At 42.7% G+C, this 72,089-nt stretch overlaps 2 protein-coding genes across 5 annotated transcripts in view; both read right to left on the bottom strand.

Moving 5' to 3' along the window:
• Window positions 1–13,570: 13,570 nt before the first annotated feature.
• Window positions 13,571–44,232, bottom strand: LOC307263184 (uncharacterized protein). 2 transcript variants are annotated; one of them, XM_080044261.1, is made up of 16 exons: window positions 43,900–44,232; window positions 25,791–25,846; window positions 25,463–25,575; window positions 24,396–24,470; window positions 19,536–19,679; window positions 19,179–19,256; window positions 18,855–19,006; window positions 18,624–18,678; window positions 17,850–17,924; window positions 17,541–17,649; window positions 16,821–17,351; window positions 15,925–16,308; window positions 15,651–15,749; window positions 15,408–15,535; window positions 14,858–14,909; window positions 13,571–14,736 (listed from the first exon to the last, which is right to left on the bottom strand). In XM_080044261.1, exons 1-16 carry the CDS (start codon window positions 43,989–43,991, stop codon window positions 14,600–14,602), a joined length of 2,280 nt encoding a protein of 759 aa, XP_079900387.1. In that variant the 5' UTR covers window positions 43,992–44,232; the 3' UTR covers window positions 13,571–14,599. The 2 variants fall into 2 exon arrangements, with proteins under 2 accessions (XP_079900387.1, XP_079900388.1); XM_080044262.1 differs by having other exon boundaries at window positions 15,925–16,305.
• A 6,395-nt stretch (window positions 44,233–50,627) lies between these two features.
• Window positions 50,628–72,089, bottom strand: part of rhobtb4 (Rho related BTB domain containing 4) — a 46,159-nt gene continuing 24,697 nt past the window's right edge. For all 3 annotated transcript variants that reach the window (XM_080049287.1, XM_080049286.1, XM_080049285.1), the window contains 10 exons: window positions 67,747–67,948; window positions 67,324–67,427; window positions 63,186–63,371; window positions 61,948–62,770; window positions 61,239–61,458; window positions 60,035–60,153; window positions 56,854–57,004; window positions 56,623–56,711; window positions 56,338–56,443; window positions 50,628–56,240 (listed from right to left, as the gene is read on the bottom strand). In XM_080049287.1, coding sequence (XP_079905413.1) covers window positions 56,062–56,240; window positions 56,338–56,443; window positions 56,623–56,711; window positions 56,854–57,004; window positions 60,035–60,153; window positions 61,239–61,458; window positions 61,948–62,770; window positions 63,186–63,371; window positions 67,324–67,427; window positions 67,747–67,938 — 2,169 coding nt within the window. In that variant the 5' untranslated portion in view covers window positions 67,939–67,948 and the 3' untranslated portion in view covers window positions 50,628–56,061. The remainder of the gene's footprint in view (window positions 56,241–56,337; window positions 56,444–56,622; window positions 56,712–56,853; window positions 57,005–60,034; window positions 60,154–61,238; window positions 61,459–61,947; window positions 62,771–63,185; window positions 63,372–67,323; window positions 67,428–67,746; window positions 67,949–72,089) is intronic.

The raw sequence follows: 72,089 nt of genomic DNA, 5'->3' as shown, positions 1-72,089 counted from the left end.
ACACATGTTTTTGTCTGTAACTGTGTGTGTGTGTGTGTGTGTGTGTGTGTGTGTGTGTGTGTTTTTGCGTGTGTACACACGTGTTTGTCTGTAACTGTGTGTGTGTGTGTGTGTGTGTGGTTGTGCCCTTGTGTGTTGAAGAGTGTCTCAGTCTCTCACCTTCTCTCTTCTCCATGTCTTTCTCACTCGTGCGTCCTTACATCTCCAACTTCTTCTTTCCTTTTCCTCCCTACTCACACCAAGCTCAGCCAGGTGCAACCGTTTTCTTTACCAAATCCCTTGTTAAAGACCCCACAACGGTTTCCCAAAAGCACTCCCTGCTAAACCTCTTCCTGCACCATAATTACATCAAAACAGAACATGTTGTGCAGTGAGAGGACTATTTATACATCCACGTTGAGAGCCAGTTTTCACTCTTACTGCTTTCAAGGAACATCCTTCTGCGACTACTGTGTGTGTGTGTGTGTGTGTGTGTGTGTGTGTGTGTGTGTGTGTGTGTGTGTGTGTGTGTGTGTGTATGTGTGTGTGTGTGTGTGTGTGTGTATGTGTGTGTGTGTGAGAGAGAGAGACTCAGGGTGGGTGCAGGGGAAATAAATGGGTGGTGTTTGGCAGGGTTTCTGTGATTCTCCAGGTGGCACACAGGGGCCCCAGTTGCCGCTGCCCATTACCAGTTACCCACAGACTCCTACACCTGTGAAACGCATTATAACTTGACCAAAACACTGAAAGTAGGTGGTTCTCTTTTTGTCTGACAGTGGCGGACAGCTAAAGCCATTTGAAAGCAATGCTATAACCAACTGTTGGTTCAAAAGGGCTCATTCAGGCAAAGCCACAACTATTATGGGCCTACTATTCATATCTTTGCATGAAGCCATCACAATTTCCATACTAGCCCTGTATGTAATATGATTGCTTTCTGGTTTAAACTACAGAATGGTCTTTGTTGGAGAGATCTCATAATTGTGCAATGTTCCAGGCTTTGGATGGGTAATTACACTGTAGGCCCGGTCTTTATTTATTCAATAGTGTTGCAACCATGGCAATGAAGTTTGTCTCATTCATGCTCACATGCTGTCATTTTATTCCAGAATAAAGTGTCCAGATTCGCAGACAGACTTTTGTCACTGATGCATGAGTTAGGCATCATCATGTCAACAAAGGAGGAAACTTTTCCGCATTTAAGTTTACAGGCACACTATGCTACATTTCAATGAAAAAATAAATAATAGAGTCACACAAAAATAATCCCTCTCAATGATCACTTCTGCCCCACTAGAATGAGTTGAGGTGTGTTTATGTGCACAGTCCCCCCACATTTGTCAGTATGTTATATTGTAACATGTGTTGGTTTTGTTTTGTAAATTTTCAGATTCAGTCGAAGCTCCACCCCAGCTCCTCCCTGCTACTTCGGCCTAGAAACGTCCCGACGGAGCAAAGGAAACCATAACAAAGCAAAATACAGCCAAAGGGAAGAGACTGTGCAGATAAACACACCATCACACATTCTAGTGCGGCAGAAGTCATAATTCAGTCGGATTACTTTTGTGTGACTCTATACATTGTTTTTTTTTGTATTGAAAATGTTGCATATAGCCAACCTTTAACCATCCATTTAGAAAAAAACTACAACTTTGTTACTTTGTTCATGCATGTGTGCGTGCATTTGTGTTTCTGGTAGAGGAAATGTAACACGTGTGCAGCAGAAAATATGTTATAATAACAACTGTGTGCCTAAGTGATAGTTTGTTTTTTATGTATTGGGAGCTGCGCCTGAGGTTGAACAACAGCGGCAAAACAAGCTGCAATTGCAAACACATATAACTAAGTAACGTCTGATTCAATAGCCAAACTTCGCAAATGTGAATTTGGAACTACAGTAGATACAGAGAAATACATATGTATAACTGATATTTAACAGCATATGCTATATTATACACAGTTTTAGGATTTGGAGGAAACACATCTTAATGAAAATTATAAAAATAAATGTCTACGCTGTGCCTATACTGTGTAGACATTACATCTACTGTATGAATCTATTATATAGCACGCAGTGAGTGAATCAATCTTATTTTATTATTATGTGAAAAAATATTATCTAAAGAGAGCCCACTTGATATAAGGGAAAAGCCAGTGCAAATGCAGCCAAGACATTCAGTACTCCCACACTCACCCTATCAAACTCAAAGTGTCATGACCATTAGCTATGATAGGTTATCCACTGAGGGGGCTCTTACATCACAGATAAGCCTGGTGTGCTTCAGAGACAGAGATACAGTTACAGGCCCAACAACTCTAAGTAGTAAAATTTGCGTATATACAATATACGTATATGTATATTTTGACATATTGTTCCGTGTGTTTGTGTGTATGTGTGTGTCGCAGGGCCGCCGCTCCCTATGCACAGGGTACGCAGAGCGCCTAGGGCACCAAGTATTTATTTTTAACAAAAAAAAAGAGATGATCCGGGGCCCCCCAAAATTGAGGTTTCTTAAAAAATGTCATGATAAGCATTACATTCCAAAAAATATATAAATTAGTTATGAACAGACCCATCGTTATTTCCTCTTAACCCGTGTGTGGTGTTCATATTGTTGTTACACAGCAAGTGTTCGTGGGTCTGGTGGACACACTGCATTTTAGGGGGTTTTAATTCAACACAATCAAACATTGTATGTTAAAATACTCAACAGATGTTTACTTCATCCTATTTGGTAGGATCACTGCTTTATGCAGATGATGTGGTCCTGATGACATCATCGGTCTGTGACCTTCAGCTCTCACTGGATTGGTTCACAGGCGAGTGTGAAGCAGTTGGCATGAGGATCAGCATTTCTAAATCTGAGGCCATGGTTTTCAGTAGGAAACTGATTGATTGTCTACTCAAATTGAGAATATTCTTTACCCCAAGTGAAGGGGTTCAAGTACCTTGGGGTCTTGTTAGTGAGGGAGGGGACAATGGAACCTTAGTTTGGCCGAAGAATCGGAGCAGCAGGGGTGGTATTGCACTTGCTTTACCGCAACGTTGTGACGTAAAGAGAGTTGAGTTGGAAGGCTAAGCTCTGGATCTACTGGTCGATCTTGGTTCCTACTCTCACCTATGGTCATGAAGGCTGGGTCATGACCCAAAGAACTAGATCGCAGGTACAAGTCGCCAAAATGGGTTTTCTCAGGAGGGTGGCTGGCGTGTCCCTTAAGGTACGAACACACTACACGCGTTACCCGCGTAAGATTTACGTGCGTAACGCAGCTAAAATGTTGCTTGATCATTTTGTGTCAAAAATGGTTCTACGCGCGTAGTCTCCCTCCCGATATTGTATTTCCCCTAATTAACCATGGCTGCGATCAGACCCGACCCGACACAACAGCGTGCATGTCCGCACAAAAACAACAACAACACGGCCAACAACTGTGCCAAAAGACAAACTGAACAGCACAAATTAAAATAAATACACTCATAACTGTTAACCAATTTAAAGTTATTATTTTGAATCAGCCCCACTCCACTTGTAACTGTTTTAATTAGGCTATTGTTCTGTTTTATTCAATTGATCTGAATGTTTTAATTGTTGTTGTCTCTTTGTAAGCTTGTTGTGTATTCTCATTGTATATTGTGTATCTGTCTCGACGTCATTGTAAAAGAGGGTAACCCTCAATTGATCTTTCGAGAATAAATAAAGGAAAATGAAATAGCCTAGCATTAAAACAGCATTGCATATTCACGGCAGCTACATAACAAACACAGTTACAGCAGCATCGGTGCACGGCGGCACAACATAAAGCCAAGTAGCCAACATTACCCTACCTGGCTGTGACAGGGGACCGTGGCTGGCGTAGATCAACACCGGTGCTTCGCATGTACTTGTTGTGAAAGTCCCACGGACATAGCCGTCATGTTTGGGTTCATGATATGAGGCACTAGCCGCCCGCACACAACCGGGTGAGTTAACTAATGCTATACGGCGCTAACTTGTTTTATCGGCTAAAGCACAGCCGCACATATTCACTGAATTAACCAGGAAGTCCATTCTCCTGGTTTACTTTCCCCACGTCTTCTATTCCCGAGCTGCTGTCATACAGCACCGGCTCGGCTGCCTGCAATACATTTTCCTCCTCGGTGTCTCTCATCAGCCTCTGTGTACAGTACACTGTTCTCCGACCGTGCCAATGTATGTGACGTCGGGTCAAGCCCAACGCTGATTGGCCAATGCGGCTAATCGTCATGCGTAGGAGCGTAACAAGTTAATTTTTTTGAACTCCGCGCGTAGCTGCGTAGGCGCGTAGGTGCGTATATACGCGGCTCATACGCAGCTAACGCGGCTAAAATGTTGCTTTAGCGCGAGTGACGCATTTACGCGCCATGTACACGCATAAACCAATGGTTCCCTATGGAAAAATAGCCGAATTTATACGTGGCTGTACGCGTGTAACGCGTGTAGTGTGTTCGCACCTTTAGAGATAGGGTGAGAAGCTCCGTCATACTGAGAGATTTGGAGTACAGATGCTACTCCTATGTGTAGAAAGGAGCCAGTTGAGGTGGTTCAGGCATCTGGTTAGGATGCCCCCTGGGGAGGTGTTCGCGGCATGTGCAGGTCGAAGGAGGCCTCAGGTAAGACCCAGGACAAGGTGAAGAGATTATATCTCCACCCTGACCTGGGAACAACTCTGGATCCCCCAGTCAGAGCTGTTTACTGTGGCCCGAGAAGGAGAAGTTTAGGGCCCCCTGCTCGAGCTGCTGGCCCCGAGACCCAACCCCTAATAAGCAGTTTATGATGAGTAATGATCATGAGAGAGTGAGTGATCCTCATATTCAGAAACCTCTAACTACATCATCTTTAAAAACTTCTCTCTCTTCCAAAACCTACCATTTTCCCACTTGTATTAGTCCTGGGTCCAGTAGACCCGAACATCCTGAATGAAATATATATGTGTAGGGGGGGGTGTACAATGTGTGTTGACCAAATTAGTTTTCTGATATATGTTCTTCACAGTAAATGAGCCAAGGCCAATGAGTCTCAGTTTGAAATTATAATTAATAATATTGTCTTTTTTTGATAAAAAATGTAAATGGGTCCCACAGACCGTAACACCATGGCGATTCATAATGGCAAGCGGGGCCGGCAGCAGCCAAGGGGCAAGGGTGGGCCTGCCCACCCAAATCTGCGCCCTGCCCAAAGTGAAGAAAATATATAATTGATTTTCTTCAGCCAATTAAAATATGTCTATTTACTATACCAGGACCATTCCTAGCTTCTGATTAGGTGGCCACGGCGACAGCCCACCTCCAAATTCACCCCCATCACTACAGCAAATGTGCTGTAGTGATGGCTGGTGATGGCTGTAGTGCATCTTGGTGTTTCTTTTTTTTTTTGGGGGGGGGCTCACTGAAAATTTAAGCTTAGGGCACCCAAAAGCTTAGCAGTGGCCCTGTGTGTGTGTGTGTGTGTGTGTGTGTGTGTGTGTGTGTGTGTGTGTGTGTGTGTGGGTGTGTGTGTGTGTGTGTGTGTGTGTGTGTGTGTGTGTGTGTGTGTGTGTGTGTGTGTGTGTGTGTGTGCAGTGGCGTCATACAAGCCAACATTCGGGGGGACAACAACAGAAGGAACCATGGTCCTTCACCTAAAAAAGTATGTAAAAAAAAGAATAAAATTTCAATAAGAAGATTTTTTTGTGTTTGTGACATGTAATCGAAGCATTCTGGTGCATTCTGGTCAAGAGAATAAAGGGAAAAGTCAACATTTATTTCAGTTCAGATGAGTTAAATTAGCAAAACAACTGTAATTGCCACTTTTTTTTACTTGGATGATATTGTCATGATCCCGCTTGGGCCCCTTGGCCTTGTGTGTGTTTTCTCTTTCACCCTTGTCTTTGTGCTGAGCTAATTGCAGGGGTGGAGCCAGGTGTGCTGGAGTCAATTACCTACATTCACAGCTGCCTTCAATCATCATCAACTGCTCTACATATACCCGGGCCTACCTTCCAGATACTGCCAGATTGTAGCTTCTGTTTTCACACAGTTAGTTCTCTCTCTTGCTCACCTGTTTACAGCTCCGCTTTTTTGCACCTTTTCCTGGCTAACCCCTGTTTCCTCTGCCACAGTTCTCCCGGCCTGACTCCAGCCACCAGCTCCAGCCCTCGCTCACCAGCACTACTCCCCGGACCCCTCCTGCCTGCCTGCTCTAGCCTGCTCCCACTCAGCCCCCTGGACTTGCCCCGTTGCTCTCTCCCTGGACCCCCATGCCAGCCAGTTTCCCTCCCCGGATCACGGTCCTAACACCCTGCTGGTTTCTCCTGAAATAAATCTTCTTTTACTTATACTGTCTCCGCGCCTGTGTCCTCCAGACCCAACCGTTACAGATATATTTTTATCCAGAATGACAAATTTCGCCGAGAAGCGACAAGTTTGTAGGTATGAGTATAGGTTGAAATATAAAATAGGATATGTTTTAGCCAAGTAAAAAATATTTTAAAATAAATTATAATAAGTTTAAGTGAATATTTGAGTTCAAAATAAAGTTTTGATTAGTTAGGGTCTTGCCCTCCAAATACCTATTGGCTGGCCCTTTCCCACTTTCTACTCCTTGTGGGCGGCCCGGCTGTAGCCTCATATTCGCTACCGTTTTTAACTTCTTTTCAACAAGGATGGCGAAAACCTCTAAGCTCAATATTTACTTTCCTGAATGCAGAAACAACCTGATAATCTTACGATAAGAAAATTTGGTCTCACTTAGACTAAGGTATGACTGCTGCTACACCTTGCAATACCCTACTGACGCACATGGAGCAGAGAGGAAGGGAGTGGGGGGAATCATGGGAGGAAATGGTTTCATGGCTGAGCTGACTGTTTGAATTAGTGTATCTGAAATGGGCATCGTCTGCTAGCACTCTGACATGGTGTTGCTCTCGCCTTTGGCATGCATCCATCCCTTCAGACTGACACACATGCACGCACATAGTCACACATACAGTCATACATGTACACGAGTGCACACACTCGCACACGCACACGCAAACACACATCGTGCATTTGGCTTTCCTTCCTCCGACCTCCCGCTGTGTCTGACACAGCACCCATGATCCTTTGCCTCGTGGGCTGTGAGCTGTCACAGTGACAGGGCATGAGGAGGGGGACATGTGACACTGCGAGACAGGATCAAATGTGTCATCATCCCTTCAAATAAGAAAAAACAAAGACATGACAAACTCTTGTTTGTCCTCTAATTTCCTGTCAGTAATATCAAAGCCATGTTTAGGTTTCTACAACTAATACAATTGTGTCATTTGTTTTAAGGTGTTTTTTTTTCAGAGGAAAAATGAAATCTACAGAGTTGAGGCTTTCATGAGATACATTTTTTATATTTACCACAATCTCATGTTCCAGTTTTCAAATGAGCTGAATATTATGAGCAAATGGATTTGGAACCATTCACTGGGTGAAATCATAGTCAAACTATACATTAATATTTTCAATACTGGGCACCTATGTTCAATTATCATCTGATCGGAGCAGGTTGAGGTGTTAAAAATAGGTTGGGGCAAAAACACAAAAGATTACTGCAGTAATCCTCTACTCTGCTCTCCTGTGTCTGACAAGCTGTCGTCAGGTAGAAGTAGAGCACATACAGTACGCGCACACACACACACACACACACACACACACACACACACACACACACACACACACACACACACACACACACACACTCACACAAATCTGTCCAGGTCTCACCAGCTTAGTCCAATCTGTCCTGGGCTGTCCAGGCCTCTGCTGTGCTAGTAGACCACACATCCACACATCAGCCCTTTATTGTTCCTTCCACTGTGGTAATGGAAACAGAGTCAATGTGGCACGGAGGGGGAGGAAGTGGTGGCCAAGGGCTGTGGGCCCTGCATGGCCCCTCCATGGTTGGCATCTCTTTACTCACACTCACACGCACTCATCCACACATGCACACACATACTGCGCACAACCTGTCTTACTCTCCTTCTCTGGTTTTGACACGCACACACACATACATCATTATGATGGAGCTCAGCCGGCCGCAGGGAAGTCAAAACAAGCACCGCCCCTGCATCCTTTCAAATGGTAGGAAATCCTGGACTTGTCGAGCACGTTTAAAAAAAATACTTGAGGTTTTGGAGAAATTGGGATCACCTCCTCTCAGCGTAACGTGATGCTGGTTATATATTAAAAAATGAAGGGGTGCCCATATGGAATCCATCACGGGCTTCGTGCACACACGTACAAATCAAAGCAACTCCAGCTCAGCTGCTAATAAGGGTGACCGTGACGTTTTTATGTTGTTATCCTACTGTGTGGCTTAGGCAATGGCCGTATGGGATGGGAGGTTTCATCCATACACGCACAGGGGGGTCCGGGCGGTATTGTTATAGCCTAAACACATTTTTATGGGCTTTTTAGTCTTTGAATTATAGTATCAGCTCTAGACATGGCAGGCAGGGTTTAGTAGCTGGTTAGCAAGCAGGATTTATTTACTTTAAATGTCTCACAGCAGCCAAAGTGACACAGGGGGACCGGCGCTCTGTTTACAGTGAAACAGCAAACACCAGTGGTGCATCTGAACAAAGCGGAATAGAATAGAATAGAGTAGAAAATAATAGAAGATAGGCTTAAATAGCAATGTTGCGCAAGCCTATCTAAATCTAAAGAGAAACCTTTTATTCCTCTAGTGTTCCAGTGTGGCTTTCACACTGTCTAATTGGTCTTTACGTGAACAAAGAGTAGTTAGATGTGCTGGTATTAATTGTCTGAGTTCTACCCCTGGTTGCTGTTAACTGTACATGTGACCAATACAGTCCATGCTTGCCTGTGTGTCTGTATATTTGTGCATCTGTGTGTGCGCCTGCGTGCTCCTGTGCTATCAGTCTTGGTCAGCTTCCCGCCTGTGCTGTGTTAAGGTTTGTCTCCCTGTGTTGTCACAGCCTGTGTAATCATGGTATTAATTATTAGCTGTTTGCTCTCCATCATCCCCCTCCCCTGGGGCGGGCACCGCGCATGGGCTGCCAAGGGCTGGCTCTGGGGCGTTTCATCCACTATAAATCTGCACAGTTAACATCACAATCATTGTGACGGGCAGTTTGAAGCACCAAGTTGCTGTACATGTCTTATTGCAAGGGTATAATAGGTTAGTTTGTTCCCCTTGCCATTGTTGTGATGTTTGTTTTAATGCAGCTACGTGAAATGATTCTGAATTGTGATTAGTCAAAGCCACACTTACAGCCTGAATCATGTAGTTCAGCCAAGAAACAAACAATGTGTCCCCATGGGCTTAGCCTAAATGGTGTGAGAAAAGATGTCTCACTTTATGCTGCTTAATGTCCTCAGGCTGGGCTATGAATTAGTCTCAACTCTATCCGATCTCATATGTGTCCTTTTCACGCCCTGCCACCGGCACATTCCCCATCGCTCACTAACACACACACACGCTTATGTACGTTCGTCTCCCTCAAATGCCACCATCGGCATTGCTCCTTCCGAGATACTTGTGAAAAGAATTGTCTGAGAGAAAGTCACAGCATCTGGCAGTGATTGTGGTACCACAGGCAGTCTGGGCGAAACCCGCTGGGTGTGTATGTGTATGTGTGTCTGTGTGTGTGTGTATGTGTGTGTGTAGGACAGAGGCTTTCACCCGTGTCAGTCTTTAGGGCAAGGGACAGCACACCCCGTTTCTGACCACCATGACCCTATATTTAAATGTTGACTTTTGTCAAGCTTCATTTATCATTATTGAATGTTTTGAATATGCTTCGCTACTCTTTTTACATTTTTAATAAACAGCAATAATAAAAAATATATATAAAACGGTGTACAATCACAAGCAATCCAAAACATTTAAAGGCAGGATTGAAAGCAATTTAGCCAATCTTAAAATTAAACCCTATTATCCGTCATTTATCTTGGCCAATTTTGCTTGAGCTGCCTTTCAGCCGTTACCACAGCCTCTGTCATGTTTCCCATTTCTTTCAAATTCAATGATGGTCACAAAGAGCAGAAAAGATCATTTTAGCGAAACACATTTTACATCAATTTACTCAATGGAAAGATAAATGATCGGTATGAACAGAAATCCAATAAACCCAAACCAGAGAGAGAGAGAGAGAGAGAGAGAGAGAGAGAGAGAGAGAGAGAGAGAGAGAGAGAGAGAGAGAGAGAGAGAGAGAGAGAGAAAGAGATTTATTCTGGAACCACAGCAAAGTTAATAAAAATCCCTTATGGCTTTCAAAGAAACAACAGCATTTCATTGTTCAGGATAACGGCTTGAAGATGAGGTAACAGACTTGGACGTGCCTGTTGCAAGAGTGAAAGTAGTGCTTCATTTTTATTTATTTTTTTCATCTTAGGAATCAGGAAAATAAAGCTTTATACAGAGTTTGTTGCATTAATTAACATCTACCAATGTTCCCCTGTGGTTTCCACCCACTTTGAAGATTCCTTCACAATAGCGCAAGAGACTTAACCATTTACAAACTGAAGGGAGGAATAAAAGAAAATCTCTGTTATTGGATCACAACGCCACACGTTGGCTGATTGCAAGCGAAAGAATTGTATCGTTATAAAAAAAATAAAAAAATAAATCCTCTTGGGAATCATGTCAAGAAAATATCCCAGGGAGAAAATACTGCCGACTTCTCTTCACCAGTGACTGGTAAAAAGAGATTTTATTTCATTTTTTCTGCTTGAAGACAGAGAGATGTTCTAATCCTCTGTTCATTGTTAGGGGTTGTGTGGGACTGGCCGATGGGATATAGCTTTATGATGGCAATGGAGGGGGAAAGGGAGCTTTGCCAAAAAAAGGGGCTTCAGAAGTTAATGGGCCGGTTTCTATGCTGACAGTAAAATCTTGTCTGGAGCCATCAGGAGCTTCCCAAAGCGTTATCTTCTTTAGCGGGTTTTTGAAGATTATTTTTAAAGGGAAAAACAGAAGATGACTATGTCAAGAACAAGAGAAATGTCTAAAAGCAAAGGTTTTAATCAAGACTTAAACCAGATGGAATTATCACCAAGCTAAAGCTGATTTATGTTGAGGAGAGGAGGCATTATACTTCAGAAACAAATCCTCCCAGATAACAGTTGTAGCCTTGAGATCGTCTTGCAAGAAAAAACAGTATCAGTAGTGGATTCATATTGTGATACACCACCAAGGGGTTACAATGGGGTTTCTAGTGCCTAGTGGGTAATGTTTGATCTGGTGGATGAAAAGTTGCCTGTGCTAACTGTTGCCCCTGCAGTATAAAGAGCCTAAAAGAAAATGAGACCCATTTTCTCATCTAGTGCTCTTACATACAGGTGCTTACACACACACACACACATACACACATACACACACATACACACACACACACACACACACACACACACACACACACACACACACACATACACACACCAATCTTTAGTTAAGCTAGAGAGGAGAAAACACAGGAGCATCTTAAGTATTTTACGGTAAGAATAACACTGCATGCCTGAGCTCCGGCAATCCTTTTTAACAAAAGCAGAGAATTGTGGGTACTGTAGGTTTTCATAGCGCTTTGGAGTTTGGGAAGATCTTTCTGGGCAGTCAGTCCTATGGTATAATATTGGTATGTTAACCTGAAAGCCTGGAGGACAGACGAAGTGACCCTTTAGCCTCAATGTTTTCTTTCTGCAGAAGAATGAGCTCACACTTGCACACAGGTGCTTGCAGTAACAGTAGAGTAAAGAAAAGAAGGCTGAACACAGCGTTATGAGACTGCTGCGCTAAGATTTTTTTCGGGCTGCCGTAAACTGACACCTCTCTCAACACACATAATTAATCACAGAAAATGTGCAGCAAACTATTAGTTAGACAATGACAGGCAGGAGTTGAGGGATGGCAAGGAAAAGAAGGACGCGTCCCAAATTGGGGCTTGGAGTGTAGTGGGCGTCTGCAGTTGTGTGAACATGCGCATACATTTGTGTGTGTGTGTGTGTGTGTGTGTGTGTGTGTGCATGTGTGTGTGTGTGTGTGTGTGTGTGTGTGTGTGTGTGTGTGTGTGCCTGTGCGTGTGTGTGTGTGTGTGTGTGTGTGCATGTGTGTGTGTGTGCATGTGTGTGTGTCTGTACTTATCCTCGCCTATACAGTATATCTTGTGGTTTTCTCCAGAATCTGCTTCCGAGCAGAAACCCAGTCAATAACCCACGAGCCATCAGCAGCCAGGTCATATTATGTGTCTGTCGTTGGCCTTTGTGCTGATAACACTACAATGAGTGGCACTTCCCTACCACCACTCCACCTCTGCCGTCCCACACACACACACACACACACACTGTCAGCCCTCCACCGGTCAGATAGTGTCTGTCAGTTCAAAAAAAAGAGATAAAGGCCAGGAGGGGGATGGGGAGGGTGGAGGGGTTTTCTCTGTTAGTTTAGCACTCTATAGTCCAAGGGTTTTTGTTACTGATGAGGGTCACAGAAGGAAGGTCGGAACAGCCTAAAGACAAAGGGGGCACATAAACTGGTGTCTCTCTATCACTCTGCTTAATCTGAAGGGACAGGGGATCTCTTGACTTGTGGGGATGACCATGGGAACAGGGATGTGGCTGAAACAAGAGGGGTGGGGGGGGGCACTCAACTGTCTAGACCAATTTGCCTTTACGTTCTCTGAGCTCTGACGTCCTCTCTCTCTCTCTCTCTCTCTCTCTCTCAGTTTATACCTCACTCTATGGTTGTTTATCTTTCTCATGCACATTAATCCACATTTTGTTCGACCTGTTCAAGATTATTATTTTTTTCAGTCTCTCAATCTTGCACATTTCAGCAGTTCACGCTCTTCTCCTTGCAACCCAATTAGTATATTTCATAAGAGGCTCATCACCTTTTCACACATATCACTGATGATTAGCCTCCTGGGATAACCTCAACAGAATATAGTCTCCTGGATAGATTTAGTCAGACTGTCAACAGAGATCAGTTCAGGCAGGATGAGACCCATGTCAAACATTACCTCTCTATTTCAGAACAGAGGCGCATCTGCCAAACACTGTTATTGAACTGGCACTGCAAGAGCGTAACCTAGCCTCCCCATAAATATTAAAGGTGTGTGGTTAAGAAATATTAATGTCACAGTCAATCAATTATTATTAGCCTAGGCCTAGGGGGAAATCCTGTTTGAGCTGTAGCAGCATTAGCCATTTTTAGCTTTGGAAGTGTCTGGATTTTCCCGCTTATAAAATGTGTGTAACAATGAGCCTCCTCTCTGCTTGTCAACATATTTATCCTTTTTTCCTGAGGAATCTGTTAATTTAAGTTAGACCTTGTGATGTTGTCACTGACACATTGGAAAAAGCAATGTCTCCACCTATTGGTACAAACTAGGGACTACAATATAAAACTTTTTCTTCTACCCAATACAGTTTTGAAGCGATGAATAATTAAAAATATTGCATAACTGAAATGAAGTTCACTGACGAAAATTCTACAAATCAACGGCAAGAAACAACAGTGTGCCTATTAACATTACATTTTATCAGACATGCTTCTAATAACTGAAAAAAATGAAAAAAAAACTCAAGAAAGAAAGCAGAAGACACACATTTTGAAGCTGTTTGAAATTGTAGATGCTATATTTTGGAGTAAATACAAAGAACACACATTCCATCAAACAGGCATCCAACATACAAGCCAAGTATAGAAAAAAACAGAAGATCTTTGATGTTTTTATACATTCTTATATACAGTGTAGAGTATTAAGATATTACATGAGATTAAAATTGGAATGATTTTTCCCCACATCATCTATGTGTTGACATAATGCTTCAAATCTATGAAAAAATTAAGATAAGATATAATCACAAAATGTGTATGGTAGGACATCACCAGATTAACAAAATGCATTCCATCTTAAAGTGTGAGGAATACCGGTGTCAATTCAGTACCTTTCTCCTCTGCTTGTTAAGTGTGTGTTATGCTGCTGTTCTGTTTGGATAATTACAATGTGCTGTGAGACTGTCAGTAACAAATACAGTGCTAGGAAGAAAAAAAAACAGGAAATACAGGAAAATGATAATAAGATGATGTCTGTTACATGTATCTTGATTATATATAGGCTACCAGTCAAGAGCAGCACATATGTATTGTTATTTTAACAATGTAGCACACAAAGACAACAGTGAGCAGAGTGGAGTGGTTGTTATATGTATGGAGCAGAAAAAGGATGACTACACACCATAAAAATGTTGTTTGTGTGTCTTAAAGGAAAAGCAAGTTTGTGATCATTTATCACTGTGATCTGATCCCTCCCACCAACATCTCTGCTGTACCTCAAAAGGATGTAAGTTATTTTGGTCCATGAAAAAGGTCTCTGCAATTGTATCCAAGAAAATAAGGCTGGGTCATTTTTTTTGAATACTTGTGAGAATACTTAAAAAAAAAAAATCAAAATAGGGAGTCACATTTTTTTTCTTCATCCTTCCAACAGAATAGATAGTTAAATGTTTCAGTGGAAGGATTAAGGTAAAAATATAAAAAAAAAACGGTGAGGCGAGACAGTGTCCCTGAGTGTGTATGTGTGTTTTCTATGTGTTTGTGTGTGTGTGTGAGTGCTAGTGTGTTTCTGGACTGCCCTATATGGTCTCCACATAATTGGCGGGGAACAAGCCTTGACGACCGTCTTTGCTGCAGCCCCTCCACCAGGCTTTGTCCACCGTTTCCACGTCCCTGATGATGTCACCGGGTTCAAAGGAGATCTCGGATTCGTCCTCTGTAGGGAACCGCAAGATAACATGGTGAAAACCCACTAATCACTGTGTAATCACTTTAAGTGGAGGCACTTTATATGTGCACATGATGGCGCGGCGATTACCCTCTAAATGGCAGCTTACCTGCTTGGTAGTCATACAGAGCCCGGACGCACATGTGTCGCTCCGCTAACACCTGAAGCAAAAGAAGAGGAAAATGCAGTCTGAGTGAGGCTGTTATCATAAAAATACTCGTTCCAATTAAACTTTAATAATAATAAATTGATGTTACTAACAAGCATTGTCTGACATATCATACCCCTCTGTGACATAGACCTCTTTTTTTATCGAAAACTAATCAATAATAAAAACACCTTTACCCTATGGAAACAAGTTTTTTTTCATTTCTATGTTCATGAGAATTGTTGATTATTTCAAAACCCAAACACACAGTTTACTATACTGTCAAGACTATCTAGTATACTGTCAATACTATCTAGTATACTGTCAACACTATCTAGTATGCTGAATGTGTATTGAGAGACAGACTTACACTGTCGGTTTTAGTCTTTCTGTGGGAATTTTTGACGGAAAATAAAAATAAATTATGACTTGATGAACCTTGGACTCACCAAAATATTTAACAGCTTTATGCAAGACACTGTTCAAGAGCTACAACTAGTAGATACAGTACCTCTTGTCCATTTTCTGAGATCTCTTGTTCCTTATCCTCAACGTCATCCTCCTCTGACGTGCCATGATGATTGTAGCAGACGGCCAGCTCCGAGCTGAATTCTGTGTCCGATGGACTCAGAGATCGCTCTGTGGGAGAACCAATATTAAAAAGCATACATCAAAAAGAAATAATGTAAATATGAACAATCACTAAATCAATCAACATTCTATAATATCGTTTAAAAAAGATTGACTGCCAAACCTATGCCATTCTGTTCCTGTGTGTGATCTCCATTTGTGATCCCATTGGTTGACAGGACGACAGTCTCGTGCTTTATGTCTTGACAAATTGGTTCGACATCTGAAATAACGACTCGGTTGTAAAATCATGGTGTGCAATATAATCACGTGCCAGTTTAACTTTTGGAGAGCTGCTATACATCATTAAAAGATCAAGTATACAGTATGTCACAGTGTAATAATTCCCCTTATGAAATAAGTCAAAATAACAGGTTACAAAAATGAAAGAGGGCTACCCATGACTGCTGACTCTTCCTCTTCCTCAGCAGGGGCCCGGCTGTCTTCTGATTGGACATTCTCCTCTCCATCTTCATTTGCCTCCACTTCCTCCTGCACTACCGCCACTGGCTCCTCCAGTGAAGCAGCTTCCTGTTTTAAAACCTGTTCCTCTTCTTCCTTTTCCTCCTTCTTTTCCTCTTCCTCTATCTCTTTCTTTTCCTCTATCTCTTCCTCTCCCCTCTCAGTCTGGACCTGTTCTGTGGCAGCAGCACAAGGCCGTGGTTCTGCCTCAGGCTCGTGTTTCTCGCCCTCCTCCAACTCTTCCTCTTCTTCCTCTTCATCCTCCTCCACCAGCACAGCCTGTACTTTGTAGGCGATGTCTGAGGCTGCTCTGAGGTCTGCTGGTTGGAAAAAAATTATATCGTTAAAAACAAAACTACTGCATTTCGATAAGGTTTTCATTGAGTCAAAAGTTCCCCTTAAGGCTGTGTACGGCTGTGGGTTTCAAAAAACAGAACATTAAAGGAAAGCCAGGTCGCTCTGGGTGCACATTACAGTTACGCCGGCGTGACTAAGAAAGAGTGCGTGTGGTTACTTGAGGAATATTTAATCATGAATGGACTGTCATTTTTCTATATAACAGGGCCACTGATGTATAGGCCCTGGCCATGCTTTGCACAGTTGGGAGTATGTGGAGTAGATTTTGGCAAAAGCTTCTAAGTCACTTCGGCCTGTAATAAAATGTCTTAACAAGGTCAAATGATGAATGTCTTGGGCAAAACCACATGAAAAAAATCTGATTAATATCACCCTTATTGTTTTTTGAAATGTATTTTTACAACAAAAAACATATATAAAAATTACGATGGCAATATTCTCTATGTGATGAGATAGTGTCATGCTCCTCCCATACCTGTGTTTGTCTTTGGTCTCTCTGGCAGTGGAGCTGTTGGAGCCTGTGGAGCTAGAACCGGCTCAAAGCTGAAGTGCTCTGGCTCAGTGGGGGTGTTTGGTGGAGAGCCGGGCCGGGCCTCTGGATGTGACTGGGGAGGGAGGTTCTTCTCTAGACTGTGGGTCAAGGAAGCCAATAGACTGGGAGAGGCCGGAGGCGCGGAAGGTTCCGTCTCAGGCTCAACGACGGCCTGAAACTGGTCGCTTGTCGTTTGCGGCACGCTCGGCAGCGCTGACACCGGAGGGGCGGGTCGAAGAGGGGACGTGGGTGGTGACATGGGAGCTCTATGGGTTCTCTGTGGAGAGGTGACGGGGCGGAAGAGAGGGCTGGTGGGCGGGGACGTGGCACGGAAGAAGGGGGACGTAAGAGCCCGGGAGGAGAAGGGTGAACCCAGGGGGGGACTGCGAGGGGATGAGGACGTGCTCTCTTCTGCCTTCTGGAAGAGGCACGCCGTGTCTGTCAGGCTGCGCTGGTATCGTCTCAATGGCTTGCCTGAAAGAGAAAAAAAAAGAAAAAAGTTTGTGAGTAGTTCAGAAACAGAAATGTATACATTAATTTAGAGAATCTGTAAAAACTTGCAAACTGCAAACAATGCAATCCGCGGCCGATCCTTGGATTTCAATGAGCACCTCGAAAGTGAATACATTCTGTTCAAGCTTGCACACAGTTCATATAGCCTACCAGTGCGGGAGGATCCAGGGCTGGTGGCACTCTGTGAGGATGATGAGGACAGCTGCCTGAAGAACTCCCTAGGATTCATGGTGCGTTGGGACACTAATGCTGCTGCTTCCTGCAGGCCAAGCCACAAACAGAATAAGCAACACATTCAAATAGTTCAAATAAACACATACGATTTGAAGGTTTCATAAAAAATTCCAGCATTTCCATGATAAATGTGAGGCCCATTCAGTTCTCTGCCAGGCTATAATTTCAAAGCAATGTCAAGCAATGTTATCTGTTAAGGTTTACCATATTCAAGGAATCACTTACTGCTGCCATCTCAATGGACTCACTCCTTCTAAGACGAGCCCTCATAAATTCCTCATGCTCCAGCTGCTGCTTCTGCTGTCAGTGCATAAACACAGCAGCCAATGTAGTTACATATGCACACACACATAACTGTTTAATCTCTTCCATTTAAAATACACACAACACTTGATACGTGGGAAACCTGAGTGTTTTGACGTTCAGCCCTTATTAATAATTACCTTTATTATGAATAACAAAAAACAAAAAACTTGAAGTACTTTAAATAAGTTTGAATCACGAAAGCAGCCACAACCATTCAGCATACTGTATAAGAGCATGTCAAAATGTCTGGAAGTCTATCACCTCTTGCTATATCAAGCACTTTATATGTATAGCAAACATCTGATCCGATGACAGGTTCATTTAGTTGGCATTATAAAATGAATGATCCTTGATATTTAATCAGTCCTGTTGTCTGTGTTGATGTGAAAACATTAGTCTCTTGCACATCAGCTGATTGTGTGACAGACAGCAGTGGCCCTCACGTGGATCAGTCATAATGCCTTCAGAAACAATTACAGTTACAGAATCAGACGTCAAGCAGCTCAAGGCTAATCCAGTTCTCACACAGGGGGTCAGTGAGTTTCGGGCCAGTCTCACCAAACTCCAAAGCCAGAAGCAGGTGTCCATGTTTGCCACTAGACTAGCCCATAACACAGTGGGCCACATTGGCCCAAGGTATATTTAACATGCAAACAATTTGAAATTCTAGCAATATAAACATTGTTTAGTTACCCATTTTAATTTATCCTTCCTGCGCATCTCTTGTTCTTGCTCTGCCTGTTTTCTTCTGCGAGACAGAAGGAAAAAAAGTTCAAAGTAAAAAAAAAAAATCATTATCCAAAATACAATGTATTCACTGTGGAACTTGAATCCAAAATTTAAGATCTTTGTTTCCTAAATCTATTCACTTCACACCACAGCCACTGGAGGGCACTATTGGCAGAAAGCAAACATTGTTCCAACCTCTGCTCCTCGATCATCTGTAGCTTCTCGTCCATCTTTCTGTCTCTCTCTTCTGCATCCCTCCGTTCCTTTAAAACTCTTTCCTTTTCCATGCGGCGTCTGTCCTCCGCTGCCCGTCTCCTCTCCTCCTCCTTCCTCATTTCCTCTTCACGCTGGCACGCACAACAGGGAACAATGGGAGAATGTATTTTCATTTTACTTTCTAATGAAAAAAAATATATCCCTTTTCATCAGCCTTTCATATGTTATTTGGGAACATCCAGGGGAACTGCAATTTAGCCCATCAAAATGTTTCCAAATAAAGAGAAGACTACTTTGGCATACCTCTGCACGTGCCCAGAAGGAGTCTCTGTTTATACGTCTCATCTCCATTGCAGCATTTGTTTTTCTGTAATTTGTACCCTAGGGGAAAAAAACAAAGAAATGGTGAATATAGAGTTACAACAATGCATTCAAAAGCATTGTTATGTCACTGATATTGTATCATTGCAACAACTAAACTTTTTAACATTTTTAAAACTGCATCATTTCATTATTTACATGAGCATTTTTGAATAAACATACTGAAAGAAGAGGTAACACTAAAGTCACTAAGGGGGACGTGCAAAACTGTGTCTTAATGTGTATAAGAAAGTGTCTGTCGCCATCTGATGGACACGTGTGGTATTGCAGGAGCCTCACCACTAAGTCCTCCTTGTCTGCAGACCTGGAGCTCCTCCTCACCCACTGTGTAGGGGCCTGAGCCTGGGACTTGCTGAGCTCTGCTCTTATATTCTCCTCGGTCACATCCTCCACCTTCTCCGCACTAATGAACGCATGTGCTTCCTGAAACATTGCAGGGGCAGGGAATGGAAAAGAGACAGAGGCAAATAAAGTAAGACAGATGTGAATTTAATCCACCCTTAACATGCTGTACTGAAGAGACATACACATACACACGTACACACATACACACACACACACACACACACACACACACACACACACACACACACACACACACACACACACACACACACAAGGGCTAGAAATCCATATGCAAGTACACACAGTCCCCTTTGGTGGTTTTTGTCTTGGTCTGACTCGGAGTTATGCAAACTTGAAGCCAAACAGTTGTGCAACTGCTTCAGTTGTAAGGATTGTGAGAGAACAAAAATACTCCCTGGCTTGAGTGTGAGGACAGGAATGCATTGGTTTGGAAGGTTGTACTGTAGATGGTGGGGAGGGGTGAAAAATAGGGGAGATAGAGAAAGTGAGAAAATGAGGTTGCAAGAGCATTTGTTTAAGCAAAGGTAGAAAGGGAAAAAGACCTCACTTGACATGCAACAGTTGATCAATACCGGGAAATCAAGTCAACATGTAAAAACATCAGACCAAAACATAGTGCTCCCTTGCTTCTGTTTCTAGACCTTCCTATCATGCTTGTGCAAGTATGCTGCACCAGCATTTGTATGTGGCCAAAACCTCAGTATAGTATCCATGGAGAGAAAGTCCATGCGTGTTGACGGAGGGCCAGGTCTGTCGGCCTGCGACAGGAAACCACAGCTTCATCTGAGTGACAACACTGACACTGACACTGAACACAGCATTCAATGTGCCCTGCACTACTAATACATGTCAGTGCAGTGTATGATCCATATCACTCTTGCTGTCACTGCCAACTGCGCACACACACACACACACAGACCGGAAAAGCAGGCCACAGCGCTGCCAGGGATGCTGGTTAAATCATGGAAATGCACAGAACCATAATCTACAGCCAAAAGCTCTCAATAGCATAGTGCACTTTTTAGTTCTGCAAAGTTCAAATGCAAAAAGTAAATAACTATGTGTGTCCATTACTGACACCGATCCTGCAACCTAGCCTGGTGAATTCATTAAGTGCAGGAGGTAGAGAAAGACGCCAGGGTTAGCAAAGGTATCACTCAAAATGAATGTGCTCACAGAACTGCATGGTACTTTATAGACAAGCAGGGCAAAGGTATAAATTGACCTTTCAGACAGCTGTGTGCAGGTGATTTTATCAGACTGACAAGGCTCACATAAAACAGACAACGGAACAGTTTGCATTCAGATCATCATACCATAACTCTTTTCATAAGATGACATTGCCAGAACGAGACATTCCACACCATTCTTATATTATCACTTTCATATGTAAAAACAGGCCTTTATTTCTGTGCTTGAATATGAAACTATGGTCAAACAAACTAGACTTTAGGGGGGAACATACTAGGGCACGGTACAGATGGCCTAGTGTGAGTATGCCCTGATCAGTCTCTCACTACCTGTTATTGTTCCTTTCCCACTTTGATTCACCCTGTCTCAACCCAATAAAGTGGTTTGCTGGCAATAGGAACGCTTTAGCACTTTATTTTTTTTATTTCAGTTCATAAAATCGCTTAATAGTAAGTCGTTGTGTTTGGCAAATACAAGTATGTCATAATCACCCCTATCCATGCCCTGGAAATTTTCATGAAAAAAAAATCTCAATATAATGGCATCATGAAGTGGGATGTCTTTTTCGGAATATGTGGCATTGATGACCTCGACAATGAGAACTTGAAAACTCGGTTTGGGAAAACGAAAATAAGCACTCCAAGGTGATGTGACAGGTTGAGAGTTACCAGCTCAAAATAACAGTGCTCAACTCTTGCACAAACTGTCTACTCTGGAACCAAACTGGTTCATACATAGTCTCTCTCTCTCTCACTCTCTCTCTCTCTCATGCTCCGGAGTTGAGTTGTTCCGACTGTGAGGCAGAGGGTGGATGTGTGGATACTCAAGTGCCCCAAGTTGAGTGATGGGTCACTTATGATAAAAGTTATTATTTTGCACGTAGAATCCTGAATTTATTTTGTTTTTTTAAAGCTAATGTATTACTGTTATTAAAGTATTTTCTTTCCCTTAAATGTATAAAATAATACAAATTTAAAAAAGAGGAGAAGAAACAATGTTAATTGATTCATGAACAGTAAAATGAGATAAATACATTATGGCATAAGACGTTTTTTGTGCCATTTACATGTTTAACGGGAGCTTCTTCAGTTGAAAGACTGAGAGACAGAAGGAGCAATAGAGAACGGTGTTGTTGATTGACACGAAACTAAAGCCTGTAATTTCAAGCCTGTGTCAGGGCAAGATGACAGATTTGACTTGGGGGGGGGGGGGTTTGCTGCCTTGACCCAAACATGTTGCTTGTATTCCTTATTTGCAATAAAAGTCTGGTTCGTTTGGTCCAATTATCTTGCTCCGCCTTAAAAGACACTTGTCCTTGTTAAACCTATAATATGTTTGAAATGATAAATGATGCATTTTATGAAATTGAAAGTTAGAATGAATTCAACCCAAAAGTTGTTGCTCTCATATCTAACGTATCATCTCTTCCAGTGTATTGTTCACAGTATCAACATCTAATGCCCCTTCGGAACTTTATCCTGCTTTGATTTTTGTGAAAAAAACAACAATAGACACATCTGCAACTCATTTATATTTTAGTTTTCATAACACGAGGCTACACTGGAGTACAGTATATGACACATATCCAAATCTGCTGCTGCTAACTCGCCTTGACACAACCCTCTCACTGCCAGCTGGGACATGCAGCACAGCAAGCCAGTAAGACAGAGGCAAAGTGAAAAAAAGGAAGGGTAGGAAAGAGAGAAAGAAATATAGCCAACGAAGTGCCAAGGGAAATTCTAACATACTGTATCCAATGCAATGAAAAGCCAACTCTCTCTAAGTCTCAAAATCATCAATTCGTCAATGTGTTTATGGTTATCTCACTAGTTTCCTGTCTTCACAAAGTCAAGTCAGAAATGACCTGAGAATAAGGATTGTTTAAGGCTTCAGCAGCATCTGTTTATTTTCTACTAAATGGCAACAACACATCTGGGTGTTCTAGGTAATATCAACAACTCGCCTATATGTCCCCTATTTTTGATGTGTTCTCCCTGAGACACAAACTTAAAACAGGCTGCAGAGTATTCACACATGTCTTTGACTTTGTTTGGGATGTGTGGCAAAAGTATCCTTAAACACAGAATATTTCTATGTTCTCGATGAATACAAACATAATTAAAAAATGACTGCCAATCGTCACTATAGGTGGCTGTGAAATCCTACATTTGCTGGGATCTTAAAGGTTGACACAAACAATAAAATAAACTAGTGTGAGTAATCATCAGCTTTAAATAATTGATCGGGCACCAAACCAAAATGGTGACCAAGACACATGCAAGCTTCCCATGATGTTTAATCATTATTTCCCAGCATATGAAGCAAGATCTTGTTTGTTCATGTGATGGGAAAGGTGATTCAAGAGGATTATGTGGCTTTAACAGAGGGTGAGAAAACTTCACAGCTGCTGGATAAGTTAGAAGAAACTGTGGCTGGGATAGTACGATATCACATCCGCATTCTTTGATAAAGATAGTTCTGCAAATGCAGTCCATGTGCTTGGCTACGATGTCCAGCTGATAAGCTATGTTCTCTTTTAGTGTAAACTCCTGAGTAATGGAAAGTTACTATTAATAATTCCTACAGTTTAAATCAACGCTTCCTCTTTTTTTCCCCCGTCCCTGTCCCTGTCAAATTGTCACTGTCTCTCTCTCTCTCTCTCTCTCTCTCTCTCTCTCTCTCTCTCTCTCTCTCTCTCTCGCTCACACACACACACACACACACACACACACACACACACACACACACACACACACACACACACACACACACAGCAGATGGGTTAGGGGTCTTCAGAGAGTGGCTCACAAAATCTCAGAATCAACATTGACTGTGTAAAAAAAAGAGAAGAAAACAACAACAAACATTCCACAGATGCTTTTGCAGTTGCCTTAGTGATGCCTTTATATGGAAACTAGTGAAACGTGGGGTCAGCTGAACTCCTCCTCGATGGATTGAAATGCTAAATAAACACAGTTCCAGGGTCACAGATAAAGAGTAGCTGCAGCTAACATTGTGATGGCTTTGTCATATAGAGTATACTGCATTACCTGAATCATACAACATATATAGAAGTTGTCTATTCTCTATTCCATCTACAGTACCTCATGTCTCTTCTATTATCATTTGAGTTTGCGAGGTGACTTCTGGTTTCTACACAAACAATGCAGCTTTCCACACCAAACCCAGCTGTCTTCCCCTGGCAGACAAATCATTCTAACATATAGGACCAACACTGCAACAGCACAGGAAGTTGGCTGAGGACAGGAAACTCTCAAAACAATACAAAGTAAACTACTGTGTGTAAATATAGCGTTTGCGAGTACAAATTCTAGAGCTCAGGGATAAAAACAAATGCTTTTTTTTCCTTTATAGCAGACAGAGTACGCGGTATATGTTAATAATGTTTTCATTTAGTATACTACTGCTCCGAAGCTTCCTCAGTGTATGAGACAGACGTCACAGCTTGAATGATGAGATATTTAATACACAGTTTAGCGGGGAAACCAAACAAACCCTCCCAATTACAGGATGATGTGTGCATATCCGCACAAGTCAGTTCATCTTGATCTACTGCATTACCTTGAAGAAGCTCTTGATGGCTGGAATGTGGCTGGCACACTCTGTCTTCCTGTAGTCGTCAACATTTTGGCCGACCTGCGGACAAACACAGGATGTGGACACTTACATTCATATCATACCTCTCTGGGAGGGGGGCTAAGCAAAGAGGAGGAAGAGAGGCAGATGAACAATAGGATTCACATTGCTGTGTTGTTGAGACAAATCTGTGTTTCATAGGACTGACCGTTTGGATAGAAGACTCCCTGAAAACATGAAAGCTCAAAAACTCATATAAAGCACAATTAACAGCCTGTCATCATCTTGTATATTATTTTTACGAACTTAATATTCAAATAATGTCTGTTTTCTTTTCTATTGTGAAACTATAAAAACATGTGACTTGTACGCTGCTTCCATAAGTGCAGACCAATACATTGTAAACCTCCCAGCAACTTCATTGGATAGTTAATCATATATATATATATGTATACGGCTTACTATGATCGTATATGAGCTTTTTATTTCTGTTTTGAAAAAGGTGGATTTTCAAGCAGTCAGAGGCAGTGGCATTCTGCCTGTTTATAACAACTCCTTAAGAAAAAGGGTTCTGAGTCATTGTTAGTGTCCCAATAACTGACAAATGTCAGACATTATCAATGAGGATTTGACTAATTCACATGTTCTGCTTGCCCTGTGATTCATACACGTTTGTGCTAGAGTGACGTAATAACACATTCTCACAGCATTTTCCCACATGTCTGATGCCAAATAAGTCCGTGTCAAAACAGGACCATACGATGGTACTGAGCCAAGTACAAGTGGCTGGTTTAGGATTTTCTCCAGAGCATTTTACAGGTCATGAAGTGAATAGTTCTTGTTTCTGTATGTGACCTCTTAAGATGTTAAGCTCATTTTCTTGGAACTGCTAAATGACTTTTCTGTATCTTAATGAATGCCAGTCTGCGAGTGCTTGCCTCTGTGCATGCTATTGTCATTTGTAAGTGCAAAAAAGCACAAGTATGTTTCCGTAATTTGAGAGGTTTGGGCTTACATGAGCCAAAGCCCCATTAAGCCTGTCTGCCACCTACCCAGCTGATCATGGCAATCCGAGGGCCTCCCGTCTCCACACTTCCCACTTTGCACAGTCCGTATTGAGGCTTGGAGATGTGAAACTTCCCAGCTAGCTCAGCCACCCCACCCGCTGTTGGATAAGAGACAGAGATAGGGAGAAGTTGGACGGAGAAAAGGGAAAATGAGACTGATGGAGATTTTGACAATAGAACAAATGCTGTAAGAGATTTACAACGTGCTCTAAAAGCATGTGAAGAAAGCTGACAAGATGTATTCTTTGGGCTTAGGCAATTCCAAAATGTGCATTCTTACAAACATACCACATCATCATACAGTCAGTCTTACCTCCTGAGTCAGCCAGTTTGAGCTTGTTGGTGATTCCATCATATGCAAATATTGCCCTGTGGACATACAGAAACACACCATGGTCAACTTCTAAGACATATGGGTGACAGAAAGACAGACAAAAATACATTTCTGGACACAACTACTTGTTTGATTTCTGTATGCCCCAAGAGTACAGGGCTCATCCAAAACGTTGCATGTGGACAGCTGGGTACACCATGTGTTCAGTCTTTCATTATGCACAGGGGACACACACAAACACACATGCATAGCCAGATGGTTTACTGCACATACTTTGTATAAATCATAAACCTTCCCTGCAGTCCAAAGCATCTCTACAGCGCATCCGAAGAACATTGAATTATCTTGTTGGACTTATTTATTTTTATCTGCCTTTCTACCCTTGTTTCGGTGTATGAGAACAAGGCCCTCAGTAGCACAATAACCATCCTTCACAAGTTGCCTCATAGTTGGATGGCTACTGAATGTGAAATAAAGGCAGGCAGTATGGTTCACAGCTACAGGGTTTTTGACATGTTGCAGGTGAAAACCTGTCCAACCGCACCCTTCAGTCAGTCAACCTGCAGGTCTCCAAAGCAACTCAAACACTCAACATGTGTTTCCATGAGACCACTGGGAGACAACTCCACTGCTGAACAAACTAAAGTGCAGAGTGATTGTTCAGAGATGGTTAGATTTCAGTAAATATCAGTATACTGTATGTCTGTATGATCAGAAAAGCAATGGTATTTTTCTTTGCTACTTATGCTACTCATATTCCTAGCCATTATATATTCCACTAGTGTAGAGTCCAAACTGATACCCATATGCTATTTGACATGATAAGCTTCTTACATAAACCTGATTCATGTGTGTGTATTCGAAGCCCAACTGGGTGACTTTAAGAAGTGACCTGCAGAGAGAAACATTGCCTTTAGCTTTATTGAGCTATTGAACATTGAGTGTGTTATCTGTCTGTGTGTGTGTGCTTGTGTGTGTGTGTTTTTACGAGCATCTGTATGTGTTTGTGTCTGCCTGTGTGTCTGTGTAAATCTCTCTCAGTAAGACTCCTGGGGGTGTGTCAATAACATCTGGAGCTGAGTAGCGAGAGTGCAAGGCCATGAGCAGCTATTACAATAGGCCAAAGGTGAATGGTGTGTGTGTGTGTGTGTGTGTGTGTGTGTGTGTGTGTGTGTGCGTGTGCGTGTGCGTGTGCGTGTGTGTGTGTGTGTCTGTGCGTGTGTGTGTGTGGCATACAGGCTGACATCGGGCCAGCTTACTCAGTAAGAATCTTTGAATCACTCTGTTATTTTTTCCTGATAAAACAAGTGTCTGTCTGTCCAAAGAACAAAGACCAACAAAAGTCAATCAGTATGTGTGTGTGACTGTGCTGAGGACACAATAACCATATTGTGCGCCCTATTGAGCAAGCTGCATGCGGGCCCAGGATGTGTGAGAGGAGGCAGGCTGACACTGCTCTCGCATTTTCTTATTGAGTGGTAATGTGTTTACTTTATATCTACAACATGTCACCAAGCACAACTAAGAATCACTGAATTAGAGGATGATGCAATTTCTGGAAACATTCTCCAGGGCTCTCCAGCATTTCCATGCAGCTTTGTGTCACCGGGATCATTCACATATCTATACAGGGATTAGTCTAGGAACAACAACTGCAGAGAAAAAAACAGCATTCTCCACTCTCCCCTCGTTAGTCTTATACCAGCATCAAGAACTTAGACACCAATTCACATTTACTGATCCTTGGTCCGCATGACATTCCTAAAGGTCACCACTCGCGAGCGGTCCAGGTCAAAGGCCACAGTCCCTCTGGAGGAGTCTTAATTGCATGTGCATATTCTCCACCCACAGGGAACAGGCTTGCACATGAGGATACACACTGTGCTGTGGGAGGCTCTTTCCGCAGACCTTTCACTAGGATGGAATTAGCAGAGATCCTATTTTCAGGCATTTTTATCCTCAGGACTTTACTTAATCCCCGTCTTGGATGCTTACAAGGCCAGGGGGTTTACAAGTGCTATGATGTTCACAAAAAGCAACTACATGAAGAAATGGTGATTTAAGAAAAGGTATAAATAAGGTCAGGAGTCAGGACCTTATCCTCTTAATAAATGTCATAATGCTTAAGCAATTTGGAAGACCCATCTTTATCCTGGTGTGTGCCTTGAGGAAGGAGACATATCTCTGGCATGCACTGGCACAATCAAGTTCATTGAGGGCATTGAGTTATCATCCTGAATATTTGTATACACGTCTCATTTTATGGACTTGTCTACATTCAAATGCTTATCTACATGGTTGGAATTGAAATGAAATGCTGCTGACAAAACAAAAATCCTTGTTGCTGACATAATATGGGTGGGTTATCTTTGGCCTTTACAAGTTATTAGTTCTGGATAGTACATGTTTTTTTTTAAAACAGTGATACTACTACGCTGCTATTACATGTAACAGAGGATACCATGTCAACCCCTGTGGTCAAGCACTGATTGATAATCTGGATATGCCAGCGTTGTGGCATAGTGAGTGTAGAGGGACGATCCGCCATCTATATTTATCACACAGAAGGATAAGATCCAAGTTCACATTACAAACGTGTATACCCTGCTGAAGTGTCCTTGGGCAAGACAATGAATCCAAAATAGTTCAGCAATCATTCTCTAGCTGACCCAAGGTACTATGCCACAAAACACAAGTAAGCCAATTGGATGTCCTTCTCTCTCTCTCTCTCTCTCTCTCTCTCTCTCTCTATATATATATATATATATATATATATATATATATATATATATATCTCCCTCTCTTTCTTTGTCTGCACCAGTTGACTAGCCTTGTTGCTGCAAAGCAGTCGATGTAGCAGCAGCATTAGTAGTCGAAATGTCTTTCCTAACGAACAGGGCAGATAAACCCCCATTCCTTCACACTTGTAGGTTTAGGAGAACTACACCGACTGATGAGAAAAACAGACTCTCTTGTGTCTGTACTCCAGCCCACCTCCAAACTCAGCCAGCTATGACCTCAGCGCTGAGAGAGGGAGGGACAGAGGGTGGAGAAGAAAAGAAAAGAAAAGAAAAGAAAAGACAAAGAAGAGGGGTGAGGAGACATTTAAAAATGTAGGAAAAGAGGCCATTATTAAGGGGAGTGAAGTTGTATGAAAGGGGGGAGAGGGTGAGGCTAAGAAAAAAAACAAAAAAACAATGATGGCATAATCCAAAACTATATCAACTTTTAACAATGAAAAAAACTAAATCCGTGCACCATTACAACAGCCAGCCGCTCAGTGCAGCTATGAAATGCATGAACGGCTATTCATCTGAAAGTATATATAGACAAAGACATCCATACAGTACATAAACACTGGCTTGCACTCACACACCAGCACATGCACACGCAAGTATACTGTAAGCTTGAGCCAGTAACAATAGGGATGGTTTGTTTTGGACCATGAGAGCCTGTGTCATACCTTCAAACATGCAACACTGTATCCTTTCAAGAAGAACATAACAGAAGCAGATGGTGAGCTGTGCTGGAGAAGGCTTTGTTTTCATAGGCATTTCACTCCACCAGGCTAAACTATGATCCATTGCATTGTGGTTATATGATGGAAATACTTGAACACACTTCTTCTTGTATTGCAATTTCTAAAGACTTGGGTAGATTCTTTTTCCCCCCTTGTCCTCTCATCCGATGCACTTATGGGCATATATTTTTTTGGGCCCCAGAACCAATAACCATTTCTCATATTCCCTGTTCCATCCTCCCATTCCAACTCTCTCCATATATGTTCTGTTGATATTCCACCATCATTACATCTCAAAATTCATTATTCTGACCCCCGTCTCCTATACCAAACATAATTCTTTCCCTCATACTTTAAATCCCGTAGCAGAACAATATCTCATCCTGATTCCCCCCTCGGCTACACAATTCCTACGCTCTGTGTCTCTCTGACAGGGAGATCTTGTCGGCTCATGGGTCGTTTATTCATTCCGTCCCTGCCAGCGGGGGAGATATGAGAGATTTGCGGTTATGCACGCTGTCGCGATATGATAAACTGCGCACCAGGACAAAGATACGAGAAAATGGATGACAGGGCTGAGCGCTCCCACCAGAATTCCTTCACTCTCCATCAGTTCATTCTCCTGCTTCTTTTTTTTACCACTCTTCCACATATTGCACAAGCATCCCCAGTGGTCCAACCTCAAATCTCATGTAAGGCATGTTGTCAAGTCCTGTGATTTCTGACATCTTTTGTATGCTTATTTCACAATCATATTCTGCATTTTTCATCACTTTTGCTTTTTCCACGCGCTTCTTTCGGTTTCATTTCATTTTTACATCATATGTTTTTCTTTCTCCCCATCCCCCCACAGCCCCCCCAACTTCTTCTCAAAGCTGACCTGGGCTCTGTGTGCTATTTTTAGCCTGTCTCTCTGTCTACCCCTCTGTCTGTGTTGGATGTGGGGAGGGGGGAACTTAAGAGACATCCCCATAGCACACAGCGCTCATTTCCTCTCGCCAAACATGGGCAAAACAAATCCAGCCAGACCACTGCTGAAAAAGTCATTTCCACCCCCCCCTCCCCTCCCCCCCCTTGTCCGGCGTGTTACTCATATAGTGTGTTCACGCGGCGACCCCACTGGTACACGCATTCCATGGTCCGTCTGGACTGCACACACATGTGGAAGTTTATGAGCAAGAGGTTGAGAAATGTGAGTAAAGAGAGAGGAAGTGACGGAATAGGAGACCGATGAAGCACTAATGCCACAAAGAAGAAGGAGAATACAGTGAGAGAGAGATTGACAATAGATTTGTCTATAGTGTGTGGAGGCCTACAGAGTGGTAAAGTGTGCTCAAAGGGGATGCATTACTGACCACAGACACGTTTGAATTGTGGTGATAGATATGGTGAAAGATGTTTCTAGGGAGCACACACAATCTATATAAATTAGTTTTTTTATTGTTCATGGTTAAAAATGAAAACTAAAAAAAGCAACTGCACATGGCATGAAATATGTCCCAACATCCCCAGTAGCCTTACTCTCAGTGTTTTTTTCTTTCTCTTCTCTTGGGCCCCTCATGAGGTGATGAAACGTAGAGTCAAAATGATGTAGACTACTGCTGAGGGATGGTGTTTATGTGAACACGTTTATCGTGCTTACTAAATATCCCACAACAGCTGACCCAGATCCACTTGTGGAAAGAGTGCCAGAAAGCAAAACAGAGACTGAGTTAAGCGAGAGTAAAGGAGACAAGGGATGGGACAGTGTATCTGGTACAGCAGGTAAGGAAAGTTCCAAAGAAAGCAAAGAAGGACGAAAAGCACGGGAAGATGACTTTTTTTTTTAGTCCTCATACTCATGGCTTGCTGCTAAAAGATTCAGTCAGGTGCCCTGCAGAGTGGGCTGTAACCATTGTAATCCCCAAAGACCTAACAGCAGGGCCCCTTAATAGTGTCTGAGCAGGAGGGGATAGAAGCACGGCACCAAAGACTACCACAGGTCAACATAAAATGACACTATGTTTTTAGTACACTAATAGTCAAAAATGAAATGTATATTGGTAATTTATATAAATAGAAAAATGTAGTTTACATTTGAATCTATTGCTCATTGGAGAGAAATGAAATGCTGATGTGCTGATAAAGGCAAGTAACAGACAGAAGACAAAGGCGACTGCTTAAGGGATGTTTGTGGATCCCATTAATGATGTGTGGTGAAGTCATGTATAAACAAGCCAAACATCCTCAGGCGGTACTGTATGTGTTAGTGGTTTAATATCCCTTTGCTGTCATTTCAACTGAATAACATTTGTAATAGCCCCACCCCAATGAGATGGGATTCAAGTAATGGTCCCATGAGAATGCCAGTGTCAACTCAAAAGATATAATGTACTGTATTAGCGGTCTATTCCATTTGCATCATTATGTCAGCAGAAAAGCTGACTCTGGTAGAGGCCTTATGTTATCCGCTGGCAAATACTCAAATGCATTTGGGTTATAACTTATGATGTGTCGGTGGTGCCTAACACAGAAACCTCGATCCAATTAACCAAACCATGCCAGGTTCCAATCAACAGCACTGTGCCAAACAGACTTAGGTTATATTTCTGGACAAACACACACACACACACACACACACACACACTTAACTCCCACAAACAAAGAGTTTGATTCAGTCATTGCTTCACATTAAACAAGGATACCAGGAACAATACACCTGTAAAAACCTTCAATAGTTCAGTGAAACGTTTACTGACGATACACAGAGACCTTGTTGAAAAGCTTTACCTTATGGTCTGGCAATTCAGATCAACCCAAAACTGTTGGGTTAAACATGAATCCATATCAACAATATGTTGACGTACTTTTAGTAAGAACCATGGCACTGCCTGATGGCACTGCCTGAAGCTACAACAGTACAGTATTACTCATTACCTGCCCGTTTTTATTTCTAAACAAATAAACCGGCAGGGCTCCCAGTGACTCAAGTGCAAACAAAGTCATGCAAAAACACAGCTTAATTTGCATGTCACAAGATCTTTAGAAACTGCAGGATGGTTAATCATTTTGAAGTGAACAAACTTGACCACAGGTTAGGTAAAAGCCACAACTGTTTCCTGTTGTTGTTCCCCTAAAGTGTCCTTCCTCAGTGTCTTGTAATACTGAAACAAATACAAAGTCAGTTTTCCAATTATCACTTCATACATTGCATGGATATTGTAGTATAGCTTTGCTCGATCATGGTGTAGTAATGCTAATACTGATGATAAATCATTTAACCCCCCTTTGAATGACAGCCAAGTTGACTTGCTCAGATCCACCCACTGAGTAACCCACTGACTGATCTGTATAGTGTTTGACTGGGAGGAGGACACATGATCACAATCCCCTGGAGACTATTACAGGCCGCTGAAACTATTTGGCCAGGGAGAGAATGGTTAAATAGTTGGAGAAATGACAGAGGCAACTGAGAACAGAATTATAAGAGAAATGTAGGTGGATGAAATATAGGAACGCTCAAAATGTAAATCAACAGAGTTCACACAATATCAGTCAGTGAGGGGCTGAGGGGCAGAGGGAGAAGGGGGAGGGACTCACAGGATGGAATGCTGACAGAAGGAGGGGAGGGAGGAAAATGTCTGTTCTCAGCAAAACAAGGAGCCAGAGAAGTTTAGAATATGACAAACTAAACAAATAAGTAATTAAAGTGCTGCCAAGGACCAGTGAGAGAAAACAGCCTCCTCCGTGTTGAGGCAGATGGAAAAGAGCGGGGGACGGACAAAGAAGGGACAAGAGGCATGCAGCTGTGTCGCACATTGTCAGTTTGAAATGTCCTAAAAGAACAAGCTTGCCACGGCTGATCGGTAGTGAACACTGTCGTGGGGTGATGAACTGTGTGGCCGTGCGTGCAGCGGTTGGATTGCAATGACAACAGTCGGGCTCCTGTTACAGCCATGAGTTAATCTGTTGATAACGTTAGCCAGTCACTGTGAAAATGGAGCTGCACACCTGCTAATTACTTAGCTAACGCATTTATCTGTGTAATGTAATCTAAAGGAGCAAGTAATGCCTGTGCGTCAGTGTAGGTGTGTGTGTGTGTGTGTGTGTGTGTGTGCGTGCGTGTGAGTGTCTGTTTCGCCATATTTTGTCTTAAGACAGAATGTAAACCTTGGACAGCTGAATAGTTGGGCAACTCAGTGTTGTACTCATGCTGTGCAGTGAAACAAACATATTTCTTAACTCCAACATGCAGCCAAGGTAAGCAATTTCCGTGCTTGTTAAGAAAAGTGAGTGTGCACGTAAGAGTGATGGGGCACATTTAGGGGGTGTAACAGAGGGAGAGGTATATTTAGGTTGGAAAAAAAGTCACTCAAAGAACTTAGTTCACACTGGGGGAAATGATGAAAACCACCAGGGGACATAAATCGGTAGGCTAAAAGGGGCACATTTTACAATGGCATATGATGGGGAACAGCCGCGCTTTATAAGAGGTTTCGAAGGGGGACAGAGGAGTATCTGGTTAATGAGGGCAAGTGTCTTGAAGAAAGTATTACAGGAGAATTGTCATTGGTCCTCATGGGGTACATTTCTCTTACAGGGAGGTATGTTCAGACAGCTATAGGGGAATGGATGGGAACAAGATTTTTCCTATATATGTACCTGACATGGGGAGAGGAGAGGAGAGGAGAGGAGAGGAGAGGAGAGGAGAGGAGAGGAGAGGAGAGGAGAGGAGAGGAGAGGAGAGGAGAGGAGAGGAGAGGAGAGGAGAGGAGAGGAGAGGAGATAAACCCTTCAAAAGTCTGTGGTCCGCCGGGATCATTCTGGCATTTCCTGTGCATGTTGTCCCACCATGCTGCACACCCACACACACACACACACACACACATAGGAAAGCCTCCTGTATATCACTGTTATTATGGGACTATTAAAAGCATGATGGCATCTTATCTTGAACCATTTCCTTCCGTTAAACAAAGCAAACTCTCTCAAGTAACACACATCCACTTAGAACTCATTTGGCTGCCTCCCTTAAAGCTTTGATCTTTCTCTCATTCCTCTTCAAACCCTCCACCTGTCTTCTCATCTTTCCCTTTTCTCAGCTCTGTCGCCCCCCCCCCCCCCCCCCCTCCTCCTCCCCCAACCCCTCCCACTACCCAACTTCAATCCTTCACTGATTCTGCTTCTCAACAAGTTTGTGTGAAGGCCGCCCTGGTGAACTTGTCCTTACCTACTGCAATTCCTTCTCTTTTCTCTTACGCCCTCGGCCATTCATTTGCACCAACTTCACAGCCTCCTCTGTGCCTCTCCGCTCATCTCCCCCATCTCATTCAGTCTATCTCAACAAACAAACCTAACTTTCTCACCAGGGTCGTCAGGACAACGGAGCCCCTCAATTCTCCTCACCCACCCACAACCCAATCCCACCACCAGCAAGTGCAAACAAGACAGGAATAGGGAAAAGTGGAGTCCCCGGTCGAGGCCCTGCATCTAATGTGACCTTTAGACCGCCATGAATCTATCCATGGTGAAGAGGGGAGCAATGCTTAAGCAACTCAGCAAACACAGCTGATGATATCTCACAGTGTCAGGACAGCTATGGTAATAAGAAATGAGGGGGTTGTCCTGATATTTACTGTGTAATTAAGAGCAAATTAATATCGACAAAAGTTGTGTGGCTGTCAAGACACTGCTGCTGTGCCCAGCACAATCACAAAAAGACGAGCACTTAACATCACTGAACATGACGAGGCATTTCAGCAAGCCCTTCTTACTCCTCTCAAAACATGCATTCAGGCCAAAAAGAAGAGATGGACTTCAGAACAAATCCCGCCATTTTTGAGAAGACCGTTTTCCAGATACCACATATTTGGTTTATTTCTTGAAACAACGCATAGTAACACACCTGTTAAATCTACAACAAGGTTCTTTAGGAGAAGACTACCCTCATGTGTCCTGATTCTAAGTTGATCTTTCCGATGAGTTAATTCTCAAGCATTAGACCGCAGTGTTTGGATCTACTTTGGAGGCTTTGGAAGCAACACAAGAGAACATTATCCGTCACAACAATCTCCTGCTTCAGTGCTTTGCAATCCAAACATGGCAACAACGCTAAGATTGGTAGGTATATCTCATATCTTCAATACCAGTATATGAGTTTCAATGTACTTTGGTACAAAGATTTTGGCTTCTATCTTCGGAAAGGTGTGCAGCAACCATATCACCTAAACATCAGCAGAAAAATCTTCCCCTTTTTTCTATCATATTGTTACTCAGACATCCCCTGAAAGTGCCTCAGCTGGGCTTAAGACACACACACAATTTGACCTCCTGCCAATGTTTGAAGGAACACTATGTAACAGATGTTTTTAGACAACTATCTGACACACCCTTGGAAAGCCCACTCCGTCTGCTACACTCAAGGCCCATTAGTAAGATTAAACAAACAATTCACCTCTAACCAGCTTCCATATTTCATAGCATTTGCATGAAATATCCATCTGTTTTCACAAAGATACAGTCAATGTTTTCCAGCAAAGCGTCTCCGCCTCGATCTTGAACTGCAAAGGGAAACAATGACGTATTTGTTGTGTTCACGGCTGTAGGCAATAAACGGAAAGATTTCCAGTGGAAACAATGTGCAGAGGGCATCTGGTTTAAGGCCAAATGCTCTGAGGCATTTGACCGGACAGAGGGAGGATTTGATAGAAGGTCAGGTGTTAGGTAGGGCTGCACGATATATCAGTTATGTGAGATGTATAGATATAATCTCAATAGGGATACAAGATTGGACAATATTGTTTATATTGGGCCATGTTATGCTTCGCTAAAATAATCAGAACAACCCCAACAGCAACAATCATGTTGTACATTAGCTTAAAATGAAGCAAACTACAAAGGGCTACATATTAGGCTAGTGCTTCATCAAATGTAAGTGTAATTTTATTGTATCTTTTAGAACACCATCATCGTGTTAACCAAGGTACAGTAAGAATAGAATGTGTTTTAGCCTGCAGTGGAAGAGGGTGTAGACTTTCTGCTGTCATGATGTCCATAAAAATAATCCATTTATAATGTGTAAGTCTAATGTATTTATTTATAACAAATATATTAATAAATAGCTTCTACATCATGTGACACAGTGTGTCCAGAACACACAGGACACACCTTTTGAAATGGTATTTTAGTGCTTAATCTATTTCATATGAATATTTCTATTGAAAATCCTTGCGTTTTTCTTCAATAGCGTTCACGTTATGTGACCCAATATATATTGTATATTGCCATTCAGCCAAAAAATATTGGGATATGACATGTTGTCCATATATTGCAGCCTAAGTGTGAGAACAACAATCCTGGAAGGGATTATTGTTCATGTCAATCTACAATGAAAGAAGAGATTCCGGGGGCGCTAGTGGTGTAGTGGTTAGACTGTCCACTCCATGAGGCTAGGTCCTCGCAGCAGACCCAAATCCAGCTTGGGGTCAGTTCTCTGCATGTCCTTCCCCTCTCTGCCCCAGTTCATCTCTGTTTCTCTGCACTATAAATAAAGCATTGCAAATGCCAAAACAATAACCTTAAAAAAATGCCACCCTTGCTGGATATCATACAATGTCTTCTTCAGAGTAGTAGCTTTTTTGTGTTACACATAGTTAAGTTATTTTGGTCCCACTAGACAATTGACACCAATAGGAATAACAGTATTGCAATGGCACCTAGTCATGAAACATTAATGACCAACCTTTTGCGTCTTTCATGGGGCAATTACAACCACACACCAACAATTTGTGGTCTTGCACCCAACTGTTGCACGCTAAGAAACCCAAACAGACAGAGACACACATACAGTATAACCTTCTGCAATCATGTCTAATCTTGCCTGGGACCTGCTATTACCCTGGAGCTACATGTTAGACCCTAGATGAATCTAAACAATGTTTAACTGAGTAGTAAGCAGTTGTTTAGTGATTACTGTCAGAATCATTCCCTAACATCATCTAAACAAAGACACATAAACCAGCCATTACAACCGTCATCTTCCTCAACATGCCACCCACAGACATGATGATCTCACAAGCAGTAGGCTCAAGGTACTCTTTTGCAGAAGGCACAACATATACAGTGTTGTTGTCAGGTGCAAACCTTGGATCTCTTGAATGGAAACTATGGTGGAATGCTTTTTAAAAGCCCATATCTGTTGCCTAATGGAACTTTATTTTTCTGTTTTGACTTAATGTCACACCATAGGCACTTGATCCCCCAAGTACCACTCTGGTCAATTTAGTGCTCAAGGGCCCCAATGTCAAGCAGAGGATTAAAGCCCTTCTGGTCTGTCCGTTTGAAATTGTGTTGTTGTGACCTAAGGGGTTTTATTACTCCAAATGAATGAGTCCAAATGAGTCTGTGCTCAAAATGGTATAAAAGGCAGCTCCAATATTTGATTGTAGGGCTCATGCATAATTTGACTTAACTGAAAAACCGGTGCTGCAAGTTTTTTTTTTCTTTTACAGCAGCAATAGTGTGATAAGCCGTGCATGCTTCTTTGGACACCAACAGCTGTCTAAAGGCAGGTGACAAATTAAAAACTAAAACAACATAATGTGTTGCAGTAAATTGGTCCACCAATTGCAGCCAGAACAGCTCCAATACATCTTGGCATTGGATAATGGTGGAGAGCCCTGACAACACTGTGTTGTATAATTAAGTGTTTAATTTGGTTGTAATCTGGTGTCACAGCATATGATTTCAATCATTTTCATTTTCCTACTCATCAAACCATTCAGTGACCCTTCATGCCCTGTTTGGATGCAGGGATTGTCCTCCTGGAAGAGGCAACTCCCAAGGATTTTGCCATTCTAGGATAAGGTCTTTCCCATAGAACTAAATACAGATGTCGCTTTAGTCACTTTTCCTGTTGAAACACGAGCCAGTTGAGCAGTCTTGGTTACTGAAGCTCCTACCATTTGTGCCCAAACGATAAACCGTCTTTCAAAGTCACATATCTTTGACTCTTGCCCTCTTCATCATACAGATTTTGAATCAACTGGGCCTGTCCAGCATTTGTATGCATGCCACAGATGGCACATGGCTGGATGTTAATTGCCAATTGTAACCCCATCAGGTTTTTCTTTTTAAATATCTAGCATCTGTATTGTACACAGATAGCTACTACAAAATATTGTACAGGAAGCAGAGAAAGACAGAGTGAGTAGCAGGGAGGGAGGTAGAGAGAGAGGACTTTGCAATGGTCCATTGTAAGGCCGCCCTTTGTCTTCCCATTACTGCTATTTATATCAAGAATCGATCAAACATGTCCTGTCGTCATTCAGCCTGATAACAACACTGCGTGCTGCCTTTGAAGCCATATCCTGAACAGCCAGAGGAAACCAACCAGACTGCTTGTTTACCTTGTGTGGGACTACACATGTGATCAGAAGGATTTGTTTGAACGTAGAAAGCCTTGATAACCTTTACAAAGCTAGAAGAGATGATACAAGAACGCATGTTCGACAGCAACTGTTAATATGCCATTCATTCAGTCTCATTTTCCAACTGGTGGGGCATTATTTAAGGAACTGAACAAAAACCAGAACATGGTCAAGGAAGTTCAGCAGCGGGTAACTTCCCAGTGTGACGATGCAGATGATGTGGTTGTATATCTTTGCAAAGAAGAGAAGAGACTTGCTGTATTTGCACCTAAAATCACCCTCTGGAGTCAGGAAACATTAAACACCTTTAGACGAGCAGAAGCACTTAATCATGAGCATCCCCACACAATGGCAGCCCTGCGCTGGCTTAACCTTCCTCGCTGCAAATCTTCCCCCACACCCACAGGTGTATTCCAGGTTGCACGTAAGTAACGTTATACCCAGGTAGTCTTTAGGTGTTTATTAATCATGCATGAGCCTGTGGAAATTCTGGCAAGTAGCAGCAACATTAACACCCCGGGCCTATGCCGAAATAAAGACTCCTACATTTATCATCCACAAGAGAGTCCTTTCACAAGAGATCATAGGCCTGCAGAGGAGAGGATAGAGTGATGTGTCTTTAAATGACAAGGGGTAAGATTGATGACTTCATTTTCCCACAGTGTTGAAATCAAAGACAAGACACATGACATGAAAAAAAAACGATTTATATCCAGGTAATTATTGTGTTCGGTAGGTGAAATTACCTATTGTATTACAATACTGGAGGAATGGTATCTAACAGCTCCAAAATAACAACACCCTGGATACCTTTTATAAGGTGTTACTGAAACAAAGTGGAGCCCTTTCGATAACCGAAGTGCCAAGAGAGGTGTTTTTTCTATTTCAAAACAATGCTAAAACTGAAACTTGAAACCTGTTATTACATGACCATTACCATTTAAAAACAAAGGTCACGCATGAATGGTGTGTGCCAATAGCAAGATTTCTTAACTTCTCAGGAAATTTGTTCACTTACACAATGAGGAAATGTCTGAACCTGGTCAAATACATTTATACATTTCAAATACACGTGGGCAAGTAAAGAAAACACTCCCTAAAACATGATCCATGAACTTTGTATGTCTCACTCAGCAATCTAGAAACATTCATATTAGTGCATACAGTATATCCTCTATCATTCTATCATTACAATGTTATAATAATATATTCTGTAAAGTCATTGTCTAAGCATTTGGTTTCACTTCATGAAAATATGGCTACTGCACGTTTCATTCACGTAGGTTGATCAAATATGTATCTGACCTAAGCGTACAACTGGACTTTCAACCCGGAATAAATGAACACAAGCTTGACTAGTCTCTGAATACTCTGTCTAAACTGAATCCCTCTGTTACTACAATGAAATTAGCTATTGACTTTATGCGTCACTGCCTGCTGACTGTAAAAAAAAAAATCCCTGCGAGAGAACATAGTGAAACACTTAACACAAGCACAGCACACTTTGTCAAAGCGTGGACTGCAAGAGAGAAGTCTATGAAGAGGGTGTGTTACAAAAAGTCACTGGGGCCTACAGATGTCTGGATACATCCCACACCCAACTGCCATGAATAGAGGTCAAACTGTTCCACATCTCAATAGGAATTCCCATCTGATATGCTTTGCAAGGAAACAAAGCTGTAAACATTTTTCTAAAATGATATCGTCCCCCCTTTTTTACACGCTTGACTTAACTGGTGCTGAAATAGCTGTGATGCTTTTGTTTACAGTTATCGGTTGAGATGAAAACGTGAAGAATCTACAGAACAAATCACGGATTGAGATTTGTTTTACCGTGTTTAAAAAAACAAGACGGGATTTATTTTCTTTTGTAGTTTGTGCTATAATGAAAGACTTGCTTGTCGGCATTAGCAAGAGTGACCTTACTTAAAGCTGCAATTTGAATCATTTATTTTTGGTGTAAACTGGGCACAGATCATGATATCTGCTGCTAAGAATTAGAGGTATTTCCTGTTGGGAGGGGATAGACAATGTCCTTGGGAACACGCATTTTCACTGTTCCTCCTTCTTTATGTCTCTCACGGAGCACACAAACAGAAAACACATGCAGACAGCGCACATTTCCAGCCATACAGATTGGACACTTTGAGGTCCTCAGTGGTCGACCGAGGGGAAACCTCCAAGGCTGTATAAATTGAGCAGAGAGGTCTGAATTCAGCAATGCATTGAAACTGCTCCTCTTTACTTCATAGTCTCACCCACAAAGGCTCTGTTTCCCATTCAGGACACAAGGTCATTAGATAATACACACAGGGACCTCAAGGCCACACAGTTGGGGGCGGGATCGTTCAACAAAACATCCCTACTACCCCTCGCAGCGCTTCTCAACGCCCCTCAGGCCCACTTCAATAGTCTCTGCAGGATGCATGGACACAGGCAGAAACAAATATATTAACATGCAGACTCACATGCACGCTCACTAAATCCCTTTAAACACACAGACACCCACATGCAAGGTGGGTGTCTGCTGTGGTTTGACAGTGGGAAGCATGACGTCATTGTGTCCCACACCCACCTCTCTATTCAGTCACTGCAGAGTTATTTAGTCATAAGTGGGCTTATTGAATGCTGGGGGATTTCTTTCTCTCAATCTTTCTTTTTCTTTTACTTCTCTTGTAAGCACATCCAAACATGTGCATTATGTGGATGGAATAATCCATGTGTGTGTGTGTGTGTGTGTGTGTGTGTGTGTGTGTGTGTGTGTGTGTGTGTGTGTGCGTGCGTGCGTGCGTGCGTGCGTGCGTGTGTGTGTGTGTGTGTGTGTCTGTGTGTCTGTGTGTGTGTCTGTGTGTGAGACTGAGACAGAGAGTTTGTCTGATTGTTTTCGACCGGCAATGATTTGACCGTTAGAATAAATCCAGATCTGAAGTTGGCTGAAACTTTAGGGAAATTCTCTCATGTGAAAAACTGCTGGATCAGTGAAGAATCAACACTGAGGTGTTGCCATGTGACAAACCCTCTATAGTGATACTGAACATGGGAACTTTTAGATATTTGCCAAATGCAAAAAAGAGCGGAAAATGAGCCAACAATTTCTTTCCGCTCAACTCATGAAGCTGTCAGATTTCAGCTTGTCAAGGTGAACTCATAGGTTGTGAAAACTCTGTTCCTCAAATCAACGTCGACGTCAAGAAAGCTAGGAGAAACGTAGCCTACCTTCCTCCGCAGGGTTTCAAATTAGGTAGGGAAACCCTGTGGCAGAGAGAGATCTGAGGCATAGGCTGATGAAACAGAGATAGACAGAATCAGTCCTCTTCTTCCACATGAGAACATGATTGTGCTTGTTCCCTAGCCTAATAATTCCCTAAACTATAACTTAAAGAGGACCTATGATGCTTTTTGACTTTTATGACCTATAAACGTTGTTATGATGATTCATAGTCATGCTTAACCATACTAAATTATCAAATAATGACTTACATGCATTTCGACGTATTCCCTGCTGACTGTCTGGGGTGTCTGTGCCGAGCACTAAACACTATTCTAGCCAGTCGAGAAGTCACGTGTTCAAAGCGGTCTACCCTTTGTAACTTTGTGACGTCGCATGTAACTTTGTGAAGTCACCACGCGGATGTTTCCATGTATGGTAATGCTGTCACTTCCCTGTTCGCGTCTGCCTCGCGTCTGCCTTGCGCCCTTATAGGTCCATGCTCGCGCTTCCCGCCACTGAAAGGAAGGTAACCAATCACAACGGAGTGGGGTTTGCAGGAGGGGGGGAGGGTAGCGGAGATGGCCGATGCACAGGCGGAGGGAGCGGAGATTGCCGAAGCACACACACTCAAGTGTTGACAGGACGTGCTGGATCGCCAAAATAAGAGAAAGAGCTTCCCGAAAATCTACATAGTTTTTTTGTGATGTGATTCGTGTCAGGTTGCTCTATAGCAGTGTAAAACAAGAAATTAATCCCCAGAAAAGTAGTATAATAGGTCCTCTTTAACCAGTGTGGATACTTGGAAAGAGCAGCGTCATAGTAATTCTCCCTGCACTAATAGCTAAGGTCATTACAATGTGGAGATGTCAAAAACACAGTATAATAGTTGAGGAAATTGGTGAAAGACATTGAGACAGGCAGACAGAGTTGGAGAATGTGAGCTATTGTTTGGAGAAGATGTATAGGTCACCATAGTTACAGACCAGCCAAACCCTGTGTACAAAAAGACAGAATGAACAAAGAGTCTAGTAGTCAGGTTACAGCATGACATGGTCTCTCTGACATGGGTCAGAGCAGAATTAATCAGATAGATTATTTTATTTTGTTGATATGTTTTAAAGAATCTTCTGTAACCAAAGTTTAACAACAGAAAGTCAAATTTCTTCTGTTAAAAAAACACGTATTTGCATTTGCTTATAGGCTACTCTAGTTATATTCTGAATACTGTTTCTGTATTCATGTTTCAAGTTCACTCTGCACAGTTGGACTTTAATACTGTGTCCCTAAATACCTGTTATGTATTTGAATTACTATTATTACTGGCTAGTCATGTGGATGGTAGGCCACTCATGCATGCTACCAAGTAGTATGGTAAATTAAAGAGCCTCTCCCTGAAAGACAACCCCTGTCAGAGATCAGCACATGAGCAGAAACATGAGCCTACTGCAGCACAAAGAATGAAGCCTTTACAGCTCCTGGGGGAGAACAGCAAAGTCACGGAGCGCAAAAGCCCAGTTCGATTGGCAGCCGCCTGGCGTGCGTAAAGGACGGCGATACACACCTACCTCGCATCAACACCCAAGTCCTTGCATCCCTGTGCTACTTAGACCAGCCTTCATGCATGTGTCTTTGCTGGACGTAGCCTAAATATAGTTCAGGCTGCGTGCTGTCCCTGTGTTCGTCACCTCCGTATCCTTCATTGGATTAATTGAAATCAAGCCTCTGCTTACGCAACAGTCAACCTGGACATGTATGAACGGCTACTCACTCAGTAAAAAAAACAAGCTGGAGAACATGAAAGTTAATGAGAGTTATACTTCCATTTCCTCTATTTTTTTTTAAGTTATAGCAACACACAATTATAAGGTCGAGGTATACTGTCATGATGCAAACACATAGGATTGTGCTACGGCAGGGAGATGCAATTTAGTTCAAAGCCCTATGCATTACCAGTTGGTCGATGAACGGGGGTTGAGGATGTCCTCTTTGGCCGTGAGCAGCGACAGGCTGTAGGTATCAAGGTTGACCGTTTGCGTGCTCATGATGGCAAAAGTTTCCAGACCACTCCCGCAGCTTCTCTCTTCACTGGTCCCGACGGTTTTCGGGAGTCGGCTATGTGCTGGGAAACAGCCACAGCTAAAGCCACACCAAGGGTCGTTCACGGCTGAGAAAACACAGCAGTGGAGCTACGTAGGTTCATGCAATGTAAGGTCTTTAAGTTCCAAAGTGGTGAGATCTACGTGCAGGCGCTGCGCACTCACAGCTTGGAGGAGACTGCGACTGCACACTGGTCTTTGTGCAGCGGGGTAGAATAAGTTTTCACTAAAAAGCCCCACCTCCCGTTGAGAGAGTGGAAAGCATAATGACTTCACTAGCTGGGTCACTTTGAAGAAACGCAGCAGCCAGTCAGCTACAAGTACAGCCCATAGCTGCCACATGCATTATCCCAAAGGTTCACTTGGTAACCCTTATCTTTTACTAAGCAACTTCCATTCCACTGCCATTCGCGTGCACTCTTTCTAACAAACAGGAGTTATTGCACCACATCACCACTATTTACATAATCATGCCAGTGAATCATATATAGCTAAGGGTCAAAAAGCATGGAACAATCCTATACTATTATTTGTTTTGTAAGTTATTGTTATTATTTCAAACAATTGTGATTAAATAAGCTTCAGTTTTGTTGGTGTGGTTTTGAGGTGCTATACAGGGGCAAGGCAGCAGCTTTGGGTCTGTCAGTCTCTCTTTATCTCTTTTTTTTGTCTTTGAATCGGGCCCCTGCTGGCTCCTGGCAGACTCCAGAGAAGCCATTTACAGCGCAGGCCGTCTCTGAATGAGCCAAATAAGGGCCAATTTCATGGGAACTGAGTCTGAAAGAGGCAGAGCATACATAAAAAAAATAGCAAGGGAGGCTGATTCAGTGTTTAAGATCGGCTGGGGGTCTGTTCGATGGCTGCCCAACAGTGACACCCGCACAAAGTGACCACATGACCATGCACACATACCACTGCCCATGTGTACGCTCACACATGCAGAAACACACACACTCTGTGAACTCTAGACTACCTCCGTCCAGACAAGCAAACACACTCACACACACACACACACACACACACACACACACACACACACACACACACACACATTCACGCACACTCAAACACTGGTATTTGACTCTGGGTATTTGTGTGGGCATGAGTGTCTAAGACCTTGGATTATGGGAATGTTCCTGAGCTCTCTAATTTACTTAGCAGCCATTCTTAGATAATCCAGGACAGATGCAGGGGATAAAAGTCACAGGTTTTTATTCTCTGATGTGTCAGGGTCAGTCTGGATTTGACCCTGAAAATGAAATTTGCTTTTCATATTATTTCACTTAACAGTTAACACTCTATGAAATGCTCATCCCATGTTAAGGTTTGATCAGGACACACTTCACAGCGGCTGATTCATGGTCTGGTGAATGTTGGATTTGATAAATTCACCCGACGCGATCATTGACGGTTAAACAAAACACTTCCTTTTAAGGAGAAGGGTTTCCCATTGCTATCTTTGTTATTCCTGTATTCAAAGATGCCAGACTCGGTCTACTCGGCAAATGTAAAATTCGTTTTAATGTCACACTTTCTGTATTTATACCGGAGGTAGGCAAGCCATATGTGTGTAGTGTTGAAAAACATTGCCATAATTCAAAGAGGTTTTAAAATATCTGAGACTTTTCTCCTTTGATGCTTTGTAACAGTTATCCTTACTGTATCACTTTGTGTTTGGAGAAGAATAAATCCCCCCCCCCCCCCAAAAAAAAAGCCCACATCTGGTTAAACCCCATGTGTGTGAGTCCGAGTCGTGTGAAAAATGTTGCGTTAGTTGTGCAAGCAGGCATGCAGCACACACACAGGCTATGTGGCTGTGGCCAAAGCTTGCATGCCAGAGGGACAGGGGGCATGACATCCCCATGCCGCTATTATTCTTACAACTTCCTGCTATTAGAGGCTCTCCTGCCCTTCCAGCCTCTCACTCCTTCACTATGGATGTGAACCGCACTGCTGTTATGCTCCACTTAAGAGGACTTTGGCATTTCCTCTGCTGGGGTGCGGTGGCGGCTGTTGTTGGAGATGGGGTCTAAATGTTGTAATGATTGTGTGTCCAGCAGGGATTGGGACTCTTGTGTTTGTGTGTGTGTGTGTGTGTGTGTGTGTGTGTGTGTGTGTGTGTGTGTGTGTGTGTGTGTGTGTGTGTGTGTGTGTGTGTGTGTGTGTGTGTGTGTGTGTGTGTGTGTGTGTGTGTGTGTGTGTGTGTGTGCAAATGGGGGGACTTCATTTTACTGAAACTCCTTCCCTAATTGTCACAGGCTTTTGTTGAGCTTCCTGCCTTCCTGACGTAGTCTTAACGAAGGACAGAGTGTTGGTGACAGAGTGTTGAGTGGTCCAGTCACATGTAACATCCTCTCTTAAGTTTCTCAGAACACTCTTATAGATTCTTAATCCCTTTATGAACCAGTCTTCAATTCCATTGATTGTGTATCAAGTCCTTGTACACATGAGGCTTCCAATGGTGTCCAATGATGTTCCGGCATTTCATACGAAACATGATCTCCTTGTGAAGTGACAAAATCAACCTTCTGCTACCCTAACAAACCACTTCCTTGTAGGCATGGATTAGTCCAAATCCTGTATGTCTGGGTTGTATCAAGGCTTGCGTGGCAGGTTTATGTGTGCCCAGAGCTGGTGGGGGTGTGTGTTAAGAGGTCAGAGATGTGTTTGGGGTCAGGGGTCATATAGTGAGCTATACGTCCTGCTGAACATCACTAATAATATGTTTTCCATTGCTCATCTGTGCATGCTTTCGAGAGCCCAGGACCATCCCACCTCTTTACGTGTGGGCATGTCCTGTCATATTTGCGTGTGTATGAACAGTTGCAGTGCTCTTTTACTCTTTTGACTGAGCGGTCATAAATACAGTCAATCATGCCATTGTCTTGTAAATTTACTGTTTCTCAGAATGAGCTGCTGCTGGAATGTGTCCGACCTTTCATGTGCCATTTGTGCCCCCTGTATTTCAAACAAGTCAGGCCGTGCCGTAACACATGTCACGATAATTGGCTGGTTATAGCTACAGTATATTAATTGTAGAATTGAACCAAAAGTCCAAGATAACATCTGTGTAAAAAGTTACTTTTACGCAGGTTTTTTTTTTCATTTCTGGTTTCTGGATGACTGACGAAACAAAATGTAGCTGTGTTTCAAGAAGGACATTTTTTTATGGCAGAATGTATGCGTCAAGCTTTTGACTGAAAACAACAAGTTTTATCGTCCCCATGTAATGGTATATGTGAGAAGTTATGTTCTTCTCTGACAAATGTTTCACAAATAAAACAGTATTTTAGGTGTCGTGTATGCCATGTGGGCTGCACACTTGTGCATGACACAAATAACACAGCTGTTGCAAATGCCTTAAGTCAAATTGCGATGTGCTGTATTACTTAGAATATACAGTATGTGTCTGTTTGCCATCAGCAGGTGGAAGGTGAGAGCCTCACCAGTGTTGATGATACAACCGAGAAGAAGGTATTCAGAAGCGATAAGCCAGTGTTGTTCACACAATTATCCGACAGCTGACATTCGAGCAGCTGATCTTTCATTGCTTAGCCCTGAAAGAAAATTGATTGAGGTCAATTCAGGTGCCAGACAGGGTGATAAGAGAAGGAAACACCAGAGATATGCGGCAAATCTAGAAAGCCAAGACACTTGTGGGAAAGAGGGAAAGAAAGAAGAGATGGATAGTGCTCACATGCATATCATAGTCAAAAAATAAAATACCCTTTGCCTGTAGTGAGAGAAGAAGAGGGAGGAAGGGAGAGAGGTCTACACATTCTCTGTGAGTCTGGGTGTCTTCTCAATGAGCTTCCAGGTGAGGTCACTGCTCAGCTATGCGCCCTCACAACAACCGTGAGATATCTTTCCCTTGAGCCTCGGTGTGAACACGAGTGTGTGTGTGTGTGTGTGTGTGTGTGTGTGTGTGTGTGTGTGTGTGTGTGTGTGTGCAATTTGATACCACATTCTTACCTCTGTAAGCACAAACACAAGCACTACAAAACAAGCGTTTCTTAATTGTTGCTTCTCGTCCCGTCTTTCAACCTGAAACCTGAGCTTTTGACTTCCTCGTCGTAGTTTCGAGGTCGCCTTTCTTCTGTGAAATGTGCCAAGCGTAAACAAATGGCAGGGTTGTGGGAAACAGAAAGAAAAGAGACCACACATCTCTGTTAATAAAAGAGGAGCTCTACATCTGCTTTCCTATACGAAGATGTGCCCCTAAACTAGACCGTGGTGTTCATGGTGAAAGCAGACCTTGGAGCAGTTCCGAAACAGGTAGATGAAAACGAACTAGTAGGAGGGTGAAGTATACAGAGAAGGGTGCTTTTCGCTCTTCAATAGCTCAACCTTTTGTATGCTCTGTATAGTTAGTCCACTTGCTTTAGTGTGCAGTAGTTTTCCTTGTGTCCCTGAAAGCCTTGATGTTCTGGGAAAAAAAACTTCTCTTGATCTGCTTAGACTGTTTACACTTGTGTTTACACCCTTTCTCTAAGATATGGATAAGGTTCTTCGCTCTCCTCCATCATATTCTTCAAGGCCTCAACAGCTTTAACAGGATAAATCTATCTGACGATTTCAACTTCTATCATACCTGTATTACAAAGTTTACAAAGAGCACCCCAAAGTGCGCTAAACTGCTGCAATTCTCAACTGTACTGTAACAGTGTTTTGTCTTTGGCTTTCAAATTCAAATCTTCTTATCTGCTCCCCGTGGGGAACCCTGGAAAATGAGAGCCAGATGTGGTGATGTCAGCGCACGTCTGTTGTGTTCTACGAGGCTGCGGTGCAAGAGCAGGGGCAAGGGTTGGTGGGAAATTTGAACACAGCCCACGGATCAAGTGGCTGACGCAGCACATAGGGTCTGTAATCAGTGTTGCTCGCGTGACCATGGATGACGCTGAAGTTGCTGCTTTCACAAACTCACACCAGTAAATTCCTCCATTTACGAGAGAGTTAAAGGATAACTGACGCACATGTATGTCGGGAAACAGGTCATCTGGTGTGTTTCTTTTTTTTTCCGGGCAGGCACACAGTCTAGTAGTAACACACACGTAGAGATGGCACATGGACACAACTATTCCACCCGCAACCGCCCACCTTCCCTCATCACTCTTCTAAAGTTATGCATCATCATCGGACCACATCACTAAACATCCCCATGGCAACACTCGGACCTCTCTCACCGCATGTTTCTGTGGCTGCTTGTGATGGCTTACTACTCTATAGGAAGTCTCGGATCACAGCATTGGGATCTTCATGACACTTTGTGCTGCAGGGAGCCACTGGGCGAGAGTTGCTGACTCGGCCATATTTTTCATCCAAAGAAAAATCTAATAATGGTGAACGACCGTTAATGAATAAAGCGTGAATGATGCAACAGATCCTGATTGTTTTTTTTTTAAAGTTGTGTTTGAGCTTTTATTTATTGTTTTTTTCAATGAAGACAAAGATAGGCTTAAAAAAAGGATGTTGGGGGTGTGTTTTTTAATTAGGCTATGTTCTGCTCATTCTATTGAGCTGAAGGTTTTAATTGTTGTTGTCTCTTTGTAAGCTTGTTGTCTATTTTTATTGTATATTGTGTATTTCTAATCTCAACGTCATTGTAAAAGAGGGTCACCCCTCAAATGATCTTTCGGGGTTAAATAAAGGAAAATGAAAAAAAAGGAAAATTAATTAAATGTTTTCTCTCAGTGCTTCAACAATTACACATCTAACGCATTCCAATATGGTAGCCTTGCAGCAAAATATATTTAATTATTTTTGACATTGTGTGACAAAGGCACTGGTTCTATCAACTTCAACTCAAAGTAATATGGCAGAGTATAAAGTGTGTTGTTTTTCAAGGGTCATCCTTGTTGATGGAACCAGCTCATTTAAATTTGGAGTGAGTGCATGGACCTCATGTATTTAGTAATCAAAAAACTAAATAAAGAGATTGGCTGTATATAGACCTAAAAACCCACATGGTAATATATTTCTTCTGCACACTGCTATACTACGCATAGCCTGTATAAATAGTAAGGCTGCATTCCTGCTTGTTTCCACAAGAGAGCAGAGCTGCACCAAACTTGCAGTGTGTGTGTGTGTGTGTGTGTGTGTGTGTGTGTGTGTGTGTGTGTGTGTGTGTGTGTGTGTGTGTGAGTTTGCATGCATTGTGTGAAACAAAGGGTTGAGAAAGATAAAAGGAATAGACAGACACAATGTGGCTACAACTGTATTGTTTTCCTTTCATCTTTGTCAATCTGTACGTTGTAGGCTGTTTCAATAGGAAGCTAAATTAATTCTGAATCTTGAATTACCTTACCTAATGTTAATAGCCATTGTAGCGTTCTTATTGCACCTACACAACTTTCGTCTTTTTGTAATCATGTGTTTGTTTAAAATCACACTTTCTGAATGAATGGCTATTCTTGTGTTTACAATATCTAAATACGAGACATCAGCTGTATGCTTCAACGCAATAACAAACACGTGAGACCGGTTCAAAAGATTAACAGTTTTATTAAAATCCATGTCAAACATCAAAATACTGAATGACAAAAAAGGAAAAAAATCTTCTTCTTTTGTTTTTTTTATTTTGTACAAATCACAGTGGTTCAAAAATATTACAAATGTTTAAATGTTTAGTTTCAAAACATTATAGATTTTTTTTTGCAACAGCAGCAAAACATTCTGATTGTGTATATTTTATTGAAAGCCCTTAATAGTTTATGAGTGTAGTGTGCTCTTTCGTTTTGCCTTTTTGATGTAGCACACGCAATAACATCAGCCGCAATATTAATAAAACTCCTATGAGTCCATTGAAATAAAAATGCACAACAATACTACTTATAAATGACAGACCCAGAGTTAATCACACCATGTCCGTCTACCAATATGCTCCCTGACTTAGGCCTCTCTGTGTGCATACAATCCCATGTATACACCAGCTTAGTGTGGTGAGCAGTCATAAGGTGAGAGGTTAATTACAACTGGGACTCATATCAAATGTACAACACTGTACTGTATTTTGGATAACAACTATCTTAATTAAAGCATATTATATATATAGTTGTCACAGCTAATATCTAACTTTTATCCAACAAGTGGTTCACAGATGTTGTTCTCCAACTTTGAATACACCAACTTTATGCATGATTACAACATAGTAAATTGCAGCTAAATAGTGGAAGCAATGGGGCATACTGTTGAATTTGAGAGAGAGAGATACCAAGAGAAGAGGAAAAGTAATAAGATATTTTAATTTGAATAAGGAACACTGGTAAATAAAAAGCCTTAGCGTACTTATCGAAAACAGTCTTCTCAGGCTACATAATAGAAAGTGCAGGCACCTGAAAGAGTGCGAAAAACATTAAAACTGCTGGTTTACTGGGTTTCTTGGTCATTTTATCGTTTGTGTTGTGTAGCTTTAGCATAGATGTTATTACATTTTAAACGTGTAAAGCTTCATATATGTGTTATCATTGGAAGTTTTGACTATGACCCCAGTAGTCAGTAACTATGCTAAGATACTGTACATTAAAGAAAAGCTGCCTACTTCTTTTTCTTTGCTCACATGTGTGTATTTCTTGGCTTAATCAACTTTACTTTGGGTCCAGAAGGCTGCAGGTGTGGTGCCGTCAAACCTGTGCAGAGCCAAAAAGTGAATTTTCACTGAAGGCACAGGAGAGGAGACGCCAAAGAATCAAAACAATGTGTTTTCTCGGTCGGTGGGTCAAGTCTCGCTAGAGAGGAAGAAAAACTCTCCTTAAAAATAAATGAGGTGGAGGTGAGAGAGGAAAGGTCATGATATCAAGAAAATCCCAAAAATACCATGAACCTTAATCCTAGGGAGCTGATTAAAGCTAACAAATGCATCTACATCATATATCAGGGGCTCTCAATCTTTTCAAGCCCATAACTCTGGGGCCATATCCCAAAATGTTCACCCACAATAAAAAAGAGAATATCCAAGTTGTCATGAACCTGAGGTGTCCAACACATCCAAATAGTATTGTGATTATTACCCACAGTTAGACCCACAGTATTTAATTTAAATTATATTATTTAAGTTTTAGAAATGTCCCCAGAGGCAAACCAAATGACCCCAGATAGGGTCCCAAACCCAAGGTTGAGAAACTCTGCTGCATATACAGAAGCATATGCCTTACCCCAGAGACATGCATCATGCTTCATCCAACTCCTCTGTCATTGCATGCAGCCTTAATTCAAACATTGCACTTGGCTTGCAGCCACTTAGAACACAAAATACAATTTTCATTACCATAATTGATTTCAGTAGAAAGTAGCTTTTTATGCTTCTCAGTTGTATGCCCGATACTCGATATCTTAAAAACACTAGAATATGCTTGATTGTTTGTATTAACTACCGTAACCGCACAAAAGGGACAGCTGTATCAATGCACAGCAGCCACAGATTATCTGCTTTGGTTTTCCAAAGCAAATGTCTGTAGAAGGTTCTAGCATATTATTTCAATGTGTATATTTAGTGATGCTACCTTAGGCTGTGCTGAGCTAATTCAGTAAAACTGAGTTGTACACAAAGCCCCATAGCAAAAAAAAAGAGAGCGACTGAGGGGTTCAGTGCCAACTAACCTTAAACAACAGGCTTGACAAGTTACTCAGCTCCTCACTGAGCAAGTTGTTGGGAAATTTGCAAAAGACTTAAGTGGGAAATATCGTGCTACAATCATCAAGTTTAAAAACATCACATAAGGAACAATTCATGCTAAGCACAGGAAGGTATAGTCATAGACAACAAAAGAAAAGAAAAAAATAAAGTGCATTCCAATACTAAGTGCTAATATAATGACATTGTGAGGCCACCATGCAAATTAACCACACTCCCCAGCACATAGGCCAGCCAGTGCTCTTTAAAAGCTTTGCTTTCTCAAAGTGAGTGGTTTTAAAGTCACAGGAATCAACCTGTGAGTCATTTTGTCACTGCCTCTCAATCACCTTGTCAGTGGAGATCTCTAACCCCGTTGTGAGACCTATTATATCCAAATAATTACCAATCTATAAAACAAACTAATGCAAGGCCATATGATTAGACCTGCCTACACTACTACACTTTATGGAGAGTTTAATTCAAGGCGGTCTGTCTGCATACAAAGGAGCAGTAGGCCTAAAAGATTCCCCACGGGCATGGAGTCGAGTTGGCTCTAAAATCCCCTCAAGTACAAAGCAACACCATAATCCATTTTACAATTATAACACTATCACGGCCATTGTCTACTGAATCTACCATGTCAATCTGCTGCGGAACCTGTCTGCAGGCTTGAAAAAAAATGTTGCTAGAATCTATTTTTTTTTTTTTTTACTTTTGTCCAACTATAAGGCACATGGAGCAAGAGAAGAGGCTTAATGGGTCAAACCAGCCATTACTAAGACAAATCTACTAGCCATCCGTCCTATTGGGAACTTAAATGAGGCCATGGAAGTCCATCAAAAAACTGTCCCCCAAAACTTTCACCTCTTTAAAGTCTCATTTATAAAATCCCAAAGCCCTGCACTGGGATGAGTTGAAATATCCGTGGAGTCTTTCCAAAACGATGTAGGTTGCATGTAATAATGCTGTCTTAGACTTGTTCACTTTCACTCTTTTTTTCAGAGAGGAATCAGTTCAATTCTCACTTGGGTCTCGTGAGATCCTTTCCAGAATGCTATTTCGGTGGCTGACAGCGACTTTAACACGTTTCTTATGGAACAACAGCGGAACACACCACATGTCTCACACAATCTCTCCATCTCCTGCAGTCGCCTGGGTAAAGCAGAGAGGTGCAAACCCACAAATAGAACGACGTGCTAATAGAAACCCATCACCACAATATTTTCATTTTCACATTCCGTTCCTAAAGCCCCAAGAAATTAGCACCCCTCATCAACAAAATCAGATTTGCTCTCATATACGCAGCAATAAATCAAGCTGTTTGTTGTTAGAGACAACACTTAACGGCTGCAAATTCAATTCTAAAGTAATATCGTTTTCCTGGTTAATGAGGAAGCAATACAGAGCACACTGTTTTTGGAATAGAAAAAAAAAGCAGCAAAAAGACATCAGAACATTGTAACCACTGTTATGTCAAAAATAATAATAATCTAAAAAAGAAATGACCTATTATGACTTTGTACAGACTGTTAGCATAATGGAAGAGAAAAATAAAGGTTTAAAAATGCTCATGGGTTCAATTTTGAATACCATCAGTGCATTTCTGCACTTTCATCACAGGTAAACACTTAACAAATAGACAGACACATAGAACGTGAACATAAAATCACATGTGTGTTTGTGTGTTCATGTGGACACTGTCTTATTGTGTCTTAAGCACCATTTTTACGATTCCAGCAAGAGGAATGGAAGGCATCTCCACCAGTAATACTTTTTTCCTGACACCACGGACCTAAATACACCACCGCAAGGAGGGATTAGATCAATATAATGTCCTGCCTCCTCCTACAATCCCCTTTCTCTTCTTTCATATTCTTCGCTACTAAAGGAAGCAGGAAAACAATAATTGAGGGGAAATAAGGGAAGAAAGAGATTAAAAGAATCACAGCTTTGGTATTCGGTATTAGTGGAAAACAATGGTCAAGTTTTTAATGCACTAATGACACTGTGTGTGTGTTTGTGTGCTTTAGCTTTCTGCTGACGCTTTGCAAAGGGTTGAAGTTATTCTGATGATCTTCATAACTAACACTGAAGTGAACACATCACACAGACATACAGACTCCTGTTACTGCAAGTGTGATGGTTAGTGCCGGGCCCCTGAGCAGTGCTGCCCCTAGTGGTGTAGGGGTGTAAAGGCAGGCTGGCTGAGGTGCTTCAATGCAACCTAGTGGTCATGGACGTTACCAGCGCATTTGTGTAATACTGTATATCCATCGTTCCTCCATGGCAGAAATGGTCAAGTAAGGCAAACCCTTCTTAACCCACTGTCGTTTGCTATTGAGTGGTCACTTTGAATGTTTCCGAAGTGCAGTTTGGTGAATCCAAGTCATCAAGGAGAGCTTGTGTTTTGCTTCTTTTTTTTTGTTGCACAAATGGTGTGCAGGAGGAGGGGGGGACCAAGGTGCCGGGATGGATGAGAAGGACCATGTCATCAGTACTAGACTGGAGGCTGATAGCTGTGATCAAGCCTCTCGATGGAGAATCCTTACTTGCTTATATTGTTTAAGGTTGCCCTTATTCTCAAACCTGGGCTCTTACAATAACAGTCCCATCTTTTGCAGTTGCAATGGCAATCAAGTCCTCACCACTTCCTGGGAGTAGTGTGCGCCATTAAACCCTGAAGAATGTCCAAGAAGGCAAAGAAATATATATATGTATAAAAAGGTAAAATAATATCAAAATAATAATAATAATTACATTGTAAGTGTCCAGTGCTGGTTTTTAGAGGGGTCTTTTAGGGGAGCTTTTGCACGGGTCTGTGTGTGGAAGCTAACAGTCTGCGTAGAAGTGAAGGCAGAGGTAAGCCCCCCCCTCCCCCCTGCGCGAGAGGAGCTGTGGTGGTCAATGTGTAATAGTCGTTAAGGTCAATGTGAAGGATGGACACTGAGAGAGATACAGAGCCCTTGCTCCCAGTCCAACCACTCAAAGGCTGGGACTCTGTAAGTGCTGGCGCAGGGAAAGAGCTCTTGTGGAGGGGACAAGGGGCTCCCTTGCAGATCAGGTGAGTCTGGGAAGCACTCAACTCGGAAGCATCACTCAATCATAATAACCGCAAGCATACACTCACACATCCATGCACATACACTTCAGTTAACTCTACACTTAAGTCACACGAACATACCCAAAATGCACTCATGAAGTCACCCACAATTTAAAGAGGCACATACATTCCCCCAAAACATGATGCCTAGCATTCAGGCATAGTAGCACTGAGAATAATTTCTCCACTGTTGGAGGGTACAAAGCCAACCTTCTCTATATGTGTTACAATGGGGGGGGGGGGGGGGGTAACTATCCTGGGAGAGTGGACCAGGTCAGGATAAAGAAGGAAGTGGAGGAGAGCCTTTAGGAGACGTGTGGAGAGGAGGACGGGTGTCTCCAGAAACACCAGCCTCGTTTGGTGTGCTGCTTGCGCAAGATCTCCTCCTCGCGCTCTCGCTCCTTCCGAGAGCGCAGATAGCGGTCCTCCTCCTTCAAGAACCACACAGGAGGCCAGCGCTGCTTCTCGAAGTGCTTCTGGTTGTCTACAGAGAAAGACAGAGGAATATGTTTTATTTCAAACTGTTTTATTTCATTATTTCAAGCACCATTTGAAAAAAGAGAGGTGGGGGTAGCCTGTACCTGGAGACATGACCTTCATGTCTTTGGGGAACTTGCGGCAGATGCTATTATAATTAGTGCAGATGTGATGGAGACACCAAGCTGATAGCTGCTTGGCATTGTGGAACTGCAAAGGGGAAAACAGAGGAGAAATGAGAAGTAAGATTTAAGATTGCATCAAGAGAATCTTTGGTTGATAACAATTAATCATGTAGAAGAAGAAAAAAATAATTTTAAAATAAATATTTATTAAATTATGAATAAGTAGTTATTTTAGGGACAGGGACAATTTATTCAAGGACAGACCTGTGCCAGCTCGAGGTAACTCAACACCTGTCCATCAATGTCCCCTCCTTTCACCGCCAACTGGAGAAGCTCATCCACAGCATGCTGCTCTGAAGATGCCCAAAATGTCAATATGTATGTTAATATATGACACTGACATGGTCTTGCGTGTTTATCTCCCAGCTATACATTATGTGTGCTCATTTCCACATAACGTTAGGAATAGACCACTTGGAAAGAGTCAGCCCTTACCTGTGAGTGCGACAAGGCGTGGCAGACAGAGACGGTTGGCCAGAACAATGAGTTCCATGGGCTCCAGACCAGGAGAGGGCGTCAGCAGGCCGCAGTACAGGAACTCCAACACCCCGCGCATGCAGGCTGTACCGGTGTTAGGAATGGGCACCTGGGAAAGGCAGAAATGATTGACTTGTGAGTATATACGATTATTTACATAAACATTGCATTTGTGCATCTTCCCCTGCACTTGCACAATTGTGTAATGCTACTAAATATCATGTTGGCCAGTACTTATATACTATAGTAAGGGTAATGGCTAGAAATGGGTGATGTCCTTAAAAAAAGAGAGTGAGTGAGATCAATGAAAGCAGTGGAGGTAGTATTTGAAGGTAAAGGGCAGAGGAAATGCTGTTCGGGCCACATTCTCTTCGATCTATAGGCTCCGATGAAAGCACCGTATGTGGGCTAGTGATCCGAGCAATGTGGCTTATGCTAAAGATTCCTAAGCACACACGGGGGACCCCTGCTATGATGAGCACAGTGAGATGCAAGCAAAAACCTGAATGTGCATTAGAGCTACATGTAGATTCAGCACCTTTTTACATAAGAGTCAATCAGACCAGTCCAGTCGTGCACAGTTTAACATGTTCAACATTAGGGTAAAACAACATATGAACCATTAGGGCGACGTGTTTTATAGTGGGGCCAAATTACAATTAAAACAGAATAACTTGCAATGACCTCTAGATGTCGCCATACCATCAGTTAGACTTGGGCTACACCAAAGGAAGCGGTCATGCTGCTTCTCAGTGCAGACAAACCTTTCACTTTGGGTAGTTAAATTAATACATGCATACACACATGAAAAGGATCCTTTTATGGGCCTAATTACTGTTAGTCAGACCAACGGCAGTCCAGCAGGAGATAATGCGATCTAAGCCCAGTAGGGACGGAAGGAAGGTAGCTGGTGATGACAGTGATGACCTGACCCCTCCAGGAGTTCTCTGAGTGTACCCACTGAGGCCTTCTTCAACCTCCACTCACATAAACCAATTAGGAGAATGTCAGCCAGGCGCAACCTCTCGTTATGAGTAACAAGTCAAAACAGCAAGACATGGGTGGTCTCTAGAGATTAAAGCTCCAGCTGTGTCCAGGAAGTGTTACCGAGTGGACACGTTCACAGTGACAGGACATTTATGGATAAGACCAGCTGTAATGACAGGTGTTCTTTTCCCCCACACAATCTGTTGGTGCACATTTTAATTTGATTTGCAAACCCATACAAGCTATGGTTCAAAGTAAAAAAAAACATGACTGAATTGAATGGTAAAAAGGAGAAGGAAAAGTGCTGCCATGACTAAATTGAATTCTGCGTCTAAAAATACTGAGAAGGAAGTGTGTGACGTGTGTGAGAATAGAACAGTGATGGCTGACCACATGCTACTCTCACAGTAACAGATACAGCTTCTGACATGAATATTCATATGATGGATGTATATCCTCCCAAAGAGAACAGTTGTAATATGGTAACATGATGAAACATCATATGAATAACCCATTAACCTGTTTTATTTATCATGGTTTATGTAGAACAGCTACCCAAATGAGCAGAAATCATTCAGTTAAATGTGATTATTTTGGTGTGGAAATCAACATTTCTGTTGACTTTGAATAGCCATGAGAATACTCACTGATGAATGAGTTAAACTGGGAAGAAGTGTGTTGACATTCATAGGTGCTGGAGTTGAATCTAAAATTGGACCAGTGTGAAACACATGTTCAGCTGCAACGTGTTCAAATTAAAGTCTAGACTTGTCAACGCTGATCTGTTTTACCAGATCCAACATCAGCATCTTTTAAAAATACCCCAGTAATGACTGTATTTTAATGTAACTGAATAGTACCAAACCATGTGCTGTTCAAGTTAACCCAACTGTGTTATTGTACCTTTCCCTAAAAGCTCTGCTTCTGGTGAGAGATCAGTTTTAGCAAGAATTTCTGTTCACGGACACTGCTTCTGAAATGACCAATTATCTGGGAAGATGTGGGCCTCAAGGCAAATAAGATATATTATAGTCTCACAATGGAATTGCTATTCTACAAATGCAACCTGTCCATTAACATTAACTCCTACCAACGAGGAAATAACTAACTTTCAAAGCCATCAGACAATACAGTAACGGCAGCTTGTAACAAATTTAATGTAATTCAATAACTAACACTGCTAAGCTTTTCAGCAACAACAAAAAAAGTGCACATACATTTACATACAAGCATGAATAGACTATTGCTTATAAACATAAATGCTGACAGCTGCATTGTGAGTTCAGTCTTTGAGTCTTTGTCTCTAGGGCACCTGCCTCCTATGCTGTGCCAGATTCACGCCATAAACAATGCTACAATAGTCACCAACATGAACCGTTCAGAGTAACCATAGACACCGGCAGCCCACCAAAAGCAAACACTGTGCCCCCTCAGTGAGGCTGATGTCCTGTTTTCACCAGCGTCCACAATAGCTGCAAAGGCCGTATTCACACCTACTCACATGGTGTGTTCTGGAATAAAAATCCCAGTCTTTCCTAGTAGAAACACACACAAAAACAAAATACTTTTCTTTCCCAGTTCCTACATTCATGTTCTTCTAGCATGACTTCTATAACTTTAGAGCTTTACAACCAAACTCAATATACAACACTTTTCGTCCTTTTCTGTCTCTCGGTGTTCATTTCAAAGTTCTACTTCGTTTAGTCCTTCCGAGGGCCTGCATCTATGTAACCCAAACCCCGCTGGCCTTGACAGTAACCATACCCCAGGGGATCTGGTTCTGCAACACAGTCCGGGGAGCATGGACTTAAAGATAGCCAGAGACATGAACTTCCTCTCTAGTTAGGTCAGATCCGGGTGCACAAGCCCTGCCTCCAGAGGACGGCAATGTTATGTGGTCAGCCTTCTTTTTTTGGCCTACTTTAAGAACTGAGGTGTGTGTGTGTGTGTGTGTGTGTGTGTGTGTGTGTGCGTGCGTGCGTGCGTGCGTGCGTGCGTGTGTGTGTGTGTGTGTGTGATGCATGTGTGCTACACTAAAATAGCTACATCTGGTAAGAGAGATACCAGATGTATTGCTTATTTAATCGGATACCACTGCTTTTGTTGATACATGCTAAGCACATGAGTGTGATTACTAGGTTGACAAACTCACCTCTTCAATGTAGCTTTCCATGAAAGAGCCGCGGAACATGGCAGCCATCCAGTTGCAGCTGGAGATGAGCAGGGGCTTGTGAGCCGGGAGGCAGCCGTCATCCAGTCTGAACACCACATCTAAAACCGGGGTGGGAAAAGAGCATTCATCTCGTGGAGTGCCATAGAAGCCCAAGCTACAGAGGGGGAAAGACAGACAAGGCAGACGTCTAGACACATACACACACACACACACACACAAACACACACACACACATACAGGCAGACAGAAGGCAAGACAGACACACACATAGACATAGACACAGGTAGACAGACAGAGAGATAAATTGACAGGAAGGACAGAAGAGCTTTTGACACAGAGTAAGGGAAGGAGAGCAGACGCAGGGGAGAAGGTCATAGAGTATACCCTGTGTGGACACTGGACTTCCGGAGAACAAGTGTAGATAGGGAACTCAGCAACTATGCTGGTGTAATGAGATTGTAATGGGACACATCTCGGATCAAAGGATTTCATGTATCTTTAATTTAATCCTTGAATAATAAAGAGGAAAAGGAAGATGTGTTAATGCAACCGTCCCAATAGCTTCATTATTTAATAGAGTAAGCATTTTTAAATAAAGATTGCCATTGAAATAATCATACAGACATAAGAGCAAGTATAGAAGGAAGTGAATGTGAGACAAGCTCTGTTCAGAGACAGCTGATGTCTGGCAGTGGCTGCGAATGACTTGGTAACATGCACATATCAGAGCTGCAGGGGACAGACAACACCAAACAAACACAAGACACGGGAAGCACACAAGAGTAAACACAACACAAGAGGGCAGACTGAAACCACGGTCATCAAATCACTTGATGACATAACCAGGAATTCAGAAAACAGGAAAAAAAACACAACATACAAAATGCATATTTTATAGAAAATATACAAAGGTAAATATGATCACGAAATGCACACACTGTGTACATTTCCAGAGACTGAGAGAGTATGCTAGACATTAGCAACATATTTTCTTGTCATCAACTTTACTGCATCGACAATATACTACTCCCACACTCTCACACACATAAACCTAAGCCCCCACACACACACATGCACACACTTACAAACACCTACAGATGGCATTTAAGGGAAATGTCTACAATGACACCAATGCCATTGAAGGGAATTGAGGGGCACTGAATGGTTTGCACAGTGGTTTTACCAGCAAAGGTCCCTTTATTGAGACACTCCTTGATGCGGTTGGCCCGGCGAACATGGAAGGCCTTGGTGATTTCCTGGTTCATGAAGCTCTCTCTGTTGAGGACATTGGCCACCATCATGCGCAGGTCAAACACCTCCAGTAGCTCCGCAATGGTGGCCACCTGCATCAGATCCCCTCGGCCCTCGTCAAGACTGCCTGTGTACAGGTACTCAAGCACAGCCTGAAAACCACAGCAAACTGATTAGTCAAACACAACAGCTTTGGAACAGCTATGAAAAAGAGACTATGATGATTAAAGGTGCACTGTGTAGTTTCAGAAGAGGGGAAGGTTTATTTACATTTGCAGAGCCTGCAGTTAGTTTACAAAACACATTTACTCTAAATGCAATTCTTCGTACGGAATAATTATATCATTATACGTCACTAAATCATTTTGAGGGCACCTGGAACCAAACATAAGACTAGAATACGGCACACAACTGTGGGCCCTGCTGCTTTAAAAAAAGTAACTTTTCGGGTAGCTCCAGGGATCCAATTTTACTGCGACGATAGTTTGTTTATTCAGTTACGAGAATGTACTTTGAAAGATGTTCACTTCTCCGACACACCCAAAGTTACATAGTTGACATTTCACTAGGTACATTTAAAATAATCTGATTTATGTTATTTCACCCTACAATGTATAAATGTATTGTTCCAAGTCAATCACCTTGAATGGTTCTTCCTGTATGAGCGCATCCATGGCCACAACAGTCATGAGTCGTGGTCGTCCATTAACGGGATCATCGACATGCTCCAGGCACACACTTAGGAACCCCCTTCCCCAGCTGGAAAGTGCTCTGCCGGTCCCTAGCGCTCCCAGGGAGTACAGAGCTCTAGAAGGGAGCGCATTATCGCTCTGGGAAGTCCTCAAAGAGCCGCGCTGGAGCAACTGGGGTCGATTCAGGCCCCGCACTCCTCCGTCGGCCCCGTCTTTATCGATGTCTAAGCTCTTGGTGCGGCCGGCTTGCTCCTTGGCTCCTCTCCTGCTCTGCTCGTCCTCCTCCCCTGTCTCAAAGCTTTCCTTGCTCTCCTGTTCCTCTGGGCCCTTTGGCCACATCCCCGATCCACCCAGGTCCAGGGTGAAGAGGTCGTAGAACTTGGAGCAGGACGTGGCCAGGTAGACCTTGTGTGCAAAGACGCGCGTGGCACCGCCCTGCAAGAGGAAAAGGACGTCCGAACACAGCGGCTGGCAGAAGAGGGAGTCGGGGCCCTGGCCGTCAGCGCATGGGGGGTCTGGGATGCCCACGATGGGGCGGGGCGGGCGAGGGGGCAGGAAAGGAGCCTGGAGGAGGGGCCTCTGGACTCTCTTAAGGTGGGACTTCCAGAACTGCAGGTGTCGACGGGAGATGAGGGCAGCTCGGATGGCGTTGTCAAACACATCTTTGACTCCGAACTGGGCGACAATGCTGGTCTCAAAGTAAGGGATCCCCAGCTCCTTGGCCACCTCATGTCCTCTCTCGGGAGGAAGGATATCTGTGGGTTTGATGGGTCTGTGGGACAGGAGGAGATGATGATGATAAAGACTAAAGTAAAAGAAAAAAGGAGGTATAGGAAGTTGAGTGTCTCAACGATACCACAATGTTACACAAAGCAACACTGTTAGGTCCTCATCACTATACTTAATTTATTTAATGAAAAAATTGAGATTACAGATTATTAATCAAATTCATATCAACCAGAAAACGAAATCACAGTCGACACCTTATAGGTGTTTCCTTTTTTGTTCACAAGATCATTAAATGATAAGTAGAACGGTTGGCAATGTCTTATTTACAGCAATTTGGGTTACCATAACATTACCGATCATTGATTAACTGGAGCAAACCCCATATGCAACCCTCACTGAAAAGCTGCATGTTCTATTTGATATTTGGCTGTTAATGCCTGATAAAGAAGGCTTCTCACTTGGCTAAGGGTCGTCGCGCACGGTTAACCGCATCCAGGTCGGCATAGCGCAGATCCAGCTGGCAGCCAACCAGAATGATGGGTGTCCGGGGACAAAAGTGCTTGATCTCCGGGAACCACATGGTGCGTACATGGCGCAGGGAATTGGGATTTGCCAGAGAGAAGCAAAGCACCACTACGTCAGACCTATACGAGGAGAAGAGGGGAGAGGAGAGTCTTCATGTCACGTACTTCACAACATAACACAGAGAACACAGACCAGATAGGAAAAAAAATAGGAGAGCTGAACAGTTGTGTCACAAGCAAGGAGATGCCAGCAGAGAGAAGACATGCAGTCATTGATGGAGTGAGACAGACACGAAAAAGAGAGAAACGGAATAGGGGTCAGTACTGAGTCACTGAGCAACTTGTCAGATTACGTTAGACCATGTGTGATGTATACATGGAAGATGCTTGTGCAGCTTTTGCGAGGTGTTGTGGGAGCATAGTCGGTGGCAGTGCCATCGAGAAAGATGGGGTCACGAGACCCGTATGTGTGTGTGTATGTGTGTGTGTGTGTGTGTGTGTGTGTGTGTATGTGTATGTGTGAGCCGGTGAGTGTGTGTGTGTGAGAGTGAGTGAGAGAGAGAGAGAGAGAGAGAGAGAGAGAGAGAGTCAGTGCCTCTCTGTATCTCTCTTACGTAAATCACCCTAAGCCCTGCATGGCTACATTGACCACGAATGAAAAGCCTCAGAATAGATCAGGATACACACACACATATTCATTTGTCCACCGAAGTGTTTGAGCGTGCAGGCGGCGGCCCTTACAGCTGTTCTCTGGAACTGTTTTTTTTTCTGTGGCACGTTTGAGCATGCGTGTCTATTTCTAGGCGATGAAAAAACAGGCGGTGTGTGTCAGCGAGATGGATCATTTAGTATCAGAACAGTGATGACAGTGCAATATTCTACAACTATTAACTGATCTACTTCTTCTATCAACACAACAAAAACATGGCTTTTGACCCCAGCAGCTCATGACCAGGTCTATTTTGCACTAGCATCACTTATGTAACTTGTGTGCTACAATAACACTCATTTTATAGCCTGCGGACAAGGACATAGATGTTCCTGTTATTGATGTTTGTAAAGGCATATATAATTTACCATTAGATGGGAGCAACTAAAATCAAGAGAACCCTGAAATCAAGAGAAGCAGCATTACACACCACTTAAACACTTCTCTTATTTCCCTTGGGCACAACACCTGTTTTACAGTGAACATGACCTCAGTAATGAGAAAACAAAGGCTTCAAAATCAATCTACCAATTGTATTAAGTATTCAACCTAAAGTCTGGCTTTACTGTACTTTATGCAAATCGAGAAAAAAAAAAAGAGAGCGTCAATTTCCCCTGCATCAAAATAGATAACAATTGTTCCGTGTGTTTGACATTCTTACCAAAAATGTACAAACATGGATCTGAGTCACAAGTTGAATCACGTATGAAGCACTAAACCAAATTACTTTGTACAATGGACATTTTTTACGGTGTAGACATTCCATGTTCCATAGTCCATATTTACTTTCACTAATGTAATCTCTGAAAAGCTCCTACTCCCAAGGACATATTTTACAGTACCAACCCATTACATCGCAGCTCACACACACACACACACACACACACACACACACACACACACACACACACACACACACACACACACACACACACAGGAATTCCCATTAGCACTTTGTCAGAGGATCATTACCATGGCTTAGTCTGTTTGAGGTCATGTTATGCCTACGTGCCTTTGCTTCCATGGTTAAAGGAAAAAGCATTTTGTACCACCTGGGCCTAACAGGAAACAGCGTTAAAAAGGCTCCTGTCGTTCCATAGCACTTGTTTAAACATGTGACAGTAAATGCAAACATTTACAATGGGTATCAGAATATTTTATTAGGATTGTTGCCTTTTTCTGCTGAGCTATTTCCACTTTCAACATGCAGGTCAACCCAACTTATAGTTATCACGTATAAGCCCCTGTTCTGTTCACAATGGGACACTTGTGCAAGGGAAGAGTTATGCAAAAGGAGAACTCCTGTGAGTAAAATAATGAGTCAAAACAAATCCAAAGTGCTATGACAAATAATCTTCCACCTGCATTTATACATTGCTCCACCAGCGATTGGTTGATTGGTGCTCTCTGTGTGTGTGGTGGATACAAATGACAAAGGTCATCAGTTTCCAGATTATGTAAGAGGAGACAAACACACATACAACACACACACACACACACACACACACACACACACACACACACACACACACACACACACACACACACACACACACACGCAAACACTCAAAAGGCGCACAATCACAGCAGAGAGTTCCCAAATAATCCCATATCTCTGTTGCAATAAAGAAATGAATGGGTCTCATGCCGGCATATGTATCCCCCTGCAATCACACAGCCTGGCATGACACCCTTCATCATCAGTCATTAAGTCTGTCACATCAGTACAATAGCCAATTGCCTGCTATTGGCACTGCTTACCAGAACAATGCATGCAAGTGCAATATGACATTGCTTATTTTTAAATGAATTCCTGCTGATTTCTGCTGAAGAAAAATGATATTGGAGGTTGGCTTAGGTTAAGTTTGGCTTAGCCTATTTTTTCAGGCTGGGATTGTTTTCCCAACCAGAATGTTCCTCTCCTCCTAAACAAAAGCATGTGACAGTCTGGGTATTGTCTGACAATGTGATGTTTTGAGTTTTGATATCAACAAAAGGGAAAGTGAAAGTAGGAGTAGAGAAGGCGGAAAAGTGCCAAGGTTTACAGATGGCAGTTGAGTGAGGAATGAGGGAGATAGGGGAGAGCAGGGGAGTAGGAGAGATGGGAACAGAGGTTAAAAGAGGAGCAGAAGGGAGGAGAAGGAGAAGAGGTTGATGCCTGGAGCAGGGGCTGCAAACGCCAGGGATGCAGGCAGGCGGAAAACAGCTGAGCCGGCACTGTGTCTTTATCAGCTGACAGCAGGCTGACAAAGCAGACATGACATGTGGACATACGTGCGTGCACACACACACACACACACACATACACACAAACACACACAAACGCATACACAAACAGAGGCAGATGCCCGTGTAAGAGACACACAGAGAGCGAGAGAAAGCAACAGAGGGGAGGAGGAAATCTGAGCCACAAACTGAACCACACGTAACCCAGAAATGCACTCATTGACACGGGTGACGCAAAGCGCTTCCATCCGCCCTTGAGATGAGAGTTTATACAGTGATCTGGCTGTGGATGTGTGTGAAGTCTTAGTGCATGGTTATGGCTAATGATTAATATACTGTATAAATGGCATGCATAGAATAGCTGGATAGATTCATAGATGGATGAAGAGAAAGACGCATGTAATAAAAGTTCAATTTAGACCTAACATAGACTAAATTGGAGAGTGACAACAACTGTCTCAACATTGTGTCACAAAACACAAACATTAAACACCAAATTAGTGTGTTTATAAGAGTACATATGTGGTGTTATAATGTATTCTCTCTATACAGTACTCATTTAATGATGTAGGAAATGCATCTTCAATTCCTGTGCTGTAACCATTAAGGTCATTTGAATTGGTATTGATTCTGCTTTTGCATTTCATGCCAATGAAGCAGCTTTGATAGAGGGATGGGGGATTAAGAGAATAGTGCGATGATCCAATCATCTGGTGGAGGAAGGATGTAACAGCTTGAGTGCAGAGTTCCACTTTAAAGTGTGGCGACTGGATTACACAACTTTTGGGTAAGTAAACGTTATGTGAGCATGTGTATGTTGGTGTGAGCGATAAGTAACACCGCCATTGTAAGTGACATTCTCCTGAACGATGAATTTGGTCACACAATTGTGTCAAGGCCTTACAATTTCCACAGCCAAGACAAAGCAATCTCTTGGTAGCACCAATTGTGGAAATGGGAACATGTTGCAAGGTAGTTAACCTTGTTTCAGCCAGCAATTGTGTTATTGGGCCAGCAACTAGGCTCTTGCTACTAGTTCGTCTGTAACCATTTGTGTGTGTGCATGTGTGCGTGCTAGCGTGTGTGTGTGTGTGTGTGTGTGTGCGTGGGCCTGTCTCTGTGAATGAATGCGCTCACCTGCCGTAGGCAAATCGTCTGTCTTTGTGATGATCTCCGAATGTGTCCCATAGCCTCAGGGACACACTGACCTCATCCACAACGTCACGTGATCTCTCTAACACCTGCAACACAGACGCATATCCGGTCAAAAGGTCTTTACATCATTGTGAAGGATGGATTATATAATTGCTAAGCCTGAGGGGGAGAAATAGAGTTCACAGCGTCAAAATGCACGGTCAACATGTTATTAATTCATTTGTGTTTCATAAGCCTGAAAAGTGAGGGATTTTTTTTTTTAAACTGTGTTACCAATGCACAATAATAATTAGCCTGAGTACCGGCATGTCCAAAAATGAACCCATGTTTGTCTATGTGTGGCACTTTCCAAGGTGTGTGTGTGTGTGTGTGTGTGTGTGTGTGTGTGTGTGTGTGCGTGCCCACCTCCTGGCATACACGATACTGGTCGATGGCCCAGACGGTTGGCACGTGGGTGGCAAGCAGCTGATACTGTGTGAGGGTGGCATTGCAGGCCCGGGCACAGATTAGCCTGGTCTTGCCCACTGCATTATCCCCTACCACCACACATTTAATGGTTTCCACATTGGGCCGCTCATAGTCTGTATCTATATCCATGGAGAGGGCCCTGGAGGAAAGGACATAGGGGAGAGAGGGAGAGGGAGAGAGAGAGAGCATAGGTTAATTCAATACTCATGAAATAAAAGTCACATTGGTAAAGCATCCCATGGAGCAATGATACTGCATTTTGCCATTGAAAGCGATTGGCATCATCAGGCACAGTAGCTTTTAACACATCGCCCAGCCGCGGCAAAGGAAGCTCTGCTAAGGCTCCTCTAAGTCCCTGTGGAAAGTACTGACCAGTGTACAGAGGCTCATGCCAAACTCCTCTACACAACACATGGTTCGCAGGCCGAGGAGTAGAGGGATGGCAGAGCTATTTCTGTATCAGCACACAAAGAGAAAAAGAAAGAAAAAGTCCAAAAGAGAGACTTCCTTTGACTTGCCTCTTGTCTCGTCTGTCTTTACCCCCCTATCTGCTCCCCTTGTGATGCCTTGATAGCAGCTTTTCTTTACAGAGCAACACGATGCAAAGTGATTAAATATCTACAGCACAAACGACAATCCTCCATAAAAGGCATTTGTAATGAACCTTTCACGGGCCGTGCATCATCTGTTGTGTTGCATGTGTCTACAATAAGCATCCACAGAGGCAGGAAACAGAAGGTTGCATGTTTGCTCACCTGTCAACTCCTGACCTTAGCACAAGACGTTGGTGGTTATGTACACACAGCTCAACCGACATCCTTTTTTTTTTCTTTGTTACCACTGTGAGAATCATTGTGGACAGTTTATCAAAATCCCCTTACCATATAAACTGCTTACATACATTCCTGACATGTAAAAAAAAACATACATTAATACACCATTGCTTTTTGAAAACATTCCTGGGAAAATCTGCTCTATTGCATAACCAGCCCACACACAGAGAGTTAGTACCTAGAGTATAGGCAGTGTATCAGTCCATCCGTCTTTGCAAGTAGTTCAAAGAACCCAAGGCCCCCGTTAAAAACAGTATCTGAAACATGCATCAAGGCCTCCACTTGGTATTCCATTGACATGTATGCCAGTGCCACACTTCAGTCTAGCCCTGGCAGCTAAAAATAGCGTTTATTCATCAGACACATGAGCCATATGTGCTCCCTGCTATTTAGCCATGGCCGAATCTCCATGACTTCAAATCCCTCCAACCTGTTCGAACTGTTACTGCTGCTATGGATACTGTATATGTAGAACTTTCTCTCGTCAACAACAACAAAAACATCTTTCCAGCCCAAATGATATCCCAATTACTTCAGCAGGAAGTACAGGGAGCGCCTACCTTTGTATAGCTGAAGCTGAAGAAGGTGTCTGTTAAAGAGGCTGTTCCCGAATGGTCCATATGAAACAGATACAGCTGTGCCTTTCAGAGTTATAAATACCTCCTTTTCCCTTGCCACCTGTCTGACTGCGAGACACCTTCTTAGGCACGTACTACAGGTAGACCAGAGAGATAGAAGAAGCAATAAAAAAGTTGCCACAACCTTGCACTTATCTAACAGCTATCAGCCTAGTGGTCATGGCAGCTGCTGCCAAAACAGCAGTCCTATAAGTGCTGTATTAAGAAAAAAGAAGGACAAAGGCCCAAGTGTAGAGCGTGACATACTTCACAAGCGGTTCTACAACATCTCCCATGTGTGGTAAAGGCATACAATCAGGATGCAGTGCAGTGTTAATTCCCAGCGTTTCCAATGCAGCAAAAGATAAGCAAAAGGGGGATTGCAAGAGAGTCAAGGCTGTTGGGAGGGGATTATTAGAGCCTTAGAGGGAAAGAGAGGGGACTGTCAAACCAGCATTACAATCAGTCAGTCATGCCCACGGGATCAGAAGGCCAAGACCAACAATAACCAAGGCTGCTCAGGGCAACACATGGGAGTCTGGAAGTCAGTGCGTGTATGTGTGTGTGTGCATTTGTACCATGCACACGTGTGCGCGGTGTAATGAGCTTATAGGGCCGGTCTGTGAGGCATGGAGTGATGCGAGCAGTGATGTAACCGGGAGGCGGAGTTTTGGTGGGTTGTGGTGTGGACAGTTTCTCAGGGGGATCAAAAGTATACAGGCTCAGATATCAGATATCAGATCTCCAAGCGTTGATCAACACATACATGCATGATTCAAAAAAAAAAATGCACCTGCTGCACTCACAAGTTTATATCTCAATTCTATCGCGTTTTCACAGATGCCATGTAGCAATTATTTTCAGTTGCATGTCTGAGAGGAGAGCAGAAAAGAGGAGACTTGCGAGAGCTGAGCGGTGCAGCTCAGAGGAGTGGAAAAAAAGAGAAGCCGTAGTTAGAGTTGGGTTTCATTATTAGACAACGACCTATAGTGAACCGTCTAGACGTCATCTGTTGGCCCCCGTCTCATCTATACCCAAAAAGACAGCTAAGGATACTGCAAGGACAAGAGAATGTAGTGTGGGATTGTAACACTAAAATGTGAGCGTGACAACAGAGAGAATGAGATTGTGTCCCAGTTTTTTGTGCGTGCTTTTTTTTTGTTTGGTGACATTGATGGGTGTTAGTAAGACCACAGCAATATGAACACTAGTGACGGGGATCTAGGACCTTCTGGTATACTCTGGAATGTCACAGATTGAGTGTGTTCAGTGTGTGTGTGTGTGTGTGTGTGTGTAGGTGTGTGTGTGTGTGTGTGTGTGTGTGTGTGTGTGTAGGTGTGTGTGTGTGTGTATTTGGTGCAGGAAGACCAGACAGACAAAGAGAAGCTCATGCATAATTTGGACAGAGTGTGTGTCTTAGTACGGCTTTGTTTTAAGGCCAGGGGGGGTTTCATAAGCAGATGGATTACATCCTCATTCTCATTGCAGAGTTCCTAGATTTTTACCTTCTTGTTTTTCACACACACACCCAGGGCTCTCGTTTCTACATCCTTTCATTTATCCTCCGTCTGCGTGTGCATGTCTGTGTGGTTGCTTCCCAGCTGTGCCCACTCAACCACACCCACTGACCCGCTGTCAAACTGCTTCGCACTCCTTCCCATTCTGTATTTATTCTCCAAAGGTTATGCTCCAGCTCACAGCTATTCCATCCCTCACTTTACTCATTGTCTTTTATTAACCTCAACACAGTAGGTCTTCCTGACCTTGTTTTTCTATCTATCTATCTAACCATCCATCCATCCATCCATCCATCCATCCATCCATCTATCTATCTATCTATCTATCTATCTATCTATCTATCTATCTATCTATCTATCTATCTATCTATCTATCTATCTATCTATCTATCTATCTATCTATCTATCTATCTATCTATCTATCTATCTATACTGTATATGACCTCACACTTTTCTTCATAGCAATCAAGTAGCAATAAGTAGACAGCCCTCCTATAACTGGTTGCTTCCCCCTGAGTCTACCTCTTTATTTTATGCAACGCCTCTAGCACTGGTAGCAACAGCTCATCCCAAAAACTCCCCTCCATAGCCCCCAGGCGCTTTATTTTTTTCATGGTCTGCTTCCTTGAGGCTAGAGTTCAACCTAACACCATGACTAAAGCCGCCTGCCTCTCTCCTCCCTCCCTTCAGCCCTCCAAAAATAAAATAAAATGTGAAAGAATGACCCCAATAACCACCCAATTTATAAATTAGCCAATGCTGGGGCACTCACATAGAGCTATGGGGTTAACACTTGCACAGGCTTGACTCTGCAGTCTATGTGCCTATGTTTAGTAGTTGAAAGAAATGAAGCCTACATGAGCAATCATGTATGCAACCTAGTTCTTTTGGAAAAATGTTTTTGTCAAATGTCTGTTCTCATTAAATAAAATGTATTTGTTTATGCTTCTTGCGTGTGTATGTGTGTGTGTGTGTGTGTGTGTGTGTGTGTGTGTGTGTGTGCGTGCGTGCCTGCCTGCCTGAGTGCCTGTGTGCATGCGTGCGTGCGTGTGTGCGTGTGTGTGTGTGTGTGTGTGTTACATGGGTGTTTAAGACTTCCATCGGCGCAGCTGGCGCAGACTGGTTACGTAACATGGTCTGTAGCCTCTGCTTGGCTCCCTGGATGGCTGACAGTAGACCTCGATTCAACACACACTAGCACAGACATGCATACACACACACACACACACACACACACACACACACACATGCATGCCAGCACGTACTATCCTCGCTCACTGCAGATGGCACTGGCATTAATGTGTGGCCTGTGG

This window comes from Ammodytes marinus (assembly GCF_949987685.1).
Source record: "Ammodytes marinus genome assembly, chromosome: 2".
Lineage (NCBI taxonomy): Eukaryota > Metazoa > Chordata > Actinopteri > Uranoscopiformes > Ammodytidae > Ammodytes > Ammodytes marinus.
The sequence above is the reverse complement of the archived record's forward strand: the minus strand, read 5'-3'. Positions and strand labels throughout refer to the sequence as shown.

Excerpts from the sequence above, each read along its gene's own strand:
- LOC307263184 (XM_080044261.1), bottom strand. The coding sequence starts at position 43,991 with ATGAGCACGCAAACGGTCAACCTTGATACCTACAGCCTGTCGCTGCTC. Across the intron at positions 25,576-25,790 it reads CAAACTGGCTGACTCAGGAG|CGGGTGGGGTGGCTGAGCTA; the intron begins GTAAGACTGACT and ends CTTATCCAACAG. Across the intron at positions 14,910-15,407 it reads TCTCAGAAAATGGACAAGAG|GTGTTAGCGGAGCGACACAT; the intron begins GTACTGTATCTA and ends CTTTTGCTTCAG.